Consider the following 71,727-nt stretch of genomic DNA (forward strand, 5'->3'; position numbering starts at 1 on the left):
ACCTTGGGAAGGGGTCTTTAAATAGCCTCAGGGAACCCTCGGTCAAAGGGGAGGTTGAACCGACCTAAAAACAGGCTGGGCCGGCCGGCCCAATGAGCCTAGGCCGGCCGGCCTGGGTCTTTCCTTCGCCGGCTGGTGCTCAACTTTCTCCCCAAGTCTCCTGGAATCTTCTAGAATTTATGTCTTTCACAATTGCACCCCTTTAGACGTCGTTATCTTCGAGATTTCTTCGAGAAGAAGGATAGGATGGAAAATCCTTCCTTAAATATCTCTTTGCTTTGCTTAGCCCCGAAGCATCTCAATCTTATCTTATGGGCTTTGTCTTTTGGGCTTCATTGGAGGGTGGATGTGCATGAATGGGCCTCTTAATCATCATGGCCTTCGATCCTTTGTTCGGGCTTTGGCCTTCGTCATTCTTCGTGTCATCGCGTGATCGTGGGCCTCGCCATTTCATGCTCCAAAATTGGTCAAAAACCTGCAAAAACGAAGTACCTCCAAAATATATGTGCAAACATGAAAACGACCAATAATTGGGCCGAGGTTAGGATGGTTAGTGATTTTGATATTAAATTCATGCCATTATCAAAGTTAAATAGGGGATAAAATGGATACTTAAGGAGCGCCAACAGGTGCGTTCTTCAGATGGTACAGACAGATCTACATTGTCCAGAGCGCCTTCTGGTGAGAACCCCTTCCACTTGATGCCATGGTTGCGAGTCCTCTCAAAAGAGCCGATGAGATCGGCTTCCAGCAGAGCTTTGATCTCATCATACATCTTCTTGTGTTCAGGAGGAAGCTCTTCATATGTGACGGGCTTGGGAGCGGGTTCTTGATCTTGAGCTCCGGTCATCATTGCGGTGGATGTTGTTGCCGAGTGTCCCACCGAGCGTGCCAGAATGTGTTGTCGACCGAAACCCACCGGCGAGCAACGACGGGCAACACGAAGAGCCGGGAGGTTGCTAGGGCGCTAGAGGCACTGCTCCCTCGTCGACGGCCCGCAATTTCCGTCACGCGCCCGGAGGATGTATGAAAACCGGGCGTGCCACCTGACCTATACCCGATCAGGAGGGTGCAAACGTGCTCCGAACAGTTTCCTGCATACAAAGACACGTGTAAACGTAAGTCCGAGCCGTGGTCGGCTCCCCGGGACGACTCTTGCATCGGTTTTGAAGAGCCGATCGAGTCCCGGTGTCAGACGGGATCTGATTGTATCCAGATATGATAAATAGAGCAAATCACTATAAAACTGCTTCAGTTAAATCTAATTGATCTAATCCACGATAGTAACAGTTTCACTGCTAGATCGGAACATCCTACACGTGACTAGGCCTAGCGAACGTAACAGACAACTAAACCACAACCTAAAACAGAGGCCTAAGAACTAGCAAGAGCCGATTCCCGGAACAATCCCTATCAAGGCTAAGATAAAGCATCTACTACGCCACCGGATCATCCAATCCGTTTGCAAGGCCTAACCTAGCAGATATTATGCCAACTCTTAAGATAAGAGCAAACCATAACAGATCAGATCTACTAAACATGAAAGAAGCAGGGTGTTGCCCCTGTGCGACTAATTCTATGCGATAAGAACTAGCAAGAGATTGAAACGTGACTGCACAGAGACAACATGATATTCGCAGATGATAAGCAACGAAGCACAACAGATCTACTAAAATCCATGCTACGAACATCATGATAACTAGTACTACTCGCCATCAAAAATGCTTCAGTACGAGTAATACCAAGGTAAAAGCAAGAACAATACTGCCCTGATTGCAAGAAGCGATCAGGGCAGCATGGCACTTACTTGGATGGAACCCTAGGATTAGGGGTGGCGATGCGCCGAGAGTTGTTGTTTGCGAGTCGTGATGACGCTCTCTTCATGAATAACAAAGGATACATATTTATAGTCCGGAGACTTGGGAAACAATCTAAACTAATCTTGTCCCGATTGGACTCTATCTCTAATCTTAAAGATACACGGCCAATGTGGCCCAGACGCTCACGCAGAAGCCGATTTACAAGCCTTCCTCATCTTTTGCTTTAGGCCCATCTTGATTTCGGCCCATAAATTAACCCGGTTAATTTATGACGATAACAGTATCTAACCATAAGAATTTTTTTGCATGATTCAGGGGAGGCAGAGAGAAGCCATGAGATAGTGTCCAAATACCTTTAGAATTTGATGAATCAAAACCAAATATCTTCATAATCAAGTATTTGATTGATAGAAGACTGAAAAAATTGAAGATAATGGTGCCTGCATATGGGAATAACAAAAACAAAAATCCATTCAAAAAACATTCGATCGATGAGGAACAAAATAAACAACTGACTGATGATTAGAAAATTCGATTTTGAAAAATTGCTATGTTCCATAATACTTTTATATGAGGTTAATAATTCAAACGATACTGACAAAAACAGTTATTAGCAAAAAAAAAAGGAAAATGAGTACATCTTATTTGTGGAGATATATATGTATTTGCAAAAGCTAATATAAAGCACATGTCGCTTCCGTTCTTGTCATTACTACACTGAAAAAAAGAAAGATAGATTGATTAATAAACGTTTGAAGTTATGTTGAACTTTAAATTTGTGCATGTAAAAAAATATGAATACTACAAATTTGTAAAATTGATTCTAGAATTTATAAACTTGAACTATCATGTTACAAACTTTGTTAATGCCGGGTTCAAAACTTTGAACTATCACATTATAAACTTTACGCTGCTAGGTTTAAAAAACTTTATACTCAGAACTTATAAACTTTGCACTATGACATACAAATTTATATACTTTAGGTACAAATCTTTAAACTATGACATTATAAACTTTGTCCTAATAGGTTCAGAACTTTACACTCAGAATTTAAAAAGTTCCAACTATGGCATTACAAAATTTATAATGCTAGGTTAAAAACTTTGAAATATCACATTATAAACTTTGTACTCTTGGGTTGAAAACTTTATGCTCAGAATTTGTAAAAAGTTTTAAATTATCACATCAAGAACTACATAGGTTGAAAATTTTACGCTCAGAATTTGTAAAAGCTTTGAATTATCATATCGAAAACTTGGTTAATGCTAGATTCAAAACTTTGAACTATCACATTATAAACTTTACGCTGTTAGGTTTAAAAAACTTTGTACTCAGATTTTATAAAACTTTGAACTATGACATTACAAGTTTATGTAATTGTAGAGATCTTTAGACTATGACATGATAAGCTTTGTCTAGTAGGTTCAGAACTTTACATTCAGAATTTAAAAACTTTCAACTATGGCATTACAAAATTTGTAATGCTAGGTTAAAAATTTTGAGGTATCACATTATAAACTTTGTACTCATGAGTTGAAAACTTGACACTCAGAATTTATAAAAAGCTTTGAACTATCCCATCAAAAACTACAAAGGTTGAAAATTTTACACTCAAAATTTATAAAAGCTTTGAATTATCACATCAGAAACTTTGTAATGCTAGGTTACAAACTTTAAACTATCATATTATAAATTTTTTACTGCTAGGTGGGAAGCTTTCCACATAGAATTAATAAAAACTTTGAACTATGGCAATATAAACTTTGGACTAATAGCTTCGAAACTTAACACTATATCTTTAAACTTTGTGATGGCACGTTCAAAAACTTTACAGTTAGAATTTGCAAAACTTTTCAACAATCACATTGCAAACTTTGTGATGGCAGGTTAAACTTTGAACTATCACATTATAAACTTTGTACTGCTAGGTTCAGAACTTTACACTTGGAATTTATAAACTTTAAACTATGATATTACAAACTTTGTACTGCTAAGTTCAGAACTTTACACTCAAAATTTATAAAAATTTTGAATTATCACAATACAAACTTTGTAATGGTAGGTTAAAAATTTTGAACTATCACATTATAAACTTTTTGATGCTAGGTTGAAAACTTTACATTCGGAATTTATAAACTTTGAACTATGACATTACAAACTTTGTACTTCTAGGTTCAAAACTTTGAACAATCACATTATAAACAAAGTATTGCTAGGTTTTGAAGACTTTAGACACAGAATTGATAAAACTTTGAACTATCGCATTATAAACTTTGTAGTGCTAGGTTAAAAACTATCGCATTATAAACATTGTACTACTAGATTGAAAACTTTACATTCAGAATTTATAAAAACTTTGAACTATGACATTGCAAACTTGTACTGGTATACAAAACTTTGTACTGCTAGGCTTGTCCAATATATTGCTGCAGATTCATCTGTATGTAACAAAAAGATACATATTCTAAATCTTTCCGTGCAGCATTCAAACTTGAAAAAATACATGCATGTATATTTAAGAACATGATCAATTGGTACTAGCCTTACTCCAAAATTGTTGTTGCATGCTCAGGCTCCTCGAACACGTGATCTTTCAGATCACCAACTACTCTTCGTCTAAGCGCATCAAATATTAAGCTCACCAACAAACATGCAAAGCAAGCAATTAACAAATAAATAAAAACAAATACTCCATTGTAAACAACACAAACAAAAACACTCAAAAACTATTTTATGCATTGCAATGAACTCACAAGCACAAAATTCTTTTAAAGCCAGCCCACCGGCCACCGCGTGGCATGCATCCGAGAAGGCTCAGGTGAGGCACCGCCGCCGGCGGCGGGATGTAATTGTAGTCCAAGGATGGTTCGGAACCAGGATTATTTTGATTGATTTGTTTTCCTTTGGTTTCTTCCATTAACTTTCAATCTCGAAAAAGGAAACAAGCACGAGCATGCACATGCGTTGAGATAAATAAGCCCTTGCAGTGCAGAACCGGTAAACAAAACCTATGGACAACGTTGGGATGCATGAGCAGAAACCGGCCGCGATCTAAACCAATCGGACGGCCAAAAAATATGTGATGGAAAGGACTCTATATTTATTTAACTGTGCGCCGTCTTATTTGCTTGCATTGATACACATACGGACGGCGACATGGAAGAGGCGGCGGCGAGGTCAAGCAAGAAGGCGCACGGGACCGCAGCTTCTGGCCTGGCGGCGTTCGCGCTCCGCCTGGCCAAGCATCTCTCTGACGTCGATGGTGGTGGTGGTGGCCAGAACCTCGTCTTCTCACCGTTGTCCATCTATGCCGCCACTACTAGAAAACAGGCCAAAGGTCCTGGCCAAAGGTACCAGCTGCTTTTGCAGCCGGTACTGATGCCACGCATCAGTACCGGCTGCAAAAGCAGCTGGTACCTTTGGCCAGCGGCGATCAAAGGTAAGGGATTTGGTACCGGCTGCAAAAGCAGCTGGTACCATTGGCCTTTCTCACCCGGTGCCCAAGACCCGTTTTCTAGTAGTGCGCGCTAGCCCTGATGTCGGCTGGGGCATGTGGCACCACCCTGAATGAGGTGCTGGCCATGCTCAGCGCGGCGTCGCGCGACGAGATCGCCGAGTTGGTCAGTGCCGTGGTGGAGCGCGCCCTCGCCAACCGCTCCAAGTCCAGTGCACCCATTGTCGCATTCGCCTGCGCGCTCTGGCACGAGAAGGCGGTGGCTCTGAAGCCGGCTTACAGAACGGCCGCCGTACGTGGAATCCTACAAGGCCGAGACGCACGCCGCTGATTTCATGAACAAGGTCAGTTTCTTTGATTTACCAATATATCAATATTACCTATAATATCAATACAAATACAGAACAACAACAAGAATTAGATCCGAAGATTGCTTCAGCCACATGTTAATCAATTTGTTAATTAATGAAATAATATATGCATGCAGCCAGAGGAGGAAACAAAGAAAATCAACAGACGGGTTTCGAAAGCCACGAAGCATCTCACCACCTCAATCCTTCCTCAAGGTTCCGTACGCTCTAACACCGCCCTCATACTCGCCAACGCCATCTACTTCAAGGGCAGGTGGTCCATGTCCTTTGCCAAGAAAGACACCGAGACCAGGCCCTTCCAACAGCTTGACGGCAGCTACGTGAACACGCTGTTCATGCGCGGCCGGAACGATTAGGCCATGGCGGAGTACAACGGGTTCAAGGTGCTCAAGCTAGCCTACCAGACACACCGGCAAGGCCAGGTCTCTGACGAGCACCCCGGGTTCTCCATGTGCGTCTTCGTCCCGGACGCCCACGACGGCCTGCCGAACCTCATGGACATGATGGCCTCCCGCCCCAACTTCCTGTGGGACTACATGCCGAGGGAACACGTCGAGGTTGACGATTTGTGATTGCCCAAGTTCAAGCTCTCTTTCTCCAGCAAAATCAATGGTGATCTCAAGGCCATGGGGATTAAGGCCGCCTTTAAGAAAGGCACTGCCGACTTTGCTGATATGCTGGTGGACGATGAGAATCGCCTGGTTGGAGCATGTTTTCCACAAGGCGGTCATCGAAGTGAACGAGGAAGGGACAGAAGCAGTGGCCTCTACTGCTTGCGTGCATGTCCGAGATTGTTGTCGTCTTCGTTCTCACCCAGTGAATTTTGTTGCCAACCATCCGTTTGTGTTCTTTGTGGTGGAGGTGGTGTCCGGTGTTGTCGTCTTCATGGGACATGTTCTTGACCCGACGAAATCAGAGTAAACGACGTAGGGGCTGTTTGGTTGATGCCATGACAGGCAACTGCCTGACAACCAATCTGGACCATCAGACCGGCCTGAACTTATGCCTGGTTAGGCAAAATTGTCTGGGCGACAAACCAAACAGCACCGTAGTGTGTGAAGTTTTGTGGTAGAACTGAAGCCGCCCCAATACATGTGGAGTTGCTTCATGAAGAATAAAATTAAAGCTTTATGTATTTTTGTGCTACCAAAGTGCTAGTCTTAATTCATGCAGAGTTCAGACATGCATACTAGTAGTAGTATCATTTTTCAGAGTATCCCCACTCTCATGCTCAGAGACCTACTACTATAGGAAATGAGATAAACATACTAATAATCATGTTTAGCTGTTCATGCAGAGTTTGAAATGAGCTAAACATGATTATTAGTATGTAGTTATCAAATTATATCAAATTGGACTACCGTGCTTTGTGTCCGATATTGAATTAATGTTCAGAAGAGTGCAAAGGGTGCTAGGGGCAACATATACTAAATTTAAGAGTAATCAATAAGGAGCTAATGCGGGGACATAGTGCTTTTTTTATGCAAGGTGCTCTTTATTACTAATTCAGGCCAGCCAGATTGCTTGTCACCAAGACCTCAGTCTCATGGGGGACACCCTCCCAAGTGGCATACTGCCCAGTGGGAAATATTCACCCAAGAGCGGCCAAAGCATGAACCACTCTGTTATAGACTCGATTGCAAAATTAACACTACTAGAACGAAAATCTGTAGCTAAGAGGAGCTTCATCTCTGCTATATTGCCGCTGACTGTTAGATAGCCCATGGTCATCCGAATCCAGTGCAGCTTTGACAAGAGAAGCGTCTGCCTCGATGCACAAGTTAGCAATCCCCATTCGGGCAACTTCCTGCAGACCAGCCGTGTAGCCCAGGAGCTCTGCATAAAAAGCGTCTAACAAGGATCCTACATAGCCGAACTCTGCCTTCGTCACTCGGCCCTGACCATCTCTTATCACATGGCCCCAATCGCCATCCTTCCTCTGCTTGTGAAAAGCGCCGTCAGAGTACAGTTTCAAAACTCCATCAGGTGGCTTCTTCTATTTGGGCTTCTGACGGTTATCTGGCAATAGCCCACCTTCTGGTGTTTTCAGAAAATTTTGAGCATAAGCTGCTGCCATGTACCGCCACCTCTGTAGGTGTGCAGCTTCTTTCAGTTTCTCTTCTTTTATTCCTCTCATCCCACCACATCTATAAAATTAAGATAATAGTGAGTTGTTCCTTTCCTCTTAATCTGAGAATTGTCTTCATTACTCCTCTGGCTGAACCAGCTGCTAGTTGTTCACACCTGATCCCTTCTAGATTTAGTTCACACCAAGCTGGTCTCACTTCCTTACACTTGAAGAACAGGTGCGCGCCATCTTCATCAAGTCTATTACAGAAACTGCATAGGCTATCAATCTTCACACCCCTCTGCTGTCGTACTCTTTTGACAGCTAGGGTGTTATGACTCATTCTCCATAAGAAATGTTTCACTTTTGGTGGGCATTCCAGACTCCATATCTTCTTCCAAAAATCTGATCCCTTGTTACTACCACATAGCAAAACTCTTGTAGGTACTCATACACAATGGGGCACCAGATCGACTTTTCATCATCCTCCATCATCAACGAGACCCCACGCATCAGAGGCTATCCAATATCGAACCTGACTTTGATGCAGAGGAATTGCCCCACTGCTAAGCTGTCGTCATCAAAGGCCCATCTCCACAAACTCCCCAACCTCATTCCTGTTGGCCTGTCCAGTGAACAAGTTCATCATCCCCAGGGGCATCCCTGATGCCCTGAGCCACATTGGGACAAAATCAAAGTTGATGTCTTCAGCCTCTTCTTCCCGTCAAACTCCACCACAACGATTAGATCCTTCTGAGGAACGAGAGTTCTCTATCCTGCTTGTGATGAGTGAATTATCAACCGTGCGGTGTGATCGTGCGCTTGGTCTTTGGATTGCAGGTACACGGGCGTCAAGTGTCTACGGGGAGCTGCCGTGGAGGTGCTGTGGCCGATGGACCGTGCGGTGGACGGCGGTGAAGGGCAGCCGGGACCGGAGCTGGGACCGGGCGGCAGCTGTGGCGTCCACTCCTGGATCGAGGGCGCAAGCGGCGACGGAAGGCGGGTTTCTTGGTTTGCGCCACAAAACCAAGGAGGCGGACGGCGATTGAAGACGCCAAGTCGTGGATGCACGGGCGTCGGTCTCAGGACTGACGGAGGCGACGGGCGTCGACAGCATCTAGGGCCTCGCTGCGGGTGAGGAGGTGACGGGCGTCGGGCGGCGTCTAGGGCCGTCAGAAGGCAGAGGCGGGAACGGCGTCTAGGGCCACGGCGCGGAGGCGGGAATCTTCCCGCACGTGAGGTTTTGACGGTTTTCTCAAAACCGGCCACCTACCCGGGTTTCGCGGACCCTCCAAAACCGCGGACTGGATCTTCATCAAGACGGCGGCATCGCGGAGAAGACTTCGTTTCGAAGAAAGAACCTCGGCCGTCGGATGAGATCGTTGTACAGGGGGTGCTGCAGGTCAACCGGTCTGACCGGTCCCTGGCACTGGTCTGACCGGTCTAACCAACCGGTCTGACCGGTCCAGCGTACCGGTCTGACCGGTCCCGCGGGTATAAATACCCCTTCACTTGTGTTAGGTTAATTGCGGCTTTTGTATTGCGTCCGTGAATTGTTCTGTTCCCCAGGCCGCCGCCCCTGCGTCTCTCTCTCCCTATTCATCTCATTAGGGTAGATTTGAATGTTGTTTGTGTGAGAACTCTTGTGGATTTGATTGGGAAAGGAGGCCCTAACCTCCTCGTGCCCTCTGGGCGGTTGGAATCAATCCATCTCCTCATTTTGTGCCTTGTTTGATGAAATTTCGATTTCATTTTTGATGCACTTGATTGAGAGGAGGTTATGAGTTCTTTGCTGTGATTCTCGTGCTTCTAACTCTGTCTTAAACCCTCTGGAATCACTGGCTGGTTCGAATTCGAGTTCTTGAGTTTTTGAGAAAACCCCAATCCCTTTTGATCTCCCCCATAATTCTCAAGATTCGTTGATATTTAGGCCGAGATCTCTTGGGGATATGTTCACGGGATAGGGGCGAAGCAATCCCCCAAGTTTCACCGTTTTTTGTGGTCGTTTGCTCGAGATTCACCGTTTGAATACAATTTCTCGGGGGTTTTCTGGGTGCTACCGGTCAGACCGGTAGGCACGACCGGTCAGACCGGTCCAGCGCACCGGTCAGACCGGTCCAGGCAGATCAGTTCTGCAGTTTTTCGGTTTTGCTTCCGATTTGCTTCGTGGTTTCGCTCGCTCATTCGAGGCCTGTTGTGTTGGTTTAGCTTTTCAATAGCTACTCCAAACTTTGGTCAGAACGCTTGAGGGTTTGGGCGATTTTGGGACATAGGCCGACGATTCGAATTTCGAAGAAATTTTGATCGGCTCCTATTCACCCCCCCTCTGGTCGCCGGCTTCGGTCCCACAATTGCTATCAGAGCTTGGTTGAGGTTTTCAGTACCTTAACCGGTTCGAAAACCACTCGGCGACCATGGTGAGTCTTGGTAAGATCCCGGTGTTTTCCGGGGAGGATTATGCCTACTGGAAGGTTCGCATGAGAGCCTTCCTGCAGAGCATGGGAGCCGATGTCTGGGAGATTACCACGAACCAGCTTTACGAGGTGCTCGCTGTTCGGACCACACCTCTTCAGGTGACCCAGCACGAGGCTAACGCCAAGGCCGTCAATGCCTTGTTCGCTGGCGTTTCTCATGCGGAGTTCTCACGCGTCCAGGGTTTTCAGAAAGCCCACAAAATTTGGACGTGCCTTGAGAACTGCCACGAGGGTACACCTCAGGTGAAGGCCAGACTGTTCGAGACTCACCGGCGTGAGTACGAGAACTTCACATAGGAGCCGGGTGAGAGCATTGACCTGATGTTCAGTCGTTTTCAGTCGATTGTGAACAAGGTCAATGTGAACAGATCTGCTGGTGCCCTTGAGTACACAGAGCACGAGAAGGTCCTCAAGTTGTTTTACGCACTTGATCGCTCTGTGTGGGATCTCAAGGTGAACACCATCATTGAGTCTGCTGGCTATGAGACTCTGACGGTGAACGAGCTTTTTAGCAAGCTCAAGGCCACGGAGGTGGATAACCAGACACGAGCCAAGCTCAATGGTGCCCCTCCTTCCAAGAGCGTCGCTCTTGTGACTGGCCCAGGTGGATCGAGTTCTAGCGCTAACTCTGCTCTTGGCTTTTCTCTTGCCTCTTTGCCTTCTGTTTCAGATGAGCAGCTGGAGACGCTGGGCGACGACGACTTGTGCCTCCTCATCAGCAAGTTCCAGTGCGTCTACCACAACAGGCAGAGGAAGAAGAACCCCGGGTGCTACAACTGCGGCGATCTGAACCACTTCATCGCCGATTGCCCCAAGAAGTCCAGCGGTGGCCAGAACAACTCCTTCGACTACTACCGTCACCGCGACCGCGACGAGGGAGGCTCCAACAAGGAGCGTCGGCGTCACAAGCACCGCAATCATGACCGGGGAGGACGCTTCGACAAGGAGTCGCTCAAGAAGCGCTTCCAGTACAAGGCCAAGAAGAGGGAGAAGGCCTTCCTGGCGCAGCTCAGCGACCTCGACAAGAGCTCCGACACCGACCGCTCTTCTTCACCGACCTCCGACGACGACGACAAGAAGAAGAAGAAGCGGGACAAGGAAGCCACCGGCTTCATCGGCCTTTGCTTGGCGGCCGATCGGCGCAAGAGCTTCTGCACCATGACGGGCGAAGCCAATGGTGCTCGTGCATCTTCGGGTGGACACGCTACACCGACGCACTCCGGCTCTGCTCCTGGATCCGAGAGCGATTCAGAGGTAAACTCCACGATCGACCTGCTTGATACAGAGGTTAGGGAGTTGTACGCCACTCTCGACAACCAGAAGAGGCTGCTTAAGGAAGCAGTTAGAGAGCGTAGAAAGCTTAGGGCAGAGCTGGCTTGTGCTAGGGAGAAATCTAGTGAGGATGAGTGCGCTGGCTGCATATCTCATATGAATGATCTTGTTGCTCTCCGTGCCAAGCATGATGAGAACGTCGCGGACTTAGATGTTGCTAAGATTTCGCTTGCTGACGTTTCTCATGAGCTCGCTAAGGCCAAGCATGAACTAGAACTGGTTAAGGATGCTCCTATTATTAGCGATGTGCTTGAATGCGAGGAGTGTCCTATCTTTAAGTCCGATCTAGCTTCGTTGCAGTCCAAGTTTGCTACTGTTGTGTGCGAGCTAGAGGAGATGAAGTCTAGGCCAGTTTTGCTTGGTGCTTGTAAGCTTTGTCCCACGCTTAGGTCGGAGCTAGAGGAGAAGAATGCTTTGATCAAGTCTTTTGGAAAGACTAAGGTCATAGAGTCTAGCCCACCTATTGACTGCTCTGTTTGCCCTGGTTTGATTTCTGATTTAGATAATTTTGCGGTAGAGAAAGTCAACCTGTAGAATGAGAATACCTATCTTAGGGCGATTCTTAGTTGGGTTTCTGCTAGTGAGCCGCAGTTGGGCATGATGATCAAGCAGTTCAAGCGTGGTGATGGGTTTGGGGTCGGTTACAAGTACACGAAGTCAGACTTTGACAGGTTGTACGGTAAGATTGGCAAGGCTGCTGGAAACACTGCTAGCACGAGCACGCAGCCTTCGCTTGTTGACCCCGCGGATGGTGTGCTTAAAGAACCACCAAAAGCACCTCCGCAGAAGCAGGTTTGGGTTCCAAAGCCCAATGAGCTGAGGAACTCCCTCGACACGCTCCCTGCTGCCACAGCCCAGGTTGCCCAGAAGAAGAGGGCTTCTCCTCCCCGTCCGCAGGCTAGGCCTCCACCTCCCAAGCGTGAGGTGAGGTACCACTGCGAGTTCTGTGACAGGGAAGGTCACCTGGAGGAGTTTTGCTTTAGGAGGAAGCGGGCTGTGAGGAGAGAGCAGGAGAGACGGAACGCGGACATGTACTCTGCTCGGGTGCATGGTCCTTCTCGGCGTGGTGATAGGCGAGATGCTAGGGCGCGCCGTGTAGGTGGAGGTCAGGGAGACGGTGGTGGTTACCGTGCTCCAGCAGGTGGTCGCTTTGCCGGCCGTGCTCCTGGTCGTTTTCAGTACGGCTATGGACCACGGGACCGAGGCTTTGGAGGAGGTTTTGAGGCTCCACGCTTTCCTCGCGGTGGTGATCGTCAGCCTCGCAGTAGACGGGACAGTTGATACGCTTTGCCTGACTTTGGTTACCCTTCTATAGAGCAAATGGCTCGTCACTGGTTTGCTTCTCACTTTGCTAACCCCCAGTGTCGAGACGTTTGCTCCCCCTATGTCTCGTTGGTGATACAGGTTGGTGACTTGGAGAACAAGTGCTCCATGGATCTTGGTCTTATGCAGGTTTGATCAAGACTTGATGGTTCTCCAAGGCTGATGGATAGTCCGTGGTGGTTTGTGTATCATATGTACATTTGAGTTTGCTCTTTGAGTTCTTTGTACACTTTCTGCTTGTGACTTGTTGTAGATTCTTTATCTCATACTTGCTCTGCTTGCTAGGTCTGTACTTGTGTTTGGTGGACTAGTCACTCTGTATGCTAGTTTTTGTGGTTTTCATATTGTCATGACTCTTGCTAGCTCAGGGTGTGTGTGCTTTGTTCAGTTCTCCTCATGCTCGTGTAGCTTGTGCTCCTTAGGTCTGGTTGCTAGCTCAAGTATCTTCTTCATATAGTCTTGCTGCCTTGGTTCATGTTGTTGAGTGCCTTTAGACTTTTCTAGGAATATCTTTTGTCTTGATATGTTCTAGAGTGTCTTTTGGTATACTTTTGCATGTAGCTTGACTAACACCTAATCGTTTGCTTGAGTTTTGCTCTGGATTTTTGGTGTTTGCTATTTTCTTGTGTCCTAGCTTCTCTTGTGCTAGGTATCACTTGTTGAGGGGGAGCTCTACCTCAGGTGCCGATGAGGATCCGGAGTTACTGCGCCGGCTGCAGGCTCCGGCCCCTTCTGCTTCGACTACCTCAGCTCAGGAGGATGATCCAGTACCACTACTTCCACTTCGATCGTTTGCCTCTACAAGAACCTGTTCCAGCAGAAGGTGGATCCGTTGAGGACGCAGGGCAGGTGACCTCGAGCTTGCTATGCTCTAGGTCCAGCGGGATCTTCATCGAGGTATGTGAGCGTTCGGCTTGTACGTTTTCCTCTCGGGATGGACTGGTGGTTTTCTTATTGTTGCCTTTTCCATGGTACTCAGTTGGATTCATTGGTCTAGTCCTGTGTGTCTTTGAGCCGTTGTATTTGCTGAATTCTTCAGTTGCTTAGCTTTTGGCTTTTCGGTGTCTTTCTCTTAAGTTTTAGCTAGGTTAGTTGCATTGTGCAAATGCATTGTACATGTTTGCATTTCGCATTGTCTCACTTGCACTAGCATTCTTGTATACATTGCTATGATCTTCTAGTGCCTGCTAGTGTGAGTTGATAAACTTGATCATGTATAGCTTGCTCCATTGTGTATAGGACATCATCTGAGTTAAGCTATTTTGATTTGAAAATCTGAAAATATGATCACCCTGTCTTGGCTACTAGCATGTTAGGGAGTGTTGATGTGCTTTGCTATCTTATTCATGCTAGTATAGCCTTCTGTTCAGCAATTCACACTTGAAATGATCTAAATCTGATAAAATTGCTTGAACTGTTCTTGAAATGGATTGAAAAGATCCAGGTGGGATTGCTTGTCGCATTGATCGAGCTTTCGGGACGGCTCACTTCGCACTTGTGAGAACCCGAGCAAGGCTGTGCATGACTGAAACGAGTGCTTTAAGCTTCTGATTGTCTTTGGCATAGGCTTGGCCTCGTTGCTAAGTAAAGCATGACAAGCTTTCAACCCCTGGCATTAAGAATTACTTCATATAAATTTGGTTGAAAAATGAATGTGTGCAATAGGCTTTTGGCTGGTTTGGCTCACCTGTATGAGTTTGAGTAGCACTACTTTCCATTTCCTAATTGTTGGTGCTAGATCATGGGTGATGCTTTTACTTCTCCTAAACTGAACTTGCCTAGCTCTAGACTGATTTGATATACCATGTTGAGCTAGATGCAGGTCTTGTTTATGGATGCACACATGCTTGAGACTAGATGTTGCTCATATCTTTGTATCCCTGAATGCTTTCACTTACACCTCCTGCATTGCATTCATTGCATAGCATCTGTTCAGGGGGAGTTTCAGCTTCAGGGGGAGCTTTAGGTCTTTTTAGGCTTGATGTGTGCATGTGCCAACAAGGGGGAGAATTTTGAGAAGTGATCGAACAAGGGGGAGACTTGTTTGATTTTTGAAAAACTTGTTGTGCACAGGGCTTTGAGAGTGCACCATTTTGGGAGAGTTACACATGTGAGAGGGAAAAACTTTGCTTGTGGAGTTTCTGCTTTGGTTTTGGCTCCTGGTTTTCCTCGTTTTTCCTCTGCTTCTTGCATGACTGCGTCGAGCGTTACCTCTGTCTTTGAGGAGTCATGTTGTGGCTTTTGGTCGATTGCGTCGAGCCTTTGCCATTGTCTTAGGGGATCGATCTTTGCTTGAGTAAGTGACTGGTCTTGCTTCTCTGAGCTTCGTGTCACTTGCTTGAGTTCTTCACTTTCCTGCTTCTCTTTTTATCACTTCTCTGCTTTCAGGTGGTGTGTTGACAATGCACTCATCAAGGGGGAGATTGAGGAACGAGAGTTCTCTATCCTGCTTGTGATGAGTGAATTGTCAACCGTGCGGTGTGATCGTGCGCTTGGTCTTTGGATTGCAGGTACACGGGCGTCAAGTGTCTACGGGGAGCTACCGTGGAGGTGATGTGGCCGATGGACCGTGCGGTGGACGGCGGTGAAGGGCAGCCGGGACCGGAGCTCGGACCGGGCGGCAGCTGTGGCGTCCACTCCTGGATCGAGGGCGCAAGCGGCGACGGAAGGCGGGTTTCTTGATTTGCGCCACAAAACCAAGGAGGCGGACGACGGTTGAAGACGCCAAGTCGTGGAGGCACGGGCGTCGGTCTCGGGACTGACGGAGGCGACGGGCGTCGACGGCGTCTAGGGCCTCGCTGCGGGCGAGGAGGTGACGGGCGTCGGGCGGTGTCTAGGGCTGTCAGAAGGCCGAGGCGGGAACGACGTCTAGGGCCACGGCGCGGAGGCAGGAATCTTCCCGCGCGTGAGGTTTTGGCGGTTTTCTCAAAACCGGCCACCTACCCGGGTTTCGCGGACCCTCCAAAACCGCGGACTGGATCTTCATCAAGACGGCGGCATTGCGGAGAAGTCTTCGTTTCGAAGAAAGAACCTCGGCCGTCGGATGAGATCGTTGGACAGGGGGTGCTGCAGGCCAACCGGTCTGACCGGTCCAGCGTACCGGTCTGACCGGTCCCGCGGGTATAAATACCCCTTCACTTGTGTTAGGTTAATTGCGGCTTTTGTATTGCATCCGTGAATTGTTCTGTTCCCCAGGCCGCCGCCCCTGCGTCTCTCTCTCCCTATTCATCTCATTAGGGCAGATTTGAATGTTGTTTGTGTGAGAACTCTTGTGGATTTGATTGGGAAAGGAGGCCCTAACCTCCTCGTGCCCTCTGGGCGGTTGGAATCAATCCATCTCCTCGTTTTGTGCCTTGTTTGATGAAATTTTGATTTCATTTTTGATGCACTTGATTGCGAGGAGGTTATGAGTTCTTTGCTATGATTCTCGTGCTTTTAACTCTGTCTTAAACCCTCTGGAATCACTGGCTGGTTCGAATTCGAGTTCTTGAGTTTTTGAGAAAACCCCAATCCCTTTTGATCTCCCCTATAATTCTCAAGATTCGTTGATCTTTAGGCCAAGATCTTTTGGGGATATGTTCACGGGATAGGGGCGAAGCAATCCCCCAAGTTTCACCATTTTTCATAGTCGTTTGCTCGAGATTCACCGTTTGAATCCAATTTCTCGGGGGTTTTCTGGGTGCTACCGGTCAGACCGGTAGGCACGACCGGTCAGACCGGTCCAGCGCACTGGTCAGACCGGTCCAGGCAGATCAGTTCTGCAGTTTTTCGGTTTTGCTTCCGATTTGCTTCATGGTTTCGCTCGCTCGTTCGAGGCCTGTTGTGTTGGTTTAGCTTTTCAATAGCTACTCCAAACTTTGGTCAGAACGCTTTAGGGTTTGGGCGATTTTGGGACATAGGCCGACGATTCGAATTTCGAAGAAATTTTGATCGGCTCCCATTCACCCCCCCCTCTGGTCGCCGGCTTCGGTCCCACACCTTCCCAAAGACCCATGATCCATCCTCAATCGCCTTACGCTTCCCCGCCACCTGATGCCTGATGGAAGGTGAACAAAAAGTGGTTTGAACCCAGATCTTAGCAGTTGATTCCCCAAAGTGGGCACCAAACTCTCCCGAGTGCTTGTCCCAGCACTTATGCATGAACGGGACAATCCGCAAGGACTTTGCCAATGACTTGCATCTTCGTCGATTGTGACTGGATGCAGCACCACTCCCCACTCGGATCCCTTTCTTCTCTGCTTCCGACAATTTCATCCTCTCCATCAACCCCTCAACCGCCTCCATCCTTCCTCGTTCCACCTCACAACAGTCTCAAAGAGAAACAAGGCCCCAAAACCCTAGGGTGGTCTCATTGGCAAAGCTACCCGGTTAGCAATTGAGGCTCGGCTCCAGAATAGGACAGATTTTACGTGGACACGAATGTTGGATGGGATGTGCAGTCTAATTCAGATCGCTAAGAGAAGGTCTGAATTGGAACGAGGGAGGAAGGAGAAGCCCCCCTCGCCACACCGAGACCCAAACTCGATCTGCCCTTGGCGCCTAGTGCGGACATAGTGCCTTTGGTTTGCTTGCATGCATGCATGGTGGCATGCTGAGTGCAACAAGCAAACGGGGGGGGGGGGGGGGGGGGGGTCGAGTTTGGCCTCCACAAGGCTCCGCTCCTGCGTCACATTGAGAGTTTAGGGACTCCATAATTTAGTTGCTCCAATTGTCAGTGCCATCTTTAGTTTTGATTCTTCTTGACTATTTTCTCAATATAGTACAGCTAATATGACATAATTTGTGAAGATTCAAATAGAGCATGCCTCAGAGGTTAAGTCTCTTTTTTTTTGTGTGTGTTTAACTTGATACTAGCCCATACTTTTATTCGAGAAGAAAAAAAGGATGTTTTCCACTAGATAAAAGACAGAATAATACAAATATAACAGTAATCAATAACAAAGGAAAAGACACTTAAGATAGAAAATTCCAGTTTGTTGACACCTAAGCTTCAGCTTCCGTTGCCAATGCTGAGCCTGCGTCAGAACCAAAGACCACAGCCGACGAGCATGAGGATGAGTCGGAACCATTTTTGGAGGATAAAAAAAATGCTTTTTCTGTCACGCTGAGCATTGTCCACGATGAAAAAGCCATAAGACCATTGTCCCGCGATGAAAATGACATAAGTCCGCTGAACACAACGGCAACCTTAGCCGAGAACATCAAAACCTCCCTTCAAATTCAGAGGAGGAATACTATGTGCTAGAAAGTTAGTGTATGTCGTATTGGCCATTGAAAAAGGCGTGAATTATGAATAAATATATTTTCATTTTCACGATCCTGCCCCTTCCATGTTTGTTGTTAAGAGAAACAACAGAGTTTATGAAATACAAGTAATTTAGTAGGGACACTCAATGTAGAAACTACAGGAGGTTCTATGCGTATTAATTATAATGTCAGCTAAGCACTTTGCTAATATGGCAATAGATTTATTGAAGAGAGGGAGGAGAAAACCAATATGGTAAAAGATTTCTTGAATGGATGCAGTTATGCTGCGACTGGACGCACGCTCGGTGGAGCGTGCGACCCTTCTTCCTCCTCGCATCGTCTCCCTCCTCATGCTCGTCCTCGTTCTCATCCTCGCCCTCCGGCCCTCCCCACCTACCCGCCACCCCTGGCTTCCACGACCTCGGCACCTACATGCCTCATACACTACCAGACACGCCATCTTTGCCGAGTGCTCGGGGCACTCGGCAAAGCCCCTTATGCACTCGGCAAAGGCTTTGCCGAGTGTTACACTCGGTAAACCGCCGTCCGTAAAAAAAATGCCGGCAGAGGGCTCTTTGCCGAGTGCTATCTCACGGGCACTCGGCAAAGATTTTGCCGAGTGCGTTCCCGGCGCTCGGCAAAGGTACAGATTTTGTCGAGGGCCTCGCAGCAAGCACTCGGTATACTGTGTACCTTTGCCGAGTTCTACGCACAAGACACTCGGCAAAGTTACTGGTTTTGCCGAGTGCTACGCACTAGGCACTCGGCAAACCCTGCTCTTTGCCGAGTGCTCTGGCCGTAGCACTCGGCAAAGCGTGTTCCCAGGTGCCTGGGCATGGACGCTTTGCCGAGTGCTATGGCTATTGCACTCGGCATAGGACTCCTTTGCCGAGTGCAACACTCGGCAAAGCTACCAGCGACAGCCTTTTTTATTTGTTTTTTCCATTCCATCCAAACAAACACAACATATATATATATCAGACATCACATATATCACAATATACATCAAATACACCACATATATCACAATATATACACAAAGAGCACATATCTCACAATAAGAATCACAACTAAAGAATCACATGTCCAATAGAAGGTCAAGTGCATATCTCACAATATCTATCACAACCATAAGTGTGTTATGTCCATCACAAGGTCAAGTAAAAACGAATCGTAAGAAAACCACAATCGTCACCTAGATAGCCACTAATCTTGCGAATGATGTGGCGACGCATTAAGATTATTCGACGCCGCCGATTGATTCTATAGAAATGAGATGAAATTTCACGTGTGAGATACATGTAAACTAGGTTTGAAGTAGTGTTGTGGTTTGAATGTAAGCATGAACGTACAGACTAAAACTGGGTTACTCACAGGAGTTGAAAACTGAGGAGGTGGAGGCGGACGTGGAGCGGACACCACTGGTGGAGGAGCGAACAGCGCGGGTGGAGGAGCTACGCCCGTAGCGGCCTGCATGTACTGAAGAAGAGCCGTCATCCTCTGCTGCTTGGCCTCCCACTCAGCCTCCCGTTGGACCGCCATCGCCTCCATCCTCGCCTCCATGTCCTTAGCTTCTCTTGTTCCAGCTGGGTCTACAATATTACACCCAAACGTTACAATAATGCAAAGGAAAGACATGTACTAATCGATGAACGATGAATAAAGCAGGACTAACCTAGAGTGCCTCTACCCGCTGCTGTGAAGGGCCCAGCCGAGGACGTATGGCCGGGCTCGCGCACGTGCTGCTGGCCCGAATCTATGAGAGGGTAGGAGTAGCAGCGGAGTCGATTGCGCCGTCGGCAATCCAGTACCGTCCATGCTGCTTGCCTCCTCCGGCCCTCATCACGATTTATCCGTCCAGGTTCTCGGTGGTCGGATCGTAGTCCGGCCTATGGACATCCCGTGCCATCGAGGTGTGCTCTGTGAGACGGCTGTGGACACTTCGGTTGCTATACGCCTCGGGCCCGTCCTCCGGTCTGTAGTCGACGTCGGACGTCACCCTACCCTTGTGCGCCATAGCGTATGCCTTGAAGATAGAGGAAGGCTGGCCTCCATGCGACGCCGACTGCAAGAAAAACAGCAGGATGATTAGAAAACATTCGTAATTGAGTGTTAGAATAAACAAACTAATTCTCTTACCTAGGACTCTGCATATCCAGTGAGGGTGCCTTGATGGTGTGGTACACCTGGCATCATCAAACGGCTGTCCCGAGCAACGTCGTGCGTCCGCCGCCACTCCTCGGAGCCTTATCCACCATCTGCACCCAGCACTTGGGATGCGAGGCGCACCAGTAAGGAATCACCTACACGACATCAAGCACAGGACGTATCAGAAGATCAAATGAAGCCAACTTAATCTCAAAAGGAATCGATGTTAATGATGTGTACTTACCTCAAGGTACTGGTCCCAGGTCAGCGACAGGAGTCTTGCCTCACTCTTGGGGATCCTCTCTCCCAAGATGGACCCGTGGTACGTGACGATGGCCTGGGTGCGTGCCTCATAGTGCATGTCCACGATGAGCTTCTTGCAGCATCGGGTAGCAACCGCCTCCGCCCTGGCCTCGTACCCCGGCTCGCATCTATAGAAATCCTGCGTACAAACACGATGTATTCATTTATTATTTGAAGACAATCCAATGAATGCGATATATTAAGCAATATACTGTGAGGAAGACTTACCCATAGCTCGGCCCTGACCCGCTCTGCCTTGTTGTTGAAGGCTTTGCCATCCCGGCCTTCAGCATCGGGGGCGGCAACGTAGTGGTCGAACGAGTAGGCTGGCCCCGTCACTCCGGCGTACTCGACCAACCTAGGGAAGTGTTCCCTGCACAGAAGACCGAGGATGCCACTCACTTGGTGTGTGTGAGCAGCTCCACTCGCCACCACTGTCCAGTTCCTGCCCAAGTGATTAAGATAAATTGTTAGTTTCTACTTTGAATTTGAACACATAATACGAAGAGGCAGTGATAACATCTAGAGTTACTTACCTCTCCCCCTCGGGTCAAATCAGGGGGCGTTGGTATGCTGGTATCGGGCGCTGAGGGAGGCTCACGGGACCTCGTAGGTAGATGCCATATCATCTATTTCACGGATTCCTCGATCATGTACAACCGCTGTATCCTTGGTACGAACAGAAGATGCCGTAGGATTGTGATAGGGATGTCAAGCTGCCTCTTCTGGCCATCATCAGAGTCTACCTCCATGAACCTAGAGGAATTACACTTTGGACAGTACTTTGCTTCTGTGAATTCTTTCCTAAATAGGACGCACCCCTTCGGGCAAGCATGTATCTGCTCGTACGGCATCTTAAGTGCACGAAGGAGTTTCTGTGCCTCGTACATGGTCTTCGGCAGGATGCGACCCTCCGAAAGCAGGCTGCCAATAACTATCAACATACCATCGAAGGCGTCTCGACTCAGGCTATACTGCGACTTTAAAGCCATTATGCGTCCAATGGCATCGAGTTGAGATACCTTTGTCCAGTCGTGAAGGGGTTTCTGTGCCGCGGCAAACATGTCGTAGAACGCCTTTGCGGTTGCCTCTGGCTCGTCCTCTGTACGTCCTTCAGCGAACTGTGCCTCGTGATAGTCATTTAACATATCTGCTACCCCGGCATCTGCATCATAATCCTCGACGCGTGGTCTCACCACCTCCTCTCTCATACGATCGGCTTCACCATGGTAGACCCACCGGGTATAGTCTGCCGTAAGTCCGTTCCGCAAAGATGTTCCCCCATGACCTTCTTTGTTTGTCTTTTCCTGTTCGCACATTTGCAGCAGGGACAGCAAATCATACACGCTCCTTTAGCAGCCTCGCCAAATGCCTATTCCAAGAAAGCATCGGTCTTGTCGATCCATTCGTTGGTGACCTGACCCCGACTTGAGCGGCCCGTGTACATCCACTCATGGTCCTCCATCCTCTAACATATATAGCGACGACTAATGTAAACATCAATTGCATCTACACGACATTCCTACTATCTAATAGGTGAGGATAGGTCCTAATCCCACCCGAGGATCCGTAGATGAGGTTAGTTTCCATGCTCTACTACTCAGCAATGGCGGATCTAGGAGACCAAAACTGGGAGCAAATCAGTTTTGGATATTGATGCGGTTTCATGTTTGATTCGAATCAGACAGTTCCTACTCAATCCCAATGTGAAGTGACATTTGTTTTGGGACAGTACACGAAAATCATAGTGACATTTGTTTTGGGACAAATGGAGTAAACTGGTCAGTGGTTACGTGCATAGATGACATGCGTTTAGACAAGTTGTTTTAGCTAATGGTTCATCAAAACAGATTCAGCTCTATCGATAACGCTGTTTTTGGAGCTAAATCCGAAAAAATAAGTCATTGGTGAAGCTGAGTTGTACCAAACAGACCTGAAGGCTCGCTAAGTCATTGGCACTGTGGACCCATACACTTGACGTGTATTCAGCTACATACTAAAATAATTGGCGTCTTCAACTATAAATAGACAACACACTTGCATCATTGGGCTAAAATGGACTAGAATTGGGCTACTAGTTCCAGCTGTTCGAGCACGCATGGATGGGTTAGGTACGACATAGCGGGTTCGTAACAGAGGGAAACAAACAAGATTGCGGACATGCTCGCTGCTGCCTGGCCGGGGCAGCTCCTTGGTGGATTGCCGGAGGGAATTCGCCATATGTCCTGGGTGATCTTGTGGCGGCCTTTACAAGCATCCAAGGCCCTTGTGGCTCATTCCGTGGCTGCGGGCGAGGCGAAACATGTAGGCAGCTTCTAGACAAAACATGCACTGAATACAGCTAGCTAGAGTGCATAGCACACAGTCGCACAGGATCTGAAACAACCAAGTCCGATTACTGGAGTGCGGAGACATGCACACATTCACCGGTGCTTCTGCATTGAATCCTTTATCGGGTGGCAGGGAACCTCTGTGACTAATAAAATTACTATCGACTGGTTATTAGCTTCCCAATAAATATGGGGTCACTGTAACTAATGAGACTGTGAATGATAATATTAGCTTCCCGAATGACTATGAGCTATCAATCAACAACAAGCGAACAGCCTAGTGCATTTCAAATCAAAGTTCATTTTCACTGCAATCAACAACAAGCAAACAGCCTAGTTCACTGAGCTTGACAGATGATTGATTTGGGTGACATGCATTTCACAACTTACTGCTGCCGTCGGGCGTCCTCCTCCGGCTTGCGTGGGCGCGGTCGGCGGCCTGCGGCGTGGGCGCGCGGTCGGCAGCCGGGCGGGGCGGGCTGTGGCGTGGGCTGCCTGCGGCGTGAGGGCGGTGGCGTGGACGACCTGCGGCGTGAGGTCGGCGGCGTGGCGAGCGTGGTCAGCGACCTGGTCGTGGTCGGTGGCGGCGGCGCGGCGGCAGTTTGATGGCGGCGCAGCACAGTTTGTGTGCGCGTGCGGCCGAATTGAGGGGATATATCGTTTCTTTTGCCGAGTGCCTGTTGATACGGCGCTCGGCAAAGGTGTTTTTTTTATTTTTGTTTAGGCTATTGCGGAATAAAAAACAAAAAAATACCTTTGCCGAGTGTCCCAGGCCATGACACTCGGCAAACATGCCTCTTTGCCGAGTTCCATTCCCGACATTCGGCAAACTGGCCTCTTTGTCGAGTGTCATTTTCAGGCACTCGGCAAATCATTTTTTATTTTTTTTCTTCTTGCCCCCAAACTTTTCTGGTGTGTCCCTGCATTACCTGGAACTACATGTTCAATTTTGGCATGTTTCTCGAGGAGTTTGCTATGTTTAGTAAATTAGTTCCATTTAATTGGATTTCTTCGGATAATTCAAATTTGAACTGCAAATCATTCGAATAATGGAAAAAATGGATGGAAAAATGATATTCATGTTGTTGAGTGTAAGTTGAGACCGTATCCAGGAACAAACCACAAATTTCGAACGTCTTGTTCACGAAACATGACCACGAACTTGCGATCCAGTTATTTTTAAATCATATAAAAAGCAAACGAGGTCAGAAAATCATGAAACTTGTCAAGATGTCATGATATCATGTGTGGAGGCTGTGATAAAAATTTGGCAACATTTCGTGAAAGATTGTCACGTACGATGCTTACCACCTCGTCGGCCTCCACATGAAATCCTGAAACTTCTTCGGAGATTCTTCGGTTTGTAAGCATCGTATTAGACAACTTAGTATTTATTTATTAATATAACAGAGGTTTGAGTCGATCAAGGCTTACCCAAAGTTGTATGGTATGAATATATAGGATTTGTAACTTTGCTTAGTCAACGAATCGTACATGTTTTCGCACGTTTCCTTGTAACTTTCGTTGATCAGTTTCTGGTTGACTAGCAAAGGAGACATGAAGTCGATCTGATGGTGCCATTGATGTTTTCGGCTTCATTGGATCTCCTGTCTAAACGATGCAATAGAAATTTTATAATGCACACATATAATTATGTTCTTGTTAACAAAAAGTATTAATGTAGATGTAAGTGATACTTACAAAACCCAAATGGTGATGATAGAGGCGTCGAGGGCTTGTCGATGGTAAATGTGATATAAATTATGGAAGTACACCCAGAAGTCATCCTCCCTGCGGAAGAAATCATGGTCACGATACTTGACTCCAAACATTTTCCCTTCGTCTTTTGCCATTCGCAGGTACCATATATGCAAATTGAACATCTGTGTGCCTAGACTTTTCTCCTCTTCCTCAGTGACAAACGGTTTTCCATGCTGGAATGGAGTAATAGTGCGAGCGATAGGGATTTTTGCCTCCACATGCCCCGTTGCCTCCTCTAGCATTAATCCAGTTTCAGAAAGAAATATTGCGACCTGTAGGTCCGCTTGGAGTTGTACGTCCGTCGGGTGTAGGAGTGGCAACCCTGGCACCCGGAGGGGCTCGAGTTCTTTTTGTTGTGTGCCAAGCTGAGGAATGGTCTTGCCACATTTTTTCTTCAGATTTCTCACCTTGTGTGCCTTTGTCAGAGTACAATCATAGTCTGAGGGTAAGCTTTTCAGGTTTGGTGGGTTGTCTAGGTTTGCGAGAAGCTTTTTCCCTAGTTCTAGAGGTACATTTTCCCTCGGCGGGGGGACTTTAGGCTTCAATTGTTCTTTTATATATCGAGCAGTCTCCTCTTCCAACTCCCCAGTGGTTTTCTCGTAGGTTAATTGTCTTTCGACCGTTTTCTGCTTCTTCTTTGAAGGTCCAGCGGCTGGGAGGGATGCTGTCTTTTTCTTTCCCTTTTCTAGTGTAGGAGGTGTTGGAGTACTCGTGGCCCTTTGCGCCGGCGGAGACGGTGGTGAAGGAGGTGGTAGTGGGGACGGCGGTGAGGTAGGCCGCGGAGACGGGCGATCGGTCTGCACGGGAGCCGTTGTGCTTGCAGTAAGTTTGATGTCGGCCTTGAGCCATAGAACGACCCCGTGCAGTGCGTCTCCCAATGTCTTCTCTCCATCCCCTCCAATGAAGTCGAGCTCAAGATCCTCATTGTTTCCAACTATCTGCTCGACTGTGATGGAGGTGTAGCCAGGAGGTATCGGCCTTCCATGAATTGTAGTAGAAGGATTCTGGGGCAGGGCTGATCCGTATGCGACATGAATGGATATATTTCTTGCTCGCACATGAAGCTCGCACGGTGTCGGCATGGTGACATCATCTACTGGATACCTCTGGTCATCTACCGCCGTTGGCTCAATCTGGGGTTGCTGTTCCGCTTGTACGTCGGGCGCCGCCGTGGATGCAGAGCTGCTGCGTCGCTGAGAGGCCGGGCTTATCACAACATCCGGGTGCGACCCAGCAGTGCCCCTTTGGTTCAGAGCTAGCTGCACCGCCTCATTGACCCTGGCGTCCATCTGAGATTCCAAGGACGCAACCTTCTTGATCATCTTTTCTTCTATGGCACGAAGTTTCTCTTCCTGTTCTGCTTTGCTCTTTCGGTGAGCCTTATAAGAGGGATCTCCGGCCCAAGCAACTTTCCATGGGACCACGCCGATGCCGCGGGCTCGTCTAGGGTGTTTCGGATTCTTTAATGCCCTTGTGAGCTCATCATTCTCCCTTTGAGGATGGAATGTTCCTTGTTGAGTCTCATCTATTGCAGCGACTAGATCGCGGGGCACTTCTTGCATATGCTCGGGCACGACCAAACTTCCATCCAACTGGTTTAGTGTCACGCCATTAGCAAATAACCACCACTTGGATCTATCCGGCCAATCCCAAGTCGCCGGCCTGATGCCTCTATCTATAAGGTCCTGCTCCATCTTCTGCCATTTTTTAACTGACTTCTTGTACCCGCCAGCCCCAAGGTGGTGGCTGTACTTTTTATTTGCTGCATTCACCTTGGCTTGTTCGGATTTTTTTTGGGCTTCCTCTGATAGTTTGTATTGTTTGAACTCCTCCCAGTATGGTTTAACCTGAGGAAGATCGTCCCAGTTCGGCACCTTATCCTTCTTGATGTAATTGGTGTACAACTTCTTCTTCAAAGTTGCAAAGGCAAGGGCCATCTTTCTCAAGGCACATTTCTTCACAAGTTCTTGGTCAACTCCTTCAGAAAGAGTGAACATATCCTTGAGTTCTGCCCATAGCATTTCCTTCTGATGTGCAGGCACGGCGTGTTGCTATTCTTCGGGTTTGGTCGTTTTCCATAGTCTTGTGGTGATCGGAATTCTTGCCCGAACAATAACCCCACATTGGTTGACAAATTTTGTGCTAGCATCCTCTGGAGCACTTGGACAGCCCTCTGCATCCACTTCTCTGATGACCTGTCTTCCCTCCGTTTTCTTGGTTGGCCGGCGTCTCCCTTTTGACTGGCTCAACGAAGTCGATGCGGAGGTCAACTAAATTACAGAAAAGATATGTTAATCGCAAAACTAATCTACCGAAGTCACCATGCATATAGTTTTAAGATTCGTACTGGAACATGCTGCTGTTGATTGGGCGGCGGCACAAAGTCATCATCTTCTTCATCGGCATCTCCAGACATATTCAGGAACGAATCTGCTGTCCGAGCATCTTCTTCAGCGATTGGCTGGGTGGTGTTGACCCTCGTATCTTCGTTTATTGTGTCCAACATGTATTGCCCGGCGGCCTGCTCATCACCGAAGGGGTCCATCCTTAACTGAAACCGTAAAAATGTGTTAGAGTATTTGTCCATCCTTAAATGAAGCAGGAGAATAAAATTCTTTGAACGAATATGCGTGTTTGAGAGAGAGTGTGTGTGTGTATGTTAGAGCGACAGAGAAAGAGAGAGAGAGTTAGTGAGTGTGTGTGTGTCGTGGAACGGGGTCGAGGAACCGGGTCGAGGAACGGGGTTGAGGGTCGAGGTCTAGAGTTGAGGGTCGAGGGATGGCGAATGTGTGAGTTAGAGAGCGAATACGAAATTACTCGTCATCGTTACTCGTCGTCGTTACTCATCGTCGTTACACGAGTTACATGATAAATACATGAGTTACAGAAATACATGATAAATACATAAATACAAGCATTATTCACTCTCTATTTAAATACATGATTAAACAAAGTCTCTCTAATAACTAAATTCTATAACTAAATTATACACTATATATAAAGGATATAAAGTGGCTAGGAAAGTCCTTATAGGCGTACAGTATTGATGAAATGCAGTATGAAAATGTATTTAAAGTGATAGGTGTTGTTCATGTTTTACTTGTCTTCCTCAAACTGCCCCTGCTGCTCAAACTGCTCAGAAGATGGCTGCTCTGGGTACTGGTACTGGGGCTCCTCAGATGTATCAACGTCTACTCACGAACACATGGCCAAAAGCAAGGCACACAATAAGCATACAAGCAAACACTAACAAAAGCTAAGAAACAGTACATCAATACATAAAAACAGCACACTAAACTAGTCTAAAACTATTCTATGCATTACAACGATCCCGTGGGTATAAAGAACGCCTAAAACGGAGCTAAAACGCAAAATCTAGGCCTAAAACAAGTTCTAGGGGCTTATCTGCGAGAAAAACTAGGTTACAGGGGGTTTTCTGCAAAAACCGAGGGCCCAAACGTAATTAAACCTTAGATTCAGGGGCTAACCCGCAAAAACATCAGGGCTGGACTGCGGGTACTAAATCTAGAAAGGTCAGGGGGGTCTGAGTAAAAACCTGGGCCAAACTGCAATTACTTTTGAATAGAGGTGGACTGCGGGTTGATATTAAGAAAACCGAGGGGCTCTTTAACAAAAGCGCCAGGCGAACCGGTATGTTTGGATACAGGCCGTTGGATCTCGATCTGGTGGTCCAGATCTGATCGGTTTGGGTTCTAATCGCGGGCGTCCATCTCTGATCGGACGGATCTGGGCAACGGGCGCGCAGGGCGGCGGCGGAACACCGCCGGAGCAGAGCTCCGCGGCGGCGAGCTCGCCGGAGAAGGTGTTCTGGGGACTTGTACATAGAGTGAAAGAGTATAAAATTGGTGGTCTCATGTAGGTCTATATAAAATTTATATTGCCCGTAGCAACGCACGGGCACTATGCTAGTTATTATCAAAGTTTGAAAGGTTGACAAGACAAAGTCTACATAACATAAGTAGCAGTTGAGGTTCTGAGGTATCCAAGCTTAAGTGACTAACAAACACAAAAATTATGTAAAATAGCACAAGACAAAGATCTAGCAACCCTTATGATATACCAGGCCCCCTGTCTAACTTTCTTGTGCGTTAGGTTAGTCCTCTTTCGCCTCTTCCACTGAATCCATAGCAGGTGCTGCAGATTTCATCTTGGCCTTCTTCAGTGTTTCCACTAAACGTGCCAAGCAGTCATCTGCTTCTCTCCTCCTCTTGACCCGCAGCATGAGGTTACCGGCCACGTCTGCCGGTGCCCCATTCATCCCATCGAGCAATCGATCGATTTCACCGTTCCTCTTGCCCCGCGGCATGAGGCTACCAGCCACGTCTGCCGGAGTTGTGTCGATCTCATCGAGCAGTTGCCCGATTTCACCGAATAGTGAATGTTCGGTGATATAGCTCTTAGCGAGCATCTTGAAGCCCTCGAACCGGCAGTAGGACATCTCAATGTGCCTGTCCATCCTACCCCGCCGGATCAGCGCCGGGTCGAGCCGGTCAACGTGGTTCGTGGTGAACACGAAGATCCGCTCCGTGCCACAGGCCGACCACAGCCCGTCGACGAAGCTGAGCAGCCCCGACAGCGTCACTTTGCCTTTGTCTTTATTCTTGTCGGACAGCTCTATCGTCACCTGGTGGTTGTCGTCTTTCTCTTCGGCTGCCTCCTTGCTCTCGCGCTTGGTGGTGAGTTCGACCTCGATCGCGTCGATGTCCTCGATAACGATGATGGATCTGTCCGTCGTATCAAGGAAGAGCTTCCGCAGCTCGGCGTTGTCCTTGATGGATGTTAGGTCGAGGTCGTAGACATCATACTCGAGGAAGTTGGCCATAGCCCCGATCATGGTGGACTTGCCTGTGCCCGGCGGCCCATGCAGGAGGTATCCCCGCTTCCATGCCTTGCCGACCTTGGAGTGGTACTCCTTCGCCTCACGGAATGCCGTGAGATCCTCCATGATCTCGACCTTCTTGCTGTGGTCCATGGCGAGCATGTCGAACTTCGCCGGGGGATTGTACGGGACCCTGATCCAATGGCTCTTCCCATCTCGGGAGTGGTTGGTGAACAGTAGCCTCTGCCGGTTCGTGGCGATTAGCTCGTGCCACTCCCGGACAACGCTGGGCAGGTAGGAGTCGACCACAAGTGTGCGGTGGCGCTTGAGAAACACCAGCCTGTAGCACCGAGGCTCGTCGGAGTCCCCAGTGAAGAGGCTGATGACGGTGCCCCCCTTGTTCTTGGCGGATTTGGGGCACAGCCTCCACCACATGCGGACTCCCTCGAAGTTGTCGACGACCTCCTGGTTCTCGTCCAGACTGATAAGCGGGTCGTCGTACTTGCTGTTGTTGCGGAGCTCGGCCTTGAGCTTGCTTGCATGATCCAAGCACGCCCTTCTCAGGTAGGTGGAGACGGCGTCGAATAATTTGTTCCGACCGATCCTCTCTTGACCGTACTCGGAGATGGTGATCTGCTCATAGGGGTTGAAGTAGGACATCACCATGGGAACCAAGCTACTGATGATGTACCTAGCCTCATCATGGACGTGCTCCGGCATCCTCGACCAAAGCAAGCCGAAGCCAGCCATGGCCGACCCGAACCCTACCCACTTCTCCACAGATAACGCCATGAATGCACACTGCAGCCCCTACTCACGTAATCAAGCTAGCTGGCTCTCTGTAATGGTTGCCGTTGTGGCTGTGTATGTTTATTGTTGCTTCTATGCCCTCGGCTTATATAATCGGTGATTTGGCGCGTAAATTATCCGCACGGCATCGTCGAAATTTCGTCGAAGCAATTAAGTGCAAGAGGTGCTATTTCGACGAAATTTCGGCGGGCGTAGATGAAAAGCAACTTTAGGCTTGGGTACCAGCACGAGAGGGGCCTATCACCACCATGTTGGGTCTAGGATTTTGTTTGGAATCTCTGGATGCGTGGGTGGACCAGAGTTGAGAGCCAACGTCAATAGGCCGGACGGTTAACTGCTATTTATAAAAGAACTAGCAAGGTGGCCCGCGCTAATAGCGCGGGTAGCTAGTTTTTTATTTAATTCTTTAAAAATATTTACATTGACAGAAGAGATGTATTTTGTAATTTATTTACCTCTCATTTGCTCTTGTTGAATATTATACTACTTGCAACTTTTTATGCATAGGAGTTCATATCAATCATCACTTTTTATGTTGCTTTATTCTATATTATAGTTGCATATTTTAGTGCTTAAACCTGCAAAATCTAAATTTGAGGATTAAATTCAATTTTGGATCACCTTGAATACAGAGCAAATTTTACATAATTGTATTCATATAAAGTTTTTTATAATTATGAAATATATTTATATGTATTTGATAGTTATGTTTGCCAACAATCTGTAACTTAGATGTTGGAGTTCGATTTGTATCTTGCAATATTTTGATTAATATTTAGCAAAAATATATCTAGTGTAGTTGTTAGAGCACTTAAATAGCATATAGCAGATCTAGACCTAACTCATCATCGGAGCGAAATAAAAATGATCATAGATTAGACAAAAAAAGTTATGTTAAAAAATAAGTTGAGGCCTCCTGCTGGCTTTGGTAAATAAATGTTATGCAAAACTTATATATATGCGTGCTATGTTAATGCATATATGTTTTAAATTTTTTATTTAACCGAACCTATTATTATTTTTCCCACTCTGCATAATTTATTTATTTTTAGCCTATATGACTGCATATATTGGTCTACTTTAGAGTTTTGTCATCTCGGTGATAGATAGTTCCATATATATTTTTGTTGTTGTTTCTAACTCTTTTCTTTATTTTTCATTTTCTCTAGCAATTTTTATTGATTTCTCTGTCTTCTATTTTGTTCCTCGGTATATTTGAAATCGATTAGTGTGTATCGCATCTGATGCATCTAATGGAGAAGTTTCCTATTTAGTATTGTGCCTCAGGGTTTTTTTTTTCTGAGCGAAGAGGAGCATCGACAACGTACATTTGTTTGAATCATTTGATTTTGTACTGTAGGCAATCGACTTTGAGATAGATTAGCAGGGCTTCAGCCCTGTATCTGTGGCTAAAATAATTTCAGTTGTGGCTTCTTTGATGGAGCAGCTTTTTTATGGATATAGAGCTGTTTTGAAAACCGTTTGGTAGAACCGCTTCTTCTATTTTTTCATGAATATATGAAAGATGTCAAATGTCCAATGGGACATAACTATAATTTAATATTTTTCTCATTCTAATGATATTATTTATAGACTAAACCAATAAATTCACTTTTGTCCTTTTCTTTTGCCCTCATTTTCTCATTTTTCCTGCCTTCTTTTTCTATTCTCCTTTTTCTACTTTCCTTACCCATTCAATCTTGGTGCTTCTTTATCTTTTTCTCTTCTCTTTCTCTATACTTCTTTAGAGGTATCGATCACATTTGTGTTCCATGCCTAGTGTGTACTTATAGAAGATTAGATGGGGATAATAATGTTAATAATTATCTATGCTATTTGATTCCTCACATGACTAACTCCCTGCTTTTTCCCATGCATCTATTTAGATTGAGCTAATAATAGTCACATTTATTTGTAGGGTTCGGTGCTTTACCCTTTATCCCTTTATCCCAGTGATTATTACTTGTATGGAACTATTATATGCCCATAGAATCATAATTCTTTGTTGACCACCATCAGATTAGTTTGTATAACTAAAGTTGTTCAAGAATATGCAATATTTATGATGATAATTCTTGTTTGGAGAAAGTATTGGTTCTTTAGCGGATATTTCTCTCACATTAATTCGTCTGTGTATTCATTGGCCCACACTTACAATCATAAGGTGCCAATGGTCTTGCAATAGATTGCAATATGTGAAACTCTGCGCATCATCATTATTTTTTCGTCCCTATCTTGACGTTTGGTTGCTCCAGAAGAAATGGATTGATTGAGTTCAGCAATTATTTTTGAGTAGAATCCAGTGTGCTTCATGCAGCTGCATGTACTGCATGACGTTCTTGGGACTCAAAAAGTTGTGATTCGGAATCTCGGACAAAGACTATGGTCGTGTCGTAGTGCAGGGCGTTCCAAAGATTTTTCAAAGCAATTATCCCTTTCAATAGTACCAATACAATACAACTATGGTCGTGTTGTCACGCTTATGCTGCTGCCATTTTTTTTGCATCTTTAAGGAAGGTTAATGTGAGACATAGATGGTAACATGAGTTTTTATGTCATGCGGACCCTATATCTCATCGCGTTTCTTTACTCCATCATCATCACGAAATCGTCCGTCCATCCATCTTCGACATCCCTTCACGTCGGGGCAGTGCCACGACACCGGGGGCACATCGCGTCGGAGGCTCCCTCTGCCAGCCTGTTGCCAGCGACCACCGTGCTGCTAGCTACCAGTAGTTGCTAGGAATTCAAGTCAACATTATCTCTTTGCAAAGAGGTATTAACAGTTCATATTAATTCTAAAACATATGTTTTCCCATCAAGCTCACGTATTACACATGCCCCCCTCTTCTTCAATCGTCCAAAACGCATAATCCGTTTGCAAAACTTTTAACAGATACTAACAATATGACATACTAAAAAATTAGTCAACTGACAACAGTTGGACAGTCATAGAATAACATAGGAATTTCTAGACCCTCTCGACGAACGTGGTGGTTTGTTTTAACACTCCCTTAATAATATAATAGAATTTATACTTTTAATTTTAAATTTAGCTATTCAGCTAATATTAATTTTTATCTAGTGGTAATGCTATTTTTTTTAATTTGATAATTCAGAATTTTCCTATTTAGTAATTGTATTCAACATGGACTCTTTGATTAAGCCCTAATTTCCTTATTTTTTTAAATTCCGAATTAAACTATTTACTAATAGTATTCAGCATGGACTCCTTGCCATGTCTTAATTTTCCTTAATTTTTTAAATCCGAAATTAGCTATTTATTAATCGTATTTGATATGAACTCTTGAGTTAGTTTGAACTGTTAGATCTTCATAAAATCCAACGGTGCAAATTCTTCTCTTTTTTATCTAGTGGTAATGCTACGTCAGCGCTCGGCGCGCGCGGTAGAAGCGATCGCGACGCGCGGCCGTTCGGAGGAAGCACCGAAGCAGCGACGCGCTTGCGCTAGCTCCTACAAGTTAGCTACGGTCGAATCTTAGGTTTTGGAGTCTAGTTTTCTCCTGTCTAGATTTTAGACCAGTGGGCCAATTTGTATTCTACAAGCTATTTTTTTTCTGGCGGGTGATGGTTTGAGATCCATATGGATGTCGAAGTGCTATTTTCAAAGGAAGCGACTACTCAACAATCCAGTGGACTTTGTTTTTCAACCAGTCAGAACTGGATACATGCGCATGGAGCCAATACTTACGATGGTGGCACAACATGCGAATCGAAGCAGATCAAAGACCCGATAACTTGAAAAGAGAGGTTGCACAACTGAAACCAAAACCCGATAAGAAAAGAATCTTGGTGGATCAACATCTAAACCTGATAACAAAACAGGCTTGACCCACTCAGGTTATATATAATAAACAATTGAGCATACTTACACATCTACAATAAGCTGTTGTTGGAAAATAACTTAGAACTAGATATTAAACTAAAATAATTTGTCACATGGTCACTTTGGTACAAGTAGCACTGTACTTAAACTGCACAACACAGAGGATTTCAATTCAAATATTTTTAGATTTAGATATTAGGTGTATCAGTAAAATGTAATTCTGAAATAGCTAAGTGGGCAAGCCTGGTTCAAGGAACTAGTCTGAAACTCACACACAACTCAGGCAAGAATCGAGTACCCAACACTCAAGGTCTCATATACACAACCATAAGTGGAAACTCTTTACTAATATATAGCACCTAGAGGAGAACAATCACATTATTAAAATAAAACACTTCAGGCATCAGCTCAGCATCATGCTAGCAGGAGCAAGCTTAAGTGGATGGATGCATCTTCCTTTTTGTAGCCATCTGATTCAGAAACAAAAATTAGAAAACAGGATATGAGCAGCCATAATAAGATTGAAACTGAAAGCACTAAACTGATGTGATGCTCAAATAAATTTCAAACTCGAGCTGCTAATTAGCAAAGAAGAAACCCAACCAACAGGAAAAGCACAAGGACATGCTACTATGATCTGCCAGACTACTGAACATAGGAGCGACACAGGTATCACAGAGAAACCAAGTTTGAACTTCACACAGAATAAAAAACTGAAATTTTAAAACTGAAAGCACTAAACAGACGTACTACAGACTGAAACTGAATGTAGAAGCTAAAATTTTAAAACTGAAAGCACTAAACAAACAAACTAAAACAAAAACAAAAAAACAAGCACAACATGCAAGCACGCAATGAACTCTTAACTGAATATGGTAGACTGCTGTAACATGCAATGAACTCAGCTCAGTCAGCAAATACTTACAGGTTGAAAGACAAAGGCCCACCAAAGTTATGAGAAGGGAGCATATACTGTGTTCATTCTTAATTTCTTTGAAAGTATAGTTTCATATAGTTTAAACACTCACCAAGATTGCTTGTTATTTGGGGGATTATTCAACTGATATGCAGGAACCCAAAGTACTTGACCCAAAATCCAAATCGAAAACCAGTGAAAACTCATATATAAGTAGAGAGCTGAAAACTCTTTGAATGGAGCTATTTCAAAATGTCTGCAATCTAAAGATAGAACTAGTCAAAATAAACATGTCATTGCAAATTTACTCCAAGCTAATCATGTGAGGGAGAGCTATTAATACAATAGAGTTCGTTAATGATTGTTCTCATGATTGCTTGAGTGATGTCTCAATGTTGCATGAAAAAGATAATTCACACAATTATACCTCTATCAAGTGATGCACTGATGAACTGAAAAAACACAACACCATTCAGAAACCAAAACACTGAATATTGACTGAACTAGCCGATAAAACCTAAAAAATAATATAAGGAAGTCCTACATATCAATGCTAGCATAGTATAGTGATTAAAAAACTCAGGAATAATTGAAGCCAGAAATGTTCAGACATTTTGCATGCAGAGGCAGTTCAGTTCAAACCAACCTGGAGGCTTATCTTTTCTTTATTATACCCAAGCATGGAGTGTAATGTAAAATTAGCTACATGCTACACCTGTCAACTCAGGAAGTAAACATCTCAACATCTTACTTCTAGAATACTTCCAAACTTAAGTTGTATAAGCACTTTGCCTAAGATTAAAGTTGCATTTCCTTTCTGAAAAAAGAAAGCTCATGATATACTCTAATTTTTCTTCTCTGTGTCATTTATTACTTCTCTTACTCACCTACAGGCAATCAGAAAATCAATGCTAAAATTTCCTGAACAATCTATATACTAGTAGAATAATAAATTAGCTATATCATATTATCACTATTGAGATCCTGGCAAGTAGGACAATCATGCGTTCTCAAAACAAACCATTTGTAGAGCAAAAAATTCACACACTGAAGATGAACCATAGCTGCAAACGACTGAAGACAATAGATCAGCAAATACATACCACCATTGATTCTATCAACAGTACAGATCTAAATGAACTAAAAGCACACCACAAAGATTAGGGATCTGAGTATCTAACCATAAGAATTTTTTTGCATGATTCAGGGGAGACAGAGAGAAGCCATGAGATAGTGTCCAAATACCTTTAGAATTTGATGAATCAAAACCAAATATCTTCATAATCAAGTATTTGATTGATAGAAGACTGAAAAAATTGAAGATAATGGTGCCTGCATATGGGAATAACAAAAACAAATATCCATTCAAAAAACATTCGATCGATGAGGAACAAAATAAACAACTGACTGATGATTAGAAAATTCGATTTTGAAAAATCGTTATGTTCCATAATACTTTTATATGAGGTTAATAATTCAAACGATACTGACAAAAATGGTTATTAGCAAAAAAAAAGGAAAATGAGTACATCTTATTTGTAGAGATATATATGTATTTGCAAAAGCTAATATAAAGCACATGTCGCTTCCGTTCTTGTCATTACTACACTGAAAAAAAGAAAGATAGATTGATTAATAAACGTTTGAAGTTATGTTGAACTTTACATTTGTGCATGTAAAAAAATATGAATACTACAAATTTGTAAAATTGATTCTAGAATTTATAAACTTGAACTATCATGTTACAAACTTTGTTAATGCCGGGTTCAAAACTTTGAACTATCACATTATAAACTTTACGCTGCTAGGTTTAAAAAACTTTATACTCAGAACTTATAAACTTTGCACTATGACATACAAATTTATATACTTTAGGTACAAATCTTTAAACTATGACATTATAAACTTTGTCCTAATAGGTTCGGAACTTTACACTCAGAATTTAAAAAGTTCCAACTATGGCATTACAAAATTTATAATGCTAGGTTAAAAACTTTGAAATATCACATTATAAACTTTGTACTCTTGGGTTGAAAACTTTATGCTCAGATTTTGTAAAAAGTTTTAAATTATCACATCAAGAACTACATAGGTTGAAAATTTTATGCTCAGAATTTGTAAAAGCTTTGAATTATCATATCGGAAACTTGGTTAATGCTAGATTCAAAACTTTGAACTATCACATTATAAACTTTACGCTATTAGGTTTAAAAAACTTTGTACTCAGATTTTATAAAACTTTGAACTATGACATTACAAGTTTATGTAATTGTAGAGATCTTTAGACTATGACATGATAAGCTTTGTCTAGTAGGTTCAGAACTTTACATTCAGAATTTAAAAACTTTCAACTATGGCATTACAAAATTTGTAATGCTAGGTTAAAAATTTTGAGGTATCACATTATAAACTTTGTACTCTTGAGTTGAAAACTTGACACTCAGAATTTATAAAAAGCTTTGAACTATCCCATCAAAAACTACAAAGGTTGAAAATTTTACACTCAAAATTTATAAAAGCTTTGAATTATCACATCAGAAACTTTGTAATGCTAGGTTACAAACTTTAAACTATCATATTATAAATTTTGTACTGCTAGGTGGGAAGCTTTCCACTTAGAATTAATAAAAACTTTGAACTATGGCAATATAAACTTTGGACTAATAGCTTCGAAACTTAACACTATATCTTTAAACTTTGTGATGGCACGTTCAAAAACTTTACAGTTAGAATTTGCAAAACTTTTCAACAATCACATTGCAAACTTTGTGATGGCAGGTTAAACTTTGAACTATCACATTATAAACTTTGTACTGCTAGGTTCAGAACTTTACACTTGGAATTTATAAACCTTAAACTATGATATTACAAACTTTTTACTGCTAAGTTCAGAACTTTACACTCAAAATTTATAAAAATTTTGAATTATCACAATACAAACTTTGTAATGGTAGGTTAAAAATTTTGAACTATCACATTATAAACTTTTTGATGCTAGGTTGAAAACTTTACATTCGGAATTTATAAACTTTGAACTATGACATTACAAACTTTGTACTTCTAGGTTCAAAACTTTGAACAATAACATTATAAACAAAGTATTGCTAGGTTGAAGACTTTAGACACAGAATTGATAAAACTTTGAACTATCGCATTATAAACTTTGTAGTGCTAGGTAAAAAACTATCGCATTATAAACATTGTACTACTAGATTGAAAACATTACATTCAGAATTTATAAAAACTTTGAACTATGACATTGCAAACTTGTACTGGTATACAAAACTTTGTACTGCTAGTCTTGTCCAATATATTGCTGCAGATTCATCTGTATGTAACAAAAAGATGCATATTCTAAATCTTCCCGTGCAGCATTCAAACTTGAAAAAAATACATGTATGTATATTTAAGAACATGATCAATTGGTACTAGCCTTACTCCAAAATTGTTGTTGCATGCTCAGGCTCCTCAAACACGTGATCTTTCATATCACCAACTACTCTTCGTCTAAGCGCATCAAATATTGAGCTCACCAACAAACATGCAAAGCAAGAAATTAACAAATAAATAAAAACAAATACTCCATTGTAAACAACACAAACAAAAACACTCAAAAACTATTTTATGCATTGCAATGAACTCACAAGCACAAAAATCTTTTAAAGCCAGCCCACCAGCCACCGCGTGGCATGCATCCGAGATGGCTCAGGTGAGGCGCCGCCGCCGCCTGCAGGATGTCATTGAAGTCCAAGGATGGTTCGGAACCAGGATTATTTTGATTGATTTGTTTTCCTTTGGTTTCTTCCATTAACTTTCAATCTCGAAAAAGGAAACAAGCACGAGCATGCACACGCGTTGAGATAAATAAGACCATGTAGTGCAGAACCGGTAAACAAAACCTATGGACGACGTTGGGATGCATGAGCAGAAACCGGCCGCGATCTAAACCAATCGGACGGCCAAAAAATATGTGATGGACAGGACTATATATTTATTTAACCGTGCGCCGTCTTATTTGCTTGCATCGATACACGTACAGACGGCAACATGGAAGAGGCGGCGGCGAGGTCAAGCAAGAAGGCGCGCGGGACCGCAGCTTCTAGCCTGGCGGCGTTCGCGCTCCGCCTGGCCAAGCATCTTTCTGACGTCGAAGGTGGTGGTGGTGGCCAGAACCTCGTCTTCTCGCCGTTGTCCATCTATGCCACGCTAGCCCTGATGTCGGCTGGGGCACGTGGCACCACCCTGAACGAGGTGCTGGCCGTGCTCGGCTCGGCGTCGCGCGACGAGATCGCCGAGTTCGTCAGTGCCGTGGTGGAGCGCGCCTTCGCCAACCGCTCAAGTCCGGTGCGCCCATTGTCGCATTCGCCTGCGCGCTCTGGCACGAGAAGGCGGTGGCTCTGAAGCCGGCTTACAGAACGGCCGCCGTACGTGGAATCCTACAAGGCCGAGATGCACGCCGCTGATTTCATGAACAAGGTCAGTTTCTTTGATTTACCAATATATCAATATTACCTATAATATCAATACAAATACAGAACAACAACAAGAATTAGATCCGAAGATTGCTTCAGCCACATGTTAATCAATTTGTGAATTAATGAAATAATATATGCATGCAGCCAGAGGAGGCAACAAAGAAAATCAACAGATGGGTTTCGAAAGCCACAAAGCATCTCACCACCTCAATCCTTCCTCAAGGTTCCGTACGCTCTAACACCGCCCTCGTACTCGCCAACGCCATCTACTTCAAGGGCAGGTGGTCCATGTCCTTTGCCAAGAAAGACACCGAGACCAGGCCCTTCCAACAGCTTGACGGCAGCTACGTGAACACGCTGTTCATGCGCGACCGGAACGATTAGGCCATGGTGGAGTACAACGGGTTCAAGGTGCTCAAGCTATCCTACCAGACACACCGGTAAGGCCAGGTCTCTGACGAGCACCCCGGGTTCTCCATGTGCGTCTTCGTCCCGGACGCCCACGACGGCCTGCCGAACCTCATGGACATGATGGCCTCCCGCCCCAACTTCCTGTGGGACTACATGCCGAGGGAACACGTCGAGGTTGACGATTTGCGATTGCCCAAGTTCAAGCTCTCTTTCTCCAGCAAAATCAGTGGTGATCTCAAGGCCATGGGGATTAAGGCCGCCTTTAAGAAAGGCACTGCCGACTTTGCTGATATGCTGGTGGACGATGAGAATCGCCTGGTTGGAGCATGTTTTCCACAAGGCGGTCATCGAAGTGAACGAGGAAGGGACAGAAGCAGTGGCCTCTACTGCTTGCGTGCATGTCCGAGATTGTTGTCGTCTTCGTTCTCACCCAGTGAGTTTTGTTGCCAACCATCCGTTTGTGTTCTTTGTGGTGGAGGTGGTGTCCGGTGTTGTCGTCTTCATGGGACATGTTCTTGACCCGACGAAATCAGAGTAAACGACGTAGGGGCTGTTTGGTTGATGCCATAACAGGCAACTGCCTGACAACCAATCTGGACCATCAGACCGGCCTGAACTTATGCCTGGTTAGGCAAAATTGTCTGGGCGACAAACCAAACAGCACCGTGGTGTGTGAAGTTTTGTGGTAGAACTGAAGCCGCCCCAATACATGTGGAGTTGCTTCATGAAGAATAAAATTAAAGCTTTATGTATTTTTGTGCTACCAAAGTGCTAGTCTTAATTCATGCAGAGTTCAGACATGCATACTAGTAGTAGTATCATTTTTCAGAGTATCCCCACTCATGCTCAGAGACCTACTACTATATGAAATGAGATAAACATACTAATAATCATGTTTAGCTGTTCATGCAGAGTTTGAAATGAGCTAAACATGATTATTAGTACGTAGTTATCAAATTATATCAAATTGGACTACCGTGCTTTGTGTCCGATATTGAATTAATGTTCAGAAGAGTCCAAAGGGTGCTAGAGGTAACATATACTAAATTTAAGAGTAATCAATAAGGAGCTAATGCGGGGACATAGTGCTTTTTTTATGCAAGGTGCTCTTTATTACTAACTAGGCAGGTTGGCGCTCATCACGATCTATCCGTCCAGGTTCTCGGTGGTCGGATCATAGTCCGGCCTATGGACATCCCATGCCACCGAGGTGTACTCTGTGAGACGGCTGTGGACACTTGGGTTGCTATACGCCTCGGGCCTGTCCTCCGGTCTGTAGTCGATGTCGGACGTCGCCCTACCCATGTGCGCCATAGCGTACGCCTTGAAGATAGAGCAAGGCTGGCCTCCATGCGACGCCGACTACGAGAAAAATAGCAGGATGATTAGAAAACATTCATAATTGAGTGTCAGAATAAACAAACGAATTCACTTACCTAGGACTCTGCTAATCCGGTGAGGGTGCCTTGATGGTGTGGTACACCTGGCATCATCAAAACGGCAGTCCCGAGCAGCGTCGTGGGTCCGCCGCCACTCCTCGGAGCACCACTTATCCACCATCTGCGCCCTGCACTCGGGATGCGAGGCGCACCAGTAAGGAATCACCTACACGACATCAAGCACAGGACATATCAGAAGATCAAATGAAGCCAACTTAATCTCAAAAGGAATCGATGTTAATGATGTGTACTTACCTCTAGGTACTGGTCCCAGGTCAGCGACAGGAGTCTTGCCTCACTCTTGGGGATCTTCTCTCCCAAGATGGACCCGTGGTACGTGACGATGGCCTGGATGCGTGCCTCGTAGTGCATGTCCACGATGAGCTTCTTGCAGCATCGGGTAGCAACCGCCTCCGCCCTGGCCTCGTACCCCGGCTCGCATCTGTAGAAATCCTGCATACAAACATGATGTATTCATTTATTATTTGAAGACAATCCAATGAATGCGATATATTAAGCAATATACTATGAGGAAGACTTACCCATAGCTCGGCCCTAACCGGCTCCGCCTTGTTGTTGAAGGCTTTGCTGTCCCGGCCTTCAGCATCGGGGGCGGCGACATAGTGGTCGAACGAGTAGGCCGGCCCCGTCACTCCGGCATACTCGACCAACCCAGGGAAGTGTTCCCTGCACAGAAGACCGAGGATGCCACTCACTTGGTGTGTGTGAGCAGCTCCACTCGCCACCACCGTCCAGTTCCTGCCCAAGTGATTAAGATAAATTGCTAGTTTCTACTTTGAATTTGAACACATAATACGAAGAGGCAGTGATAACATCTAGAGTTACTTACCTCTCCCCCTCGGGTCAAATCAGGGGGCGTTGGTGTGCTGGTATCGGGCGCTAAGGGAGGCTCGCAGGACCTCGTAGGTAGATGCCGAACGTACCAGAGGAGGTGGAAACTGCTGCGTCGGGGCCTCCTCGGTGTCGACCTGCGCCTCGTCGCTATCGTCCTGTACCTGATCGGCAGCGTCGTCGTGTGCCTCAGCGGCATCCTGTGCGGGATCCTGCTCCTCCCGCGACAGGGGTGGGGGTGGCACCTGATTCTCCTCCTCCGTCCTGCGGGTGGTCCTCCTCCTCCTCCTCCTCCTCGCTGACGGTCCCTCACCCCCATCGGACGGTGGAGCAGGACGTGGCCTCACCCACTGGTACAGCGACTGAACCCTCCTCATCGCACCGCCCACCATCTTGTCGAATCACTTGCAATCAAATATAGTAAACCGATAAGCATAGATAAACAAGACATACTTAGAAAGAGATAGAAATTAAATAAAACATAATTACAACATAACATAGTATTACATCGATTAGAAATAATCTTCATGATCGGGATTAGCTGGATCGTAAGTGTCATCATCATTATCAACCATGTCATAGTCAGCACTATCCGAAGGAGCAATGTTGTCATTGTCATTGCCTAAATGTAATCGCTCAAGCATTTGTAAATCCTTCACATTTTGCACCTCATCTCCCTCCTCCTCATCGACAACCATGTCAACGTCTACTTCCATTCCGATCGCTTCGGTTAAGTCTATCACAAACCTCCCTTCTAGCCCCTCTTCTTGAAACAACTCGCCGTCGTATGTGTTTGGGTCGAAGTTGTAATCTTCATCATTTGGGACAGGTACTTTGCCATGCAGCGATACCTTGTGGACAACATCCCAACCCTTAAGATGCTCTTAGTTTTGGCACACGTATGAGAGATAATAAACTTGCATGGCTTGTTGGGCCACAATATAGACATCATCTCCTGGTAAGACAGAATCCTGTCGAATTTCGACTAGCCCAAGATTAGAATATGTACATCTTGTTACTTCAGGATCAAACCAATGACATTTGAAAACGACAGGATTAAGAGCAGGATACATCATTATATTATTCGCAAGTACGAGAAACCTCGAATGACAAACTAAGTACGAGTGGGATTGCAAGGTACCTTATGTTTGAACAAAGAAATGAAATCAGGCAATTCATTTCCCCGTCCATGTCTAAGAAGGGCATCACATTCCTGCGGGGTAGGATCCCTCGATCCACACCAGGATTCATTAAGAAATTCCCTACACCGAGTCCGGTCAGAACCTACTGCATGTATGGGGTATCTAACAAGTTCATTGATAGCTTACTGTATGTACGGCTCCACTTCGTCAAGGTTGGTCAACACATAAAGCATGATACAGCGCCACTCTTGATTCGTTAAGGACTTGGTGGTCGAACCACTTACGGTTCCGAGTGGACCTCGGAAAAGGCTGAGGTTCAATTGATTGTCGCCAGCATTGTAACAGGCAGGTGGATTATGCACGCTAGGAAGGTTGTCACCATAGTATGCTGTTGTGAAGTTCGACACCTCCTCTAGAATGTATGCCTCTGCAATGGAAGCCTCGATTTTGCATTTGTTTCTGCATTTCTTTCGAAGGACCTTTAGACATCTCTCGATTGGAAAGCACCAACGGACCTGCATGGCCCCCCCATTCGTGCCTCATATGGAAGGTGCAGAATCAAATGCTGCATCGGATTGAAGAAGTCGGGTGGAAAGATCTTCTCCAGCTTACAGAGCAACACCGGTGCCATTCTTTGCAGGTCCGCCATCATGGTCCGAGACAACTCCTTGGCACAAAGCTGGCAGAAGAAATAACTCAACTCTGCCAGCACTAGCCAGACATACTCAGGGACATAGCCTCGAACCATCGCCGGAAGAAGCCGCTCAATCCATATGTGGTAGTCATGACTCTTCATCCCTAAGACTCGCATTGTAGACAAGTTCACCCCCCTCCTCAGATTAGCTACATATCCATCAGGAAACATTAACGTCTGGATCCGTTATAGTACTTCCCTCCTTTGGGACCTGCTCAAGACAAAATCGGCCTTAGGCCTTCTCCATGTCTTTCCGCGGCTAGGAGGCTTCATCTCTAGGTTCGGTCTATCGCATAACATTGCCAGATCCACTCTAGCCTTAACATTGTCCTTTGACTTGTCAGGAATGTCCATGATTGTTGCCCAAAGTGCCTCTACGACATTCTTTTCAGTGTGCATCACATCAATATTGTGTGGAAGGAGAAGATCATCAAAATAGGGGAGCCGAGTCAAGCCCGACTTTTGAGTCCACATATGCTGCTCACCATATCCCACAAAACCACCTTCTGGATTGACAACGAGAGCATCTATCTATTGAGGAACCGCGGCACCAGTCATCAACGTAGGTGCAGGGTCTGTCACTACGGCACCTTTCGTAAAGTTCTTGACGTCTCATCTGAATGCATGGTCAAGAGGGAGGAATTGCCGATGTTTGTCGAACGATGAATACTTTCCACCTTTCTACAACCAAATGAACCTCAGACCTTCCTTGCATACCGGCATGGGAACTTCCCGTGAACACACCAGCCGTAGAATATCCCATACACCAGGAAGTCATGCAGGGAGTAGTGGTACCAAACATGTATTTTGAAGTTTGTCTTTGTGGCTCGGTCATACGTCCATACCCCTTTCTCCCAAGCACGGACCAATTCATCAATCATAGGCTCCATGAACACGCCCATATTATTCCCCAGGTGTCCATGAATTATCAACGACAAGAACACATTCTGTCGTCGGAAGCATACGCCGTGGGGAAGATTGAGGGGGATAATGAACATGGGCCAACATGTGTATGGGACAGCTATCATTCCATAAGGATTGAACCCATATGTCACCAGTGCAACACGTACATTGCGAGCATCTCTGGCTTTCTCATGATGAATGCCATCAAAGTGGGTCTAGGCTTCACCATTGGATGCATGTACCATCTTGTCAGGACTCTATCATTTGCCATGTTTGTGCCATATCATCTATTTCGCGGATTCCTCGATCATGTACAACCGCTGTATCCTCGGTACGAATGGAAGATGCCGTAGGATTGTGACAGGGATGTCAAGCTACCTCTTCTGGCCATCATCAAAGTCTACCTCCATGAACCTAGAGGAATTACACTTTGGACAGTACTTTGCTTCCGTGAATTCTTTCCTAAATAGGACGCACCCCTTCGGGCAGGATGTGAATATATCTGCTCATACGGCATCTTAAGTGCACAAAGGAGTTTCTGTGCCTCATACATGGTCTTCGGCAGGATGTGACCCTCCGGAAGCAGGCTGCCAATAACTATCAACATACCATCGAAGGCATCTCGACTCAGGCTATACTGCGACTTTAAAGCCATTAAGCGTCCAATGGCATCCAGTTGAGATACCTTTGTCCCGTCGTGAAGGAGTTTCTGTGCCGCGGCAAACATGTCGTAGAATGCCTTTGCGGTTGCCTCTGGCTCATCCTCTGTATGTCCTTCAGTGAACTGTGCCTCGTGATAGTCATTTAACATATCTGCTACCCCGGCATTTGCATCATAATCCTCGACGCGTGGTCTCACCACCTCCTCTCTCATACGATCAGCTTCACCATGGTAGACCCACCGGGTATAGTCTGCCGTAAGTCCGTTCCGCCAAAGATGTTCCCCCATGACCTTCTTTGTTTGTCTTTTCCTGTTCGCACATTTGCAGCAGGGACAACAAATCATACACGCTCCTTTAGCAGCCTTGCCAAATGCCCATTCCAAGAAAGCATCGGTCTTGTCGATCCATTCGTTGGTGACCTGCATCGGTCTTGTCGATCCATTCGTTGGTGACCTGACCCCGACTTGAGCGGCCCGTGTACATCCACTCACGGTCCTCCATCCTCTAACATATATAGCAATGACTAATGTAAACATCAATTGCATCTACACGACATTCCTACTATCTAATAGGTGAGGATAGGTCCTAATCCCACCCGAGGATCCATAGATGAGGTTAGTTTCCATGCTCTACTCCTATCCCAGACATAATTTCGGCAGCACCTCCCTGCTGTTCTCCAAATACACGTCCTACGAGGGAGAGTGTGTATCCGGAGAACAACAGGGAGGTGATGCCGAAACTCTGTCTGGGATAGGAGTAGAGCATGGAAACTAATCTCATTCTATGCATCTGCGGGCTGTCCAAAAAACATGGACAGTTCGAAACAGATATGGTTGTAGATATGCAAAGATCTGCATATTTCCAACCGTATCTCTTTCAAACGAGAGACGCCTAACTAGGTTACGTGATCTATGACCATGATACGGAAAGCGGTTATACCTAGGGTGGCGGTGCAGTCAGGCTAGCGGGGCAGTGGCGGGTCGGTGCAGTGGCCAGGCGACGCGGTGCAGGCAGACCCGCAGCGGCGACGAAGACGATCGGATTCCTGCTTTTGAAATGTTGTGTTAGTATATAAGTCAGCTGAGAGAGAGAGAGAGAGAGAGAGAGAGAGAGAGAGGAGGGCAAGCAAGTGTCTTGCACGTACTTGCTCTGACCCTATCAATCACTGTATATTGATTCTATTCATACAGTGCCATTTGATTGGGACTGTTATTATGGGCATCCAGCTAGGAAGCCTTAGTTTGAAATTTGAATAGTCTGATATTTGACCACTTGATGCCTCTCCAATAATTTCAGGGTTTAATCTCATTTTTACACTTATTTGACCACTGGATGCCTTTTCAATCACTGCAAAAAGTCATTAGATGCGCGTGTGTTTAACTTTGCTAACCTACATTCCATCTGCAAAGCTAGCTGTACGCCATTCTAGGAAAGGTACATAGTTCCTATTTTCTAAACTTTAATTACATATGAGTTTATGTAATTGTCCAAATGATCCTCCTGCAAATCTAGAGGTAGATAAATTATTTTTGTTCCATTTATTTCCAACTCATTGTACCTTTCAGTGGTCTGCAGCACAAAATTCACCACTACAGAAATACATATTTATCTTTTTTATTGCTGCAGAGGTGCATCTATAAATATCAGTAACTGTATTTCTTGTATTATGCTAATTGAACTCTTGTGAATTCCATGCACTTTTTAGATAACAATAGTGGGCAGATCACGCTGGAGGAACTAAAAAGTGGTTTAAGAGAGTTGGTACTAACTTAAAGAACTTGGGAATTAAACCCTAATGCGGGACACTGACAATAGTGGGCAGATCAGGTTTCTCTAAGATTCCTATGCCCTATGAGCTCAAGGAAACTATTGCCTGAATTTGAGCTATTGAAATATCGAACTCATATGTACATAATTAGAGGTGTGTTAGTGTCATCGTCTTTTAATCTATAAATATTTTATAATCTGAACTTATTGATCCAAAATTGTGATAATCTCATCTTTGTGTTGGATAGGTAATTTGCTTTCTTGACTAAAGGGCAACTTGATTTTGACTACTCAGCAATGGCGGATCTAGGAGACCAAAACTGGGAGCAAATCAGTTTTGGATATTGATGCGGTTTCATGTTTGATTCGAATCAGACAGTTCCTACTCAATCCCAATGTGAAGTGACATTTGTTTTGGGACAGTACACGAAAATCATAGTGACATTTGTTTTGGGACAAATGGAGTAAACTGGTCAGTGGTTACGTGCATAGATGACATGCGTTTAGACAAGTTGTTTTAGCTAATGGTTCATCAAAACAGATTCAGCTCTATCGATAACGCTGTTTTTGGAGCTAAATCCGAAAAAATAAGTCATTGGTGAAGCTGAGTTGTACCAAACAGACCTGAAGGCTCGCTAAGTCATTGGCACTGTGGACCCATACACTTGACGTGTATTCAGCTACATACTAAAATAATTGGCGTCTTCAACTATAAATAGACAACACACTTGCATCATTAGGCTAAAATGGACTAGAATTGGGCTACTAGTTCCAGCTGTTCGAGCACGCATGGATGGGTTAGGTACGACATAGCGGGTTCGTAACAGAGGGAAACAAACAAGATTGCGGACATGCTCGCTGCCTGGCCGGGGCAGCTCCTTGGTGGATTGCCGGAGGGAATTCGCCATATGTCCTGGGTGATCTTGTGGCGGCCTTTACAAGCATCCAAGGCCCTTGTGGCTCATTCCGTGGCTGCGGGCGAGGCGAAACATGTAGGCAGCTTGTAGACAAAACATGCACTGAATACAGCTAGCTAGAGTGCATAGCACACAGTCGCACAGGATCTGAAACAACCAAGTCCGATTACTGGAGTGCGGAGACATGCACACATTCACCAGTGCTTCTGCATTGAATCCTTTATCGGGTGGCAGGGAACCTCTGTGACTAATAAAATTACTATCGACTGGTTATTAGCTTCCCAATAAATATGGGGTCACTGTAACTAATGAGACTGTGAATGATAATATTAGCTTCCCGAATGACTATGAGCTATCAATCAACAACAAGCGAACAGCCTAGTGCATTTCAAATCAAAGTTCATTTTCACAGCAATCAACAACAAGCAAACAGCCTAGTTCACTGAGCTTGACAGATGATTGATTTGGGTGACATGCATTTCACAACTTACTGCTGCCGTCGGGCGTCCTCCGGCTTGCGTGGGCGCGGTCGGCGGCCTGCGGCATGGGCGCGCGGTCGGCAGCCGGGCGGGGCGGGCTGTGGCGTGGGCGGCCTGCGGCGTGAGGGCGGCGGCGTGGGCGGCCTGCGGCGTGAGGTCGGCGGCTTGGCGAGCGTGGTCAGCATCAGCCTGACCGCGGTCGGTGGCGGCGGCACGGTGGCAGTGGGGGCGGCGGCGCGGCGGCAGTTTGAGGGCGGCGCAGGCGCAACGCGGTTTGTGTGCGCGTGCGGCCGAATTGAGGGGATATATCGTTTTCTTTGCCGAGTGCCCGTTGATACAGCGCTCGGCAAAGGTGTTTTTTTTATTTTTGTTTAAGCTGTTGCGAAATAAAAAACAAAAAAATACCTTTGCCGAGTGTCCCAGGCCATGACACTCGGCAAACAGGCCTCTTTGCCGAGTTCCATTCCCGACACTCGGCAAACTGGCCTCTTTGCCGAGTGTCATTTTCAGGCACTCGGCAAAGCATTTTTTATTTTTTTTCTTCTTGCCCCCAAACTTTTTCTGGTGTGTCCCTGCATTACCTGGAACTACATGTTCAATTTTGGCACATTTCTCAAGGAGTTTGCTATATTTAGTAAATTAGTTCCATTTAATTGGATTTCTTCAGATAATTCAAATTTGAACTGCAAGTCATTCGAATAATGGAAAAACTGGATGGAAAAATGATATTCATGTTGTTGAGTGTAAGTTGAGACCGTATCCAGGAACAGACCACAAATTTCGAACGTCTTGTTCACGAAACATGACCACGAACTTGCGATCCAGTTATTTTTAAATCATATAAAAAGCAAACGATGTCAGAAAATCATAAAACTTGTCAAGATGTCATGATATCATGTGTGGAGGCTGTGATAAAAATTTGGCAACATTTCGTGAAAGATTGTCACATACGATGCTTACCACCTCGTCGGCCTCCACCTGAAATCATGAAACTTCTTCAGAGATTCTTCGGTTTGTAAGCATCGTACGTGACAACTTTTACAAAACGTTGTCAACTTTTTATCACAGCTCCACACATGATATCATGACATCTCGATAAGTTTCATGATTTTCTGACTTCGTTTGCTTTTTATATAATTTAAAAACAACTGGACCGCAAGTTCGTGGTCAGGTTTCGTGAACAAGAGGTTCGAAATTTGTGGTCTGTTCCTGGATATGGCCTCAACTTACACTCAATAACATGAATATCATTTTTCCATCCATTTTTTTTCATTATTCGAATGACTTGTAGTTCAAATTTGAATTATCCGAAGAAATCCAATTAAATGAAACTAATTTACTAAATATAGCAAACTCTTCGAGAAATATGCTAAAATTGAAAATGTAGTTCCAGGTAATGCAGGGACACACCACAAAAAGTTTGGGGGCAAGAAGAAAAAAACAAAAATATTTTGCCGAGTGCCGGGAAAAGACACTCGGCAAATAGCCTTCTTTGCCGAGTGTCATATGGCAGACACTCGGCAAAGAGCTTGCTTTGCCGAGTGTCAACGGAAGACACTCGGCAAAACTAACGCCAGCTCACGGCGGTTGGTCTTTGCCGAGTGCTCCGGTTTGCCGAGAGTTAGGCTCTCGGCAAAGAGGCTGTTTGCCGAGTGTTGCGGTTTGCCGAGAGTGCGGCTCTCGGCAAAGAGAGTCTTTGTCGAGTGCCCTTCTGTACTGAGTGTAACACTCGGCAAACTACCTCTTTGCCGAGTGCCCGATATTTTGCACTCGGCAAAGAAGACGTCTCCGGTAGTGATGCTTCCTCCTCGTCCTCACCCCCACCGCTGTTTACCGCCCCACCGTGGCGCGGTAGGATCTCGTCGGAGGCCGTGGCGGTGGAGTTCTGGTGAGATCCTACAGTGTCGTGGTGGCCTTTTTCTTCTCTTCCGCACCGACTTGGCCCGGCTGGCTCTACCGTCGTCAAAACCCTAACAACGTCCTGTCGCCATCCCCACCGCCTGGCTAGCCTGCCTCCCCCCAAACTAAGGATGGCAACGGGGCGGGTTTGGACCCGACACCCACGGGTTTTAGACCCGATGGGAGCGGCGGCGGGCCTGATTTTCCCCCGCGGGTCTTGGGTTTGGAGACATGAACCAGGTCGGGGTTAGGTGCGAGTGCCGGTGCGGGTTTTCAGATTCACCTGCGGGGCCCTGTGGGGCCAGAAAATCACCGGTGCACAAATATAATTTGGCCCACCACCAGGCCATCTAGCAGGCCACTTCCCCGATCCCTTCCCATCTAGTGGCCCAATGGTCGCCTCTCACCTGTTGGCAGCTCACTCCTTTTTCTTTGCGTAACCCTAGCCGCAATCCGCATGGTCGTGGACTCGTGGGGCTGCACGTGTTGAACTGTTTGCTCTTCGGTCCGAGGCCCGCGGTGATGGCGAGCGCACGTGAAGGCGAAGCGCATCAAATGCGATGGTGGGCGGAGGCTGTCTTTCGCGTGTGTGTGTGCGCGCGCGCATCTGACGCTAGCTGCTTGCCATTTGAGTCTAATAGTGCATCCATGCATATCGAGGCTAGCATGTGAGTCTAGTGGCCAAACCCATCTCAATCATTGCTGCAGTTGTTTATTCTGTTCCTTTTTTGCTTGCTTTTCGTATGAATCATTGAGGACTGAAGGTTGCCGTATCCAAGGCAGGGGAGAGCGGCCTGAGTCGCGAGGAGCAAGAGGCGACTCGCGGGTCCCTGTCGGGGTTCGGGGTAGCCCTGCTAATGCGTTGGAACCTGCACCATATCCAATCCCACCCAAAATTAATATATTTACATACCTAATTCCACCCAACCCAATTAGTTAATTTCTCAACTCTAACCAACCCGCCCCATTATAAGCGGGTAACCCATAAAAACCTATGGGTTCTACTATGCAGAGGAATTTAGTGGTTCTACACTTAATGTGGGGACCACATATATGTTTAGCCACATACTTTGCATAGAGTATCTGTCAGTCATATTGACTCATCTCTAAAAATTTCAGTCAATTTCGATAAAATTTTATAGTGTGAACGCGAGGTTTTAATTCCAGGGTCCGGCTCTTGATGTGGAGCACACGTATAATTCTAGCCACGCTATTTTGCACAGAGTAGCTGCCAGTCATACTGAGTCATCTCCAACAAATTTCAGTTAATTTCGATAAAATTTTATAGTGTGAACGCGAGATTTTAATTCTAGGGTCCAGCTCTTGATGTGGAGCCCACGTGTAGGTCTAGCCACGCTGCTTTGCACAGAGTAACTGCCAGTCGTACTGAGTCATCTCCAACAAATTTCAGTCAATTTCGATAAAATTTTATAGTGTGAACGCGAGGTTTTAATTCCAGGGTCCGGCTCTTGATGTGGAGCCCACGTGTAGTTCTAGCCACGCTGCTTTGCACAGAGTAGCTGCCAGTCGTACTGAGTCATCTCCAACAAATTTCAGTCAATTTCGATAAAATTTTATAGTGTGAACGCGAGGTTTTAATTCCAGGGTCCGGCTCTTCATGTGGAGCCCACGTGTAGTTCTAGCCACGCTGCTTTGCACAGAGTAGCTGCCAGTCGTACTGAGTCATCTCCAAAAAATTTCAGTCAATTTCGATAAAATTTTATAGTGTGAACGCGAGGTTTTAATTCCAGGGTCCGGCTCTTCATGTGTGGCCCACAGATAGTTCTAGCCACACTGCTTTGCACAAAATAGCTGCCAGTCGTACTGAGTCATCTCCAACAAAATTCAGTCAATTTCGATAAAATTTTCTGATATAAACATGTTGTTTTAATTTCAGAGTCCAGCTCTCACGTGGGACCCACATTTATATATAGTTATACTATTTTTTAAAAAATATCCATTTCAACCCACCCCAACCCTCCCCAACCCGCATTTATATAGAACCCGCCCCGACCCACCCCATTAACTAATACAACCCATTTTAAATCATCCAAACACACTCCATTTCAAAACCCACCCCATAAAACCCATTTCAACCCAACCCATTATCAGGCCTAGTTCGGGGCTGGGGCTGATTTTTCACTCTCAAGTCATTTAGGGTTTGGTGTGGGTTTTAGATTCGGGTTTCGGGTGCGGGTCCGTGAATGCTCTACCCGGCCCCAATCCGTCTCGTTCCCATCCTTACCCCTAACCCCCTTCTAAGCCCGCCGGAGATAGAGAAACAGAGAGAGGGTGTTGAATCTAATGCCGGCGAGCTCACTGGAATCCTAGGCGCCTTCTTCTCAAACTCCGCCACGGGCACGAGCATGGGTGCAAACGCGATCGTGAGCGTGTGGGAGAGAGAGGGAGAGGAAAAGCGCGGGAAGGAGAGGGAGCGGAGACGCGCTGGAGCACGACGGTCGCGTATTTGTGTTTCCGTTCTTCAAGAGAGGGATGCGAAAACAATGAAGTCCCTTGTATTTGAGTATATCTTTTAAATGCTTTTATGCACTATATTATGATGACGGATAGAGTATGTGCTGCATACTAATTGCAAACCAATCCTGAACAATAGTTTGCACTTTGCAGCAATGTTTTACTTCATTGTAAAAAGTTCCTTTCACGTAGCTGTGTTCGGAAAGATGAAACTTTGAATGATTGCTACACGCCTACACCCGCAGCATACAGATTGCAAAACAACAGGCTAACAGGGAGTTGTTAATCACCGTTTGAGAGTAGAAACTGATAGAATAGGCAATACGCAATACGAGGACACAATGTCACGAAGAATACATATAGCCCATGGGCTGAGACGCCGGGTGCTAGCACATATACTTAACAGAAACTCTCATTGATCGATCGGGGCCGTGGCACGCCGCGCGTACGTCTTCGTGTGGCACGCTGCTGATATACATCTGAGGCACTGGACATCAACTTCATCTACTCTCGAAGCAACAAGTTCGGGCGGGCACCGGTTGCCGCCACCGAGATGTGCGCGGCAGAAATGGTGGCGGCGCCGCCGCCGTTGCCGCCCGGGGATATCATTCGAGTCGGAGGGATGGAATAGAACCGGCCGGGATGATTTGGATCGATGGTTTTCTTCCTCCCTCAAGATGGACTTCCTCGATTTGGATTCCTCTAATTCCTTCCTTTTAACTTCGTCAAATCAATCTCTGAAGGAAACAAACCTGCAGGCGCGGCGGGTACACTTTTTATTGTGCAGCCCACCAAGCAGACCTGGTAAGAGCTTGTTTGTATGTGCATGTATCTGTCTCAATTCACATATGTTGAAGTGGATTGTAGTGTAATTGAATTAAGTTACATATCAATTCACTCTAACACATATGGATTAAAATGAATACACATGCATCCAAACAAGCTCTAAATGGTAAACAAAAGGTATCGGCGTGGGCAAGTTTATTTCACTAAAAAAAAGTACCGACGTGGGCTGCATGAGCACAAGCGGCGATCTTAACTAATCGGACGGACGATGGTGTGTGTGACGGATTAGGAGAGCAAATCTGATATATATATATATATATACACACACACACACACACACACACACACACACACACACACACACACACACACACACACACACACACTCCGGCCTACAAAGGTTAACCAATGCGCCGCCTTGTTAATTTGCTTGCATCCAATAACTTGCTCCTACGCGTAGTCTCGTACGGACGGCAGCATGGAAGAGGCGGCGGCAGCGGCGAGGCCAAGCAAGAAGCCACGCGGGACCGCTGCTTCAGGCCTGACGGCGTTCGCGATCCGCCTAGCGAAGCACCTCGCTGACGCTGCTGAGGGCGTCGACGGTAGCGGCCAAAACATCTTCTTCTAGCCGCTGTCCATCTATGCCGCGCTGGCCCTGCTGTCGGCCGGGGAACGTGGTACCACCCTCGACGAGCTGTGGTAACCATGCTCGGCGCCGCGTCGCGCGACGAGATCGCCGAGTTCGTCAGTGCCGTGGTGGAGCGCGCCCTCGCTGACCGCTCCGAGTCCGGTGCGCCGCTTGTCGCGTTCGCCTGCGCGCTCTGGCACGAGGAGACGGTGGCTCTGAAGCCGGATTACAGGGCAGCCGCCGTTCAATCCTACAAGGCCGAGACGCACCATGCTGATTTCTTTAACAAGGCCAGTTACTTCATTTGCCTAATAATAATATAGAACAAACAGCGAGAATTAGATCCGAATGTTTCTTCAGCTAGTGCGTCCTATATATTATATGCTAATCGATCTCTGAATGAATGATATAATGCATGCAGGCAGAGGAGGCAAGAGAGGAAATCAACCAATGGGTTTCGAAAGCCACGAAGGATCTCATGACCTCAATCCTCCCTCCAGATTCCGTAGACTCTAACACTGCCCTAGTGCTCGCAACCGCCATCTACTTCAAGGGCAGGTGGTCCATGCCCTTCGCCAACAAGGACACCGAGACCAGGCGCTTCCAGCGGCTTGACGGCAGCCCCGTGCGCACGATATTCATGGACGGCCAAGGGAATCATGCGGTGGCGGAGTACGATGGGTTCAAGGTGCTCAAGCTAGCCTACCATCCATACCGTCTTCCCCACTGGCAGGACAAATACCTGGGCGGTCGTGATCGTAATGCTATGCAGCAAGACTCTGAAGAACGGTCCCGGTTCTCGATGTGTGTCTTCCTCCCGGACGACCACGACGGCCTGCCGAGCCTCGTCGACGAGATGGCCTCCTGCCCCAGCTTCTTGTGGGACCACATGCTGAGTAAACGCGTCATGGTTGGCGAGTTGTGGTTGCCCAAGTTCAAGCTCTCCTTCTCCAGCAGAATCAATGACATTCTCAAAGCCATGGGGATCAAGGCCGCCTTTGGGGAAGGCACTGCCGACCTGTCTGACATGCTTGAGGCCCGGGCTGGCATAGTGTTGGAGCATGTTTTCCACAAGGCGGTCATCGAGGTGAACCAGTTAGGAACAGAAACTGCGGCCTCTACTGCTTGCATGGTCGCCCTAAAGTGCTGTCGTTACCCTGTGGATTTTGTCGCCGACCATCCGTTTGCGTTCTTTGTGGTGGAGGAGGTGACTGGTGTCGTCTTCTTCATGGCACACATTCTCGACCCGACCAAATCAGCGTAAATGTAATGTGTGTTGACAACCAAAAATGGACGACAGAGGAGGTTTTTAGCAAGGCCGTAAAAGCCGGTTTGGCCGGGTTCCAAACCCGGTCTAGGCGGGTTTCTCGGCCTAGCCGGGCCCACTTGTCAGTCTAGCGTGTTGGCTCGGGCAACTCCGTGAGCCCCGTGAAAGGTGGCTTGGCCAGGTTTGGACCCGGCCAAGCCGGATTTGCCCTAGTCCGACTTAATTACGAGTTGGATCCATTTTTGGCAATGTTTAAGCGTAGGAACCTAGAGATCTTGCCTTTACGTGTTTCCTACTGGAATTAGTCCACCCCCCTCTATATATGAGAGGATCATGGCCGATTGAGTTCTCCACCATCCAATCGTCAAAGACAAATCTACCAAGAAGTTTTTGGCGGTTTTACCCCTTATCTTGCTGTTCGGCTCGACTCTCCGCGAGTTTAGTCGATGTGCATCTCTCCGACGGGTCTTCCCGAGAGGTGTTCGGGAGTTATGAGGCAGAGGACGGGCGCTACATCGACCATCAACGTTCACCACCGAAGCTACTGGTCGTTCGACTGCCAAAAACCTTAACCCTAGCCTTTCTCGGCGCGACCCGATAAAGGCGGCTAGGCCGACTACCAGAGTCGGCCAGGCCGAGAAAGGCGGCCAAGTCGGGTCCCAGAGGCCGCTAGGCCGGGTTTCATGACTTCGCTACATCGCTCTGTTTTGTCTCGTGCGCGACACGTGCGATCTAGCATTTGCTGGTGTGTGACCAGAAACTGCATCAACACACTTTTTGGCGACTCCGCTGGGGAAGAAGAAGCAGATCGAGATCACTTCTACTAGCAACATGGGCGGCAAGGATGATGGCATCAACAAGGAAAACATCGTCCATCCTTCGTCCATGGATGAGCATCCCGACGACCTTCATCAAAAGCTACAAGCCAAGATCGATGCCGACGTCAAGGCCTTCTTGAAGAGCTGCGACAAGAATCGGCACGACAGGGTGACCCAATTCTGCGAGCCAGATTTTGGGATGCAATTGCTGTTGGTGATATGCCCAAGAGCTCATCATCACAATACGATTTAAAGGCCCAAGAGGATATTGATCTAAGAGGGATTAGGGTTACTAATGGGCCTATGAGATAGAAGCCCATTAATACGCCCTATATATACGAGGGAGGGGTTAGGGGGCGACAGACCCCTGTGAGCCACGCCACCTCCCTAGCCGCCCCCCCTCTCTCATTTGGCCGCCGCCCTTGCCGTGCGTTCGGTGCTAGCACACCGACGCCCGGCATTTCATCCCCGTACGTGTGGACTCCGTGGAGGCGCTGCTGCGACTGCTGCGCTGATCGGCTGCTGGGATCAAGTACGAGGAGCTCGGTTCGTGGGACGTGATCGACTACTTCCTCTATATCGACGCGCGACTTCTTCCGCTGCGCTGCGCGTCTAGTGGTAATGATCTATGATCTTCTACTCGCAAGTATCTTGGGTATATGCGGTAGTGATGCTAGCATAGCCTACCCATTTCCCTACAGTGGTACCAGAGCCATCTTGTGTAGTTTTTGGTCTGGATCATTTGCATATAGGTGATATGTTGTTGTAGTAGATTGGATCTATTACTTTTGCACAGTTTGATTAGATCAATTGGTCATAAGGGGTTAAAACTGGAACGAGTTGATTGCGCGGCATGTGACAAAAGATTAGTTTGTGTTCTTTCTCTGTTATGCATACGACATGTCCATACATAAGTCAGCAGATTGAACCAACATATCGAGGTCATATGTAGATGCAGTCTTCTCAAGTGCAAAGTTTGCACCGTCAATGTGATTGACCTAGTAAAAATTGAGGCATTATGAATGGCTCGGATTTGAGGTGATGCGATCACTCTGATGAGATTTCATAGGGATTCCATAGGGGCCGCCGTTGTTTTCTCGCTATAGTGGCTTCCTAAGCGCTACTTTGGTAGAACACGTCGTACGCATAACTTGTTTTTGCAGGGTGTGATGTTAATGGTATGGCCTCAATGTCTTGTGATAATGTATGTGATGATTTGTGCGGCCTGCGTGTCGTAACACAACCGGGTTGAGGTTGCACCATTATTGTTTTTGCAGGAATGTTGGAAAGCTTGCCTATATGATTGTCTCTAGTGCAAGTGGGAGATTGTTGGTGATATGCCCAAGAGCCCATCATCACAATACGGTTTAAAGGCCCAAGAGGATATTGATCCAAGAGGGATTAGGGTTACTAATGGGCCTATGAGATAGAAGCCCATTAGTATGCCCTATATATACGAGGGAGGGGCTAGGGGGCGACACAACCCTGTGAGCCGCACCACCACCCTAGCCCCCCTTCTCTCGACCGCCGTCCTTGCCGTGCGTGCGGTGCTAGCACACCGACGCCCGGCGTTTCATCCCCGTACGTGTGGACTCCATGGAGTCGCTACTGCGACTGCTGCGCTGATCGGCTGTTGGGATCAAGTACGAGGAGCTCGGTCGTGGGACATGATCGACTACTTCCTCTACATCGACGCGTGACTTCTTCCGCTGCGCTGCGCGTCTAGTGGTAACGATCTATGATCTTCTACTCGCAAGCATCTTGGGTATATACGGTAGTGATGCTAGCGTAGCCTACCCGTTTCCCTACAGTGGTATCAGAGCCATCTTGCGTAGTTTTTGGTCTGGATCATTAGCATATAGGTGATATGTTGTTGTAGTAGATTGGATCTATTACTTTTGCACGGTTTGATTAGATCAATTGGTCATAAGGGGTTAAAACTGGAGCGAGTTGATTGCGCGGCATGTGACAAAAAGATTAGTTCGTGTTCTTTCTCTGTTTTGCATACGACATGTCCCTACCGGCTGGAATCACCATCAGGGACTAACTGTGTGCATAGTCAGCAGATTAAACCAACAGATCGAAGTCATGTGTAGATGCAGTCTTCTCAAGTGCAAAGTTTGCACGGTCAATGTGATTGACCTAGTGAAAATTGAGGCATTATGAATGGCTCGGATTTGAGGTGATGCGATAACTCTGATGAGATTTTCATAGGGACCGCCATTGCTTTCTCGCTATAGCGGCTTCCTAAGCGCTACTTTGGTAGAACACGTCGTACGCCTAACTTGTTTTTGCAGGGTGTGATGTGAATGGTATGGCCTCAATGTCATGTGATGATGTATGTGATGATTTGTGCGGCCTGCGTGTCGCAAGTTAACACAAACGGGTTGAGGTCGCACCATTATTGTATAACGACCTGCGTGTCGACTTGTGATGTTTGAATCCTCATGTAATTATTTCACTAGCTATTAGATGTAGTAGCTTAGTATCTTTTCATGGAGGCTTCAATCATGATGGCGATGATGATCACCACAAGACAGGACGGATGGCAATGGAGGTCACCTTGGAGCCATGGCGATGGAGGCCATTGTGATGCAAGAGGCCATACTATTCATAATATAATATGATTATATGCCTGTGTTGTTTATTTTCCTGTCATACTATTCTTTCATGCTTTTACATATGGTCGATGCTTTAATCATGATAGAATAGCTTCCCTCAGAAAAGGTTGAGTTTTTGATGCCTTTTACCAATAGCTGCACCGATAAAGTTTGATCGTTGTGTGGTAGGTTTACCAAAGTAGAGTATCCTCAGCTATCACTTTTGTATAGGGTGGATGTTGGACATTCACAAGCATAGTATTGGTTTACTCAACAAAGCTATCAAAACAGTTTTGGGCTTTAAGGCATAGGGTTGGGGCCGGGGCATTGGATGCCACCCAACAAACAAGAGTCGCATGGAGATGTGATTAGTAATTTGTTGCTTACCTGTATCACTACTTTTGATGCTAAAGCTCACTAGGATTTTAGTGATTATGGATCTTGAACCACTATATGTCATTAGAGGGAAGATTACTTTGATATAGTAGGTTGTTTTTTGTTAAATCAGTTAATGAAAGTCTTTACATAAACTTAGTGCTGAAATTTTGCTTTACTTTAATGTTGTAGATCATGTCTGCCAGTAACAATTCCACTTTCAATTTGTGTTCTGTTCTTGAGAAAGAAAAGTTGAATGGAACAAACTTTATTGATTGGTACCGCAACCTGAGAATTGTTTTCAGACAAGAGAAAAAGGAGTATGTTCTTGAGTAGCCATATCCTGATGATCTCCCTGACAATGCAACTGCTGCTGATCACAGAGCTTATGAGAAGCACTGCAATGACTCACTTGATGTCAGCTGTCTGATACTCGCCACCATGTCTCCTGATCTGCAGAAGCAGTATGAGCATGCGGATGCTCACACCATAATCGAGGGGCTGCGTGGGATGTTTCAGAACCAAGCCAGGACTGAGAGGTTCAATATCTCAAAGTCCTTGTTTGCGTGCAAGCTGCCAGAAGGTAGCCCAGTCAGTCCTCATGTGATCAAAATGATTAGTTACATTGAGACTTTGGACAGACTTGGTTCTGAACTTCACCAAGACTTGGCTACTGATGTTATTCTCCAGTCACTCCCGGCGAGCTATGAGCATTTTATCATGAACTTTCAGATGAATGGCTTGGATAAAACATTAAGTGAGTTGCATGGGATGCTAAAGATAGCAGAGGAGAGCATTAAGAAGAATCCCAATCATGTGATGATGATTCAGAAGGGGAACAAAAAGAGAAAGCGTTGGGCGCCTCCTAATCCCAAAGGTAAAGGCAAGGAAAAGAGTTCCAGTGGTGAGTCCTCGGGCTCTAAGCTAAAGCCAGCACCTAAGGCCAAATCTGGCCCTACTTCTGAGGATAAATGCTTCCACTGTCATGAAAAGGGACATTGGTCTAGGAACTGCAAGAAGTACTTGGAAGAAAAGAAGAAGAAGAAGGGAAGTGAGACTTCCACTTCACGTATAAATGTTATAGAAATTAATATTGCATTATCTTCCAGTGAATCATGGGTATTTGATACTGGATCAATGATTCACACTTGCAAATCGTTGCAGGGTCTAAGTGAGACTAGAAGATTTGAAAGAGGCGAGTTAGACGTTCGTGTCAGCAATGGCGCAAAGGTTGCAGTGTTGGCGGTCGGCACCTACCACTTGTCTCTACCCTCCGGATTAGTTTTGGAATTAAATAATTGTTATTGCATTCCTGCTTTGAGCAAGAACATTATTTCTTCTTCATGTTTGGAAGAAGTTGATGATTTTAAGATTGTAATAGAGAACAAACATTATTCTATTTTTTGCAATGGTAGTTTTTATGCTCATTGTCCATTGGTGAATGGATTATATGTTCTTGATCTTGAGGATAAATCTGTCTGTAACATTAATACTAAGAGGTTTAGACCAAATGATTTGAATCCCACTTTTATTTGGCATTGTCGCTTAGGTCATATAAATGAGAAGCGCATTGAACAACTCCATAAAGATGGATTGTTAAGCTCATTTGATTTTGAATCATTTGACACATGTGAGTCTTATTTGCTTGGAAAGATGACCAAAGCGCCTTTCACTAGACATAGTGATAGGGCGAGTGACTTATTGGGACTTGTACATTCCGATGTATGTGGACCAATGAGCTCAATAGACAGAGGTGGTTTTCAGTACTTCATTACTTTCACTGATGACTTTAGTAGATATGGCTATATCTACTAAATGAGGCACAAGTCTGAATCGTTTGAAGAGTTCAAAGAATTTCAGAATGAAGCACAAAATCAATTAGGCAAGACAATTAAATTTCTGCGATCTGATCATGGAGGAGAATATTTGAGCCTTGAATTTGTTGATCATTTGAAGCAATGTGGAATTATTCCGCAGCTAACTCCGCCCGGAATGCCTCAATGGAATGGGGTATCTGAACGGAGGAACCGATCCTTGTTAGACATGGTTAGGTCCATGATGAGCCAAGCTGATCTTCCATTGTCATTTTGGGGTTATACTCTTGAAACTGCTGCGTTCCCACTGAATAGGGTTCCAAGTAAGTCTGTTGAGAAGACGCCACATGAGATATGGACTAGGAAGCATCCTGGATTATCTTTTCTCAAAGTTTGGGGATGTGAGGCTTATGTCAAACGTTTGATGTCAGATAAGCTTACTCCAAAGTTAGACAAATGCTTCTTTGTGGGGTATCCTAGAGAAACCAAAGGAAATTATTTTTACAATAAGGCGGAAGGCAAAGTGTTTGTCGGTCGCAATGATATTTTCTTAGAAAAGGAGTTTCTCTCAAAAAGATTTAGTGGGAGCAAGGTGCAACTTGAAGAAATTCAGGAAACACCCGAAACTGTTTCAGCACCCACTGAAGATCCACGGGATGTGCAAGATGTTGCACAACCCGTAGTTGAGGCACCAGCCCCACGAAGGTCTATAAGGGCACGTCGCGCTACTGACAAGCTCAACCTCCTTATTATAGAGGAGCGCCACGTATTATTGATGGAAAATGATGAGCCCTTGACCTACAAAGAAGCAATGATGAGACCCGACTCCGACAAATGGCTTGAAGCCATGGAATCCGAGTTAAAATCCATGCATGATAATCAAGTTTGGAACATGGTCGATCAAATTGACAGTGTAAGACCTGTCGACTGTAAGTGGATTTTTAAGAAAAAAATTAGACATGGATGGAAATGTTCAAATCTATAAGGCACGATTGGTGGCGAAAGGTTTCTGACAAATTCAAGGTGTTGACTATGAGGAAACCTTTTCGCCCGTCGCAATGCTAAAGTCTGTTCGGATTCTCCTAGCAATTGCTGCATATTATGACTATGAGATATGGCAAATGGATGTCAAAACTGCTTTCCTTAATGGACATCTAAGTGAGGATGTGTATATGACACAGCCCGAAGGTTTTGTCGATCCTAAAAATGCTGAGAAAATATGTAAGCTTCAGAGGTCCATCTATGGATTGAAGCAAGCATCTCGGAGTTGGAATATTCATTTTGATGAAGTAGTCAAAGGGTTTGGCTTCATCAATATGAGCCTTGTGTTTACAAAAATGCTAGTGGGAGCGCACTTGTATTTCTGGTCCTATGTGTGGATGACATATTACTGATCGGAAATGATATTCCAATACTTGAAGCCGTTAAAACCTCATTGAAAAAGAGTTTTTCGATGAAGGATTTAGGAGAGGCGGCTTACATTATGGGTATTAGGATCTATAGAGATAGATCAAAAAAGGCTAATTGGATTAAGCCAAGACACGTACATTGACAAGATATTGAATCGGTTCAATATGCAAGATTCCAAGAAAGGTTTTTTTGCCAATGTCACATGGCATTACTCTAAGCAAGAGTTAGTGTGCTACGACACCTGATGAGCAAAAGAGGATGAGTACGATTCCTTATGCTTCAGCCATAGGGTCGATCATGTATGATATGCTTTGCACGCGCCCAGATGTTTCCTTTGCTCTAAGTGTTACGAGTAGGTATCAGTCAGATTTCGGTGAAGCTCACTAGACAATTGTAAAGAGTATCCTTAAGTACTTTAGAAGAACTAAGTACAATTGTAAAGGGTTACACCGATGCTAGTTTTCAAACAGACAAAGATGACTCCAAATCGAAATCTAGTTTTATTTTCTGCCTCAATGGTGGGGCAGTGAGCTGGAAGAGTTCCAAGCAAGATACGATGGCTGATTCGACAACAGAGGCCGAGTATATTACAGCTTCCGAAGCTGCAAAAGAAGATGTTCGGATCAGAAAGTTTGTTTCTGACTTGGGTGTTGTTCCTAGTGCATCCAGTCCAGTGGACCTCTATTGTGATAATAGTGGTGCCGTTGCACTAGCAAAGGAGCCTAGAACAACTAGGAAGTCCAGACATATACTGCGGAAGTATCACCTCATCCGTAACTTTGTTGAGAGAGGTGATGTGAAGGGTTGCAAGGTGCACACGGATTCAAACATTGCTGATCCGTTGACGAAGCCTCTCCCACAACCAAAGCATGAGGCGCACATGAGATCTATGGGTATTAGATACTTACATCAGTAATTCTAATGTGCATGGGAGATTTTTATGTCATGAGTATGTTTATGTAATGATGAATAATTATTATTTGTTCCATGGATGATTATTTTACATTGATTATCAAGTACGTGACTTGTTCATGAAACTCTTTGTTGACAATGATATGATTCTAAATTATCCCTAGTTTATGTCGTTATGTGGGACAACAACGACGTTGAGACTAGCACATACATTAATTGATGATCATGTTTCACGGATCATGGATATGGAGATATCGGATTAATGATGTGGACACATGTTGGTGAACATGGTGTTGGATTGACCCACTGCAAGATAATGTTGGGATTGTTATTTTGTATGTGCCATCAGTTGTTCTTGAGTGTTATACCTACTGGATCCTTAGACCTGAGATCGTCATTGTTTCTCACTGTGTGTAGTGGTGCATCTTGGGGCTGCTAAATGCTACTCCATAACTGGGTAGTTACAAAAGTAGCTTACAGGTGTGTCATGAAACATGGAATGGGATGTGAGCGGATCAAGATGGAATTTGCCCCTCCTAGATAACAGGAGAGTTATCTCTGGGCCCCTCGAGATAGTTGGATTTGAAAGTGTATGGCCATGCCAAAGTGATTAAAGAGTTAATCATTATGACTAAAGGTTAGTTATTAATAGAGTCCACTATTAGATCGAGAGAATGGTCGAGCTATCACAAAGGTGGCACGCATCTCGCATTGAGCTTGACTGGTATCGTGTGGCAAAGGGATCGGTGTATGAGTATATCTATAGTTTGGCCAATATGATCTTTATGTGTATTTGTGAGTCAATATGCCCTGCTAGGTGCCGCTATTGACTTGTGATTCGGAAATGATTTCCGATCACGACCACCTACACATGAACCTAACGGGTCACACAGTTAAAGGGCTTGGAATGTTGGAAAGCTTGCCTGTATGATTGTCTCTAGTGCAAGTGGGAGATTGTTGGTGATATGCCCAAGATCCCATCATCACAATACGGTTTAAAGGCCCAAGAGGATATTGATCTAAGTGGGATTAGGGTTACTAATGGGCCTATGAGATAGAAGCCCATTAATACGCCATATATATACGAGGGAGGGGTTAGGGGGCGACAGACCCCTGTGAGCCGCGCCACCTCCCTAGCCGCCGCCCCCCCTCTCTCTCATTCGGCCGCCGCCATTGCCGTGCGTGCGGTGCTAGCACACCGACGCCCGGCGTTTCATCCCCGTACGTGTGGACTCCGTGGAGGCGCTGCTGCAACTGTTGCGCTGATCTGCCGCTGGGATCAAGTACGAGGAGCTCGGTTCGTGGGACGTGATCGACTACTTCCTCTACATTGACGCGCGACTTCTTCCGCTGTGCTGCGCGTCTAGTGGTAACCATTTATGATCTTCTACTCGCAAGTATCTTGGGTATATGCGGTAGTGATGCTAGCGTAGCCTACCCGTTTCCCTACAATTGCTACTTCATACACGGATCACGTTAAGGCCAAGTTTGATGATGAGGTACTTGAAAATCTCTATCCTTCTCATGATAATATTGCTGCAATGGTATTAGATCAAAAGAAAATGCTTACATGTACTATGCAACATAGTCATAAGTTACATTCTGATCGTATGTGTATAGGTTAGAAGGTAAGAAAACCTATTCGGAACAATCGGGTGTCTTACAACCTGAATTTGGTATGCCTCTTGATTTTAACAAATCAGCTAATGATGTAGGTATGGCTAGTGCGTCTAATAGAGCTCAAGGATCGGTTCGTTTGCAAACCAATCATAGAGTATCAAGAGCTTCAGCGAGAAACACAATTCTCCCAAATCCGCCGAAGTCACCTAACCCGCTTCCTGATTTTGATCCTACTAATGCTGCTACTTCAGCCGATTTTCTTGAAGCTTTGGATCGGCTTAAGGAAGATTTAACTAGATCTTTTGAGAGTAGTTTAGGTGTGCACATCAAACCAACTAGAGGTGCATATCATAAACCGTACCTTTCAGCTTTTGATTTTGTGAAAGCACCTGTTGGTTGGAAGGTACCAGATTTTCAAAAATTTAGTGGTGATGATAGTAAATCAATTATGGAACATATTAGTATGTTTTTGGCACAAATAGGTGAAGCTAGTACCTTAGAATATATGCTTATACGTAATTTTGCTTTATCTCTTACTGGTACTGCTTTTGCTTAGTTTACTTCATTACCATCTTGTTCAATTGGTTCTTGGGCTGAATTAGAAGAGAAATTTCATGTTCATTTTTATTCCGGAGTCCAAGAAACTAGATTGTCTCATCTTACATCGGATCGCCAAGGGCATAGTGAATTGGTTAATGATTTTGTTAAACATTTTAGGGAAATTAAGAACCGATGTTTCCATTTAAATATTTATTAAAGAGTTTTGGCTGATTTATGTTTTGTTGGCTTGTTACCTAATATTAAAGAAAGGCTTGAGCATTATGAGCTCCAAAATATTAATCAATTGTTGCAAAAGACCGTTGCTATAGAATCGCGCCTTAAAGACTCCCGTGATGCTTATTAGTCTCATCGTCCCAATACACATGTTGTAGAGGATAATTTTGATGGCATGGACGATGAAAATAATGAGTGCTTACCTGCTGAAATTAATTGGCCAGTAAAAAATAAATTGGTTACTTGTCCTTCTCTCAAGCCGATTCAAAAGAATCGGAATGAAGTGAAGTTTACTTTTGATGTTTGTAAATGTGACCGAATTTTTGATGAATTGCTTAAATTCAGGTATATTAGAATTAAATATACTTTGCCATCCACATATGATTTAAGAAGAAGGGCTTATTGTAAATATCATCATTCTTATTCTCATGCCACTAATGATTGCAATGTTTTTCGTCGACAGGTCCAATCGGCTCTTAATGAGGGATGATTGAGTTTTACTGAGATGCAAATTGACAAAGCTCCTTTTGTAGCACATATGCATACAATTGAAGCAAGAGCACCTGCTATTTTGATTCACCCAGAGCAAGTTGATACAACTAAAGGCAAAAATATCATTATCGGCGAACCACGTGTGGCACCGAATGAGAAGAATTTGGGGCGTAAAGTGGTGCTTGAAAAGGGTGAAGATGGCCAGGATAAATTGATAAACACTGCTGGATCAAAAGGCCATCTAAACATGCAACAGAGGTTTGAGACGGTTGCTGCCCAGCAAAGGCCAGCCAGGCCGACATCACGTGTCGGCCAGGTCAACCCGGCCAGGCCGACTCCAGAAGGTGGCTAGGCCGACTTTCACGGGTCCGGCACTGGTCCATCCAGTGTGCATGCTCTTCGCACTTTTATCCCAAAAAGGCTAGAGATTGGTACCTGAAAGACCAACGTTGAGAAGAATAAGGGCAAATTTATGAAGAAGCTTTGCACCTTTGATAAGCTTATGGCTAAATATAAGGAGAAAAAGGCCGATTCTGAGAATCGGCCATTAAAAAAAAGAGAGTCTACACCTCCTAAGCATGAAGACAAGAAAGCTAAGCGTTTAGTGGTGTCACAAGTTGCAGCTCCAGTTCAGCCGGTAGTTGCTCCTCGAGTTTCTTGTTGGGGTCCTCCAATTGCTCCCTAATGAGGTCCTCATGGGGTTTGGGTGTCATATCCTCTGCCGGTGTCTATGAATGTTCAACAAAGGGGTGGAGAGCTTGTTGGTCCATCTTCAAAGCCATCCATTCTTAGCCGATTGAGTATTGGTTAATCGAGCTCCAGTGGTGTGAGCCAAGAGGTGAAGAAGTCATTGACATAGCAAGTTTGGTTTCCCAAGAAGGTTGAAGCTCCTGTTGTTCCTATACAAAAACCGAATCCAACCATAACAATCGATTCTATGGAGGTGCCCATTATTAGTAATGTTGAGCCGATTATGGTTGGGAATTCGAGTTCGGCAATGGATCAAGATGAATGAAGCATCCCCTCTGTCGGTACCCCAGGACTGGGGTACCCCCTCTTGCTGTGTCTAGGCAAGGATCTTGTAGTTATCCTTAACTACATCCAAACAGCCGGACCCCTGCGGTCCGGAGTCCTGTTCTCCCAGCAGCGGCCCGGACCGTTCCACAGTTGGGAAAGGTCCGGAGACACCACGTGTCCCGGAAGAGGCAGGAACTCGTGCGCAAGCAGCCGGGGCTCCGGACCTCCCAAGGAGACCGGACCCCCGCAGGGTCCCGGACCCCTTGTGGGGTCCCGGACCCCTCATAGGGTCCCGGACCCCCTGTATAGTAACCGGACCCCTCACTAAGGGAAGAGATCGACGCCCCCCATCGGGGTGGTCCGGGGCCGCCACATGTCTGCAAGACATGGCCGTTTGGGTTTCCATACCAGCGTTCACCCACCATTGCATTTATTGCGGTAGGTGAACGTCTGCATTGATATGACAGAAGCTGAGGCGTTTCATTGACCAGGGGATACTATTGATCACGTATTACCAAGGCAGTGGAGCCGCTGGCGCCGCCCATACTGCGTCTGCCAGATGGATACGACGGCTCAGCTTCGCCCATTATGACGCTAAATAATAGCCTCAGCAGGCTACGCCGCAAGCTACGCTACTCCAACGGGCGCCTAACTGACGGGACAAGAAAAGACCCCCCTGAGTCAGAAGAGCAGCAGTGTGCATATCGGAGGAAAGATTCGCTACCACTGTAGCCACAGTCACGTTGGGCCCACCTATCGGGGCATCAACGTCATATGTATCCGCTCCCCCTTGATCTATAAAAGGGGGGGCGCCGCTAGAAAACCTCAGGCTGGGCAAGAGCCAAGGCCGGCAGAGGATAGGTTCATACACACCACCAAGAACAATACATCTCCCAGTGGACGTAGGGTATTACGCTCCGGCGGCCCGAACCACTCTAAATCGTGTGTTCTTGAGTCCTAGTCCCAGCGTAGTTTCAGCCCATCGCCTAGTACTTCCCCGAGTACTCCCTCACGGGGAATAGGCGGGTGCGTTCCGCCACCCGGCTGTGGGTACCCCTAGAACCCCACAACACCCTCATAAGAGAAGACTTAAATGTGTTACAAACATCAGTCCCAGGAGGCTGATGACACATTTATTACATCAGATGGTTCATTACCGTACAACTCTACGCGGTAGTGAGCAGAGAAGCGCCATTATCGCGAGGATTACAATCCACACACACGCAACGATGTTAAATATGAAAAGAAAGTCTTTAGAGTCTTGCGCCATGCGGAATCTCCTGCGGGTGACCCTAATCCACAGGCAAGGCTGGGTGCAGGACGGTACCCCTACTCGACGTCGTCGGGTACAAAGTCTGGATCTTATTCTGTAAAAATAGAGAATGGGGTGAGTACAAACGTACTCAGCAAGTCCAACCACACCCACGGAGGAGGTATAAACAGAATATAATGCACAGGGTAAATCAAGGATAAGGCTAGGGTTTGATTTGCGGAAAACAATATTTTATGTAGGGGTTCACTTGAAAGAAAGCATTTTCCAAAACCAGTTTCCTTGTACCGAGTAACACGAGGGGTTGATCCACACAGGATCCAAGTTTTAAAACTGCTACCGGACTCCTCATCCACCGTAGCACACGGCACAACTGCAGGACACATTTCCAAAACAACTCATGCCAACCCATCCATTCCCAGAGGAAACACTAGTTGTGAGACCACACCGTAACTCGCCTAGTACCGTGGGCATGGACTATTCGAATAGGTTTCAACTCTGCAGAGGTGTGCAACTTTACCCACAAGTGGGGTACCACAACTCGATCACCTTAGTGTCGGTGCAGATCCCAACAAAGCCTTCACCCACATTAGCTAGACCTGACTAGCCACCACGGGATCCACCAAGGGGCCATTGACCATTCTCTAAGGTTTAACCGGGGCCTAAGTCACACAGAACATAACCCTTCTCCTTGGTCACCCGTTGCTCTCAGCTCTCCTGATGGCTATCAGACTAACTAGTGGGGTTTATGCTAAGCCGTTGCCCATGCAACGGTCGAGTGGTTTGCATGATAGTTGAGTTAGGTGAGATGTAACACCAACTCGGTCCTTAGTGGCGACAAGATGGATATCTCCCTTCTTTGCTCTGCCACACAGGCACAAGCACACCAACGGCAAATCACACAGAAATGTCATCCATCCCGTCTAGACTCATCTTTTGAAAATCCACTTTTATCCCTTCCCACACACACACCTTTTCTTTATAAAAACATGTTGTATTGTGTATAAGATCCTAAGCGTCCTAGCAGCGATTAACGTCCAAGCAAAATCAGACATTAATCTAGGTCAAGGAATGGTTATAACAAATCAAGGGGTGGCTATCCAACCGTGTTTTCAGCAAGCAAAACATATGTAATTTTGTAAAACAGGCCAATAGGTTGTGTTTATAAAACTAGGACAAAAACATGCATCAAAGAATGGGATTGAACTTGCCGTCTTCGAAGCCTTCGGGGAGGTCCTGGTCGAAGCACTGTCCTTCGGGCTCGGGGTCGCGGAACTGGTCCTCGTTCGTGGGCTCACAGTACTGTTCGTCAATGGGCTCTCCTTCGTTCACACCGTGATCTACGACGTATACAAACACACAATCAGGAAAAAGAAATAAAAGTTTTATCGTTGAGCTCGAATCGGAAATAATTAAGATATTGAGTTCGGAGTAATATTTTCGGGCGGTTTCCTAATGGTATGGATAAAACTATGTCATGAGAGGCGTGATGAAGTTTTAGGTCGATCCGTGGTCGTTTGGCGCATGAAATGATAGGTTTTATAAAGGTTTAGGGGTTAGATAAGGGGTCAGGGACCTATTTGTAATTATTTGCGGGAAGGAAAAGGCTTGTTTGGAATTTCTAGAAATATCCGAGGTTCACTGGAAATATGCGGGGGTCTCGGTGTAATTATTGTGTATAGTGGAGGGGTCTTTTCTTAAATAGGAAGAATCTAGAGGGTTTTCTTTGGAAAAGAATATAGAGAGGGGTTTAGGGTTAAACCGGGGTTTAGGGATCTCTTTGTAATTAGTTTTGGAAAGGGAAGGACTAGATTGTAATTTCCAGAAGTATCTGGGGCATACTTGAAAGGACAGGGGCTTATTTATAAATGTTCTCATAAGGTGGGAGGGTTGGTTTTGAATAAAAATAAAAGGAAGGGTTTCTTTTGCAAAAGGTTAAGAGAGGTCGAAGGACTCTTAAAAGAATAGAGGGAAGGGGAGGGGGTTTTGGCAATTGTGCCCCTCCTTCTTCTACCTCTCGACGGGGCAAAATAGGGGAGGGGATCAGGGCACCGGCGGCGCCTGAGCCGGTGGCCCTGGGGCACGACGGCGGGCGGGAGCTGGGGGAAAAGGGGAAGGGGTCCGCGGGGAATCGTTTCCCCCTCTTGATTTGGGCAGAGGCGGTCTATAGGGGCGGCACCATGGCTGCGGGTGGCGGCCGGCGGCCGGCGCGTGCGGGGACGGCTCTGCGAGGCCCGGCAGCGGCTAGGGTTAGGGGGAAAATGTCGAGGGAGGCGAGGGCATTCTACTGCCCACCTCACCTTGGACTGGAATGGAGCGAGGAGGCAGCACGACGATGGCCTGCGGCGGCGAACGGAGGAGCTCGGAGCGGTGGTGCCGCGTAGCTTGGGAGGTGGCTAGCGGCGGTGGTCGGCGTTGTGGTGGTGGTGGGGGACGTGAGGGGTTATTTATAGGCCGAGAGAGAGGCGGTGGTGGTTGGTGACCGTGGTGCGGTCGGCCGACGAGCTCCACGGGCACCATTAATGGCGATTGGAGCTGCGGCAGCCCGATTCGTGGCGGCACAGGGGTAACATGACCCCTCGGGCAGCAGCGAGCGGCACGCCGGGCACTGTGGCACGTGGGGGGGGGGGGCGGACGCTGGGCTTGTCGCCGAGCGGCGCGAGCGGCGAGGCGGCGGCCCTGTTTCTGCGGCGGCGTGCGTCGCGCGGCGAGCTGCGCGGCGGGTGTCGCGGCACGCGGAGCGCGTGCGCGGGGCCGGGCAGGGGAGGCAGGTGCGAGTGCGTG

General features: G+C 46.0%; 4 protein-coding genes and 1 pseudogene across 5 annotated transcripts; 4 read left to right on the forward strand and 1 right to left on the reverse strand.

The window, feature by feature from the left end:
- Window positions 1-5,357: 5,357 nt before the first annotated feature.
- LOC120645680 (serpin-Z2B-like) lies at window positions 5,358-6,002 on the forward strand. Its single transcript, XM_039922441.1, has 2 exons — window positions 5,358-5,567; window positions 5,763-6,002. The coding sequence occupies exons 1-2, from the start codon at window positions 5,358-5,360 to the stop codon at window positions 6,000-6,002; spliced, it is 450 nt and encodes a 149-aa protein (XP_039778375.1).
- A 3-nt stretch (window positions 6,003-6,005) lies between these two features.
- On the forward strand, window positions 6,006-6,567 carry LOC120645681 (annotated as a pseudogene).
- Window positions 6,568-28,485: 21,918 nt separating this feature from the next.
- LOC120644551 (AAA-ATPase At3g28580-like) lies at window positions 28,486-30,463 on the reverse strand. Of its 2 annotated transcripts, XM_039921197.1 has the most exons (2): window positions 28,955-30,462; window positions 28,486-28,870 (listed from the first exon to the last, which is right to left on the reverse strand). In XM_039921197.1, the coding sequence occupies exons 1-2, from the start codon at window positions 30,262-30,264 to the stop codon at window positions 28,747-28,749; spliced, it is 1,434 nt and encodes a 477-aa protein (XP_039777131.1). In that variant the 5' UTR covers window positions 30,265-30,462; the 3' UTR covers window positions 28,486-28,746. The 2 variants fall into 2 exon arrangements, with proteins under 2 accessions (XP_039777131.1, XP_039777128.1); XM_039921194.1 differs by having other exon boundaries at window positions 28,486-30,463.
- Window positions 30,464-39,092: 8,629 nt separating this feature from the next.
- LOC120645682 (serpin-Z2B-like) lies at window positions 39,093-39,904 on the forward strand. Its single transcript, XM_039922442.1, has 2 exons — window positions 39,093-39,389; window positions 39,665-39,904. The coding sequence occupies exons 1-2, from the start codon at window positions 39,093-39,095 to the stop codon at window positions 39,902-39,904; spliced, it is 537 nt and encodes a 178-aa protein (XP_039778376.1).
- Window positions 39,905-54,651: 14,747 nt separating this feature from the next.
- Window positions 54,652-55,838, forward strand: LOC120645683 (serpin-Z2A-like). Its single transcript, XM_039922443.1, has 2 exons — window positions 54,652-54,864; window positions 54,996-55,838. Exons 1-2 carry the CDS (start codon window positions 54,652-54,654, stop codon window positions 55,836-55,838), a joined length of 1,056 nt encoding a protein of 351 aa, XP_039778377.1.
- Window positions 55,839-71,727: the final 15,889 nt, after the last annotated feature.

Source organism: Panicum virgatum, chromosome 8K, assembly GCF_016808335.1.
Source record: "Panicum virgatum strain AP13 chromosome 8K, P.virgatum_v5, whole genome shotgun sequence".
In the NCBI taxonomy this organism is placed as follows: Eukaryota; Viridiplantae; Streptophyta; class Magnoliopsida; order Poales; family Poaceae; genus Panicum; species Panicum virgatum.

Bases quoted from the DNA above. Each gene is read 5' to 3' on its own strand.
- LOC120644551 (XM_039921194.1), bottom strand. From the start codon at position 30,264: ATGGCGTTATCTGTGGAGAAGTGGGTAGGGTTCGGGTCGGCCATGGCT.
- LOC120645680 (XM_039922441.1), top strand. From the start codon at position 5,358: ATGTCGGCTGGGGCATGTGGCACCACCCTGAATGAGGTGCTGGCCATG. The intron at 5,568-5,762 runs GTACGTGGAATC...ATATGCATGCAG, and splicing joins CGGCTTACAGAACGGCCGCC to CCAGAGGAGGAAACAAAGAA.
- LOC120645682 (XM_039922442.1), top strand. From the start codon at position 39,093: ATGGAAGAGGCGGCGGCGAGGTCAAGCAAGAAGGCGCGCGGGACCGCA. The intron at 39,390-39,664 runs GTGCGCCCATTG...ATATGCATGCAG, and splicing joins TCGCCAACCGCTCAAGTCCG to CCAGAGGAGGCAACAAAGAA.
- LOC120645683 (XM_039922443.1), top strand. From the start codon at position 54,652: ATGCTCGGCGCCGCGTCGCGCGACGAGATCGCCGAGTTCGTCAGTGCC. The intron at 54,865-54,995 runs GCCAGTTACTTC...TAATGCATGCAG, and splicing joins ATGCTGATTTCTTTAACAAG to GCAGAGGAGGCAAGAGAGGA.